Source organism: Triturus cristatus, chromosome 7 (assembly GCF_964204655.1).
Source record: "Triturus cristatus chromosome 7, aTriCri1.1, whole genome shotgun sequence".
In the NCBI taxonomy this organism is placed as follows: domain Eukaryota; kingdom Metazoa; phylum Chordata; class Amphibia; order Caudata; family Salamandridae; genus Triturus; species Triturus cristatus.
This window is the reverse complement of record NC_140590.1, coordinates 467677593-467749681: the sequence shown is the minus strand read 5'-3', so window position 1 is coordinate 467749681 and position 72089 is coordinate 467677593. Positions and strand designations below refer to the sequence as shown.

The following is a 72089-nucleotide window of genomic DNA, read 5'->3' as shown; positions in this document are numbered from 1 at the left end:
TACCAGAGTAATACGCAATAAATCTCTGTCTATAATTCCTCTTTGCACACAGAGTCATGGTTTGAAATTAGGCAGAAAACGAAATTTCTTTGCCAATTGGAAAGCACACTTACTACTCTTTTTTTGGCAAGTGATAAGTACTTTTACAGTCTGACACATTTTGAATCCACTTTTCAGATTCTTAAAAAAGCACATGTCCAAACAGCTTTTTCAGACCAGAAACATGTGTAACCTGGGTGACTGACTACACTCCAGCAAGGACAACCAGCCTTAGTGATGCTGAATGTATTTGCTTTACTGACTGCAACCTCAAACCCCACTCAGTTGTGAATACTGTGCATGATTCCACAGGATAAGCAGCTGGGTGTGTGCTAAGAGTCTGCTTCTGCAGAAAAAATAGCTCCCCCTTTCCATCTAATGCAAATGTAAAATTACCAGAGTAATACGCAATAAATCTCTGTGTGTAATTCCTCTTTGCACACAGAGTCATGGTTTGAAATTAGGCAGAAAACGAAATTTCTTTGCCAATTTGAAAGCACACTTACTACTCTTTTTTTGGCAAGTGATAAGTACTTTTACAGTCTGACACATTTTGAATCCACTTTTCAGATTCTTAAAAAAGCACATGTCCAAACAGCTTTTTCAGACCAGAAACATGTGTAACCTGGGTGACTGACTACACTCCAGCAAGGGCAACCAGCCTTAGTGATGCTGAGTGTATTTGCATTACTGACTGCAACCTCAACCCCCACTCAGTTGTGAATACTGTGCATGATTCCACAAGATAAGCAGCTGGGTGTGTGCTAACAGTCTGCTTCTGCAGAAAAAAATAGCTCCCCCTTTCCATCTAATGCAAATGTAAAATTACCAGAGTAATACGCAATAAATCTCTGTCTATTATTCCTCTTTGCACACAGAGTCATGGTTTGAAATTAGGCAGAAAACGAAATTTCTTTGCCAATTTGAAAGCACACTTACTACTCTTTTTTTGGCAAGTGATAAGTACTTTTACAGTCTGATAAATTTTGAATCCACTTTTCAGATTCTTAAAAAAGCACATGTCCAAACAGCTTTTTCAGACCAGCAACATCTGTAACCTGGGTGACTGACTACACTCCAGCAAGGGCAACCAGCCTTAGTGATGCTGAATGTATTTGCATTACTGACTGCAACCTCAAACCCCACTCGGTTGTGAACACTGTGCATGATTCCACAGGATAAGCAGCTGGGTGTGTGCTAAGAGTCTGCTTCTGCAGAAAAAGTAGCTCCCCCTTTCCTACTAATGCAACTGTAAAATTACCAGAGTAATACGCAATAAATCTCTGTCTATAATTCCTCTTTGCACACAGAGTCATGGTTTCATATTAGTCAGAAAACGAAATTTCTTTGCCAATTTGAAAGCACACTTACTACTCTTTTTTTTTGCAAGTGATAAGTACTTTTACAGTCTGACACATTTTGAATCCACTTTTCAGATACTTAAAAAAGCACATGTCCAAACAGCTTTTTGAGACCAGAAACATGTGTAACCTGGGTGACTGACTACACTCCAGCAAGGGCAACCAGCCTTAGTGATGCTGAATGTATTTGCATTACTGACTGCAACCTCAAACCCCACTCGGTTGTGAATACTATGCATGATTCCACAAGATAAGCAGCTGGGTGTGTGCTAAGAGTCTGCTTCTGCAGAAAAAATAGCTGAATGTATTTGCATTACTGACTGGAACCTCAAACCCTAAAAGTATTCCTCATTTATAACAATACACCTTATTTTATGGTGAAAACATAGTCCATATTATTTTACATGTTCCTCACATTTAAATTTCTCCCAAAACACAAAACGATAAACACAACTTCAACAAAAGGAATTCCAATTCTATTATTCATTTCTTAATTTACCATATACATCCCCTCTCAAACTCATAACTCACCTTTAAAATTAGTTAGTTGTGAAAGAAATGTGGCACTCAAACAGCAGATTATCAGAGCCAGGATCTCTGTTCTGTACACCTCTCTCCTCTCAGCAGAACCAGATAATGGCAATGTTTCCCTCTCTTTTTCCACACATATACATGTTAATTTCAAATCTCAGTGCTTCCCCCTTTTTTTCAAATGTAATCACACATTTCTTTTGGTTGAAAACCAACCCTTTTCCAAAAGTACCCTTCCCCCAACTTGACTTCAGCCTAGTACCCTTCCCCCAACTTGACTTCTGCCTGCTACCATAGCAACAGCTCTTGAAACACTGCTGTGTAGAGTTAGGTCAGAAGTTCACCACACAATGTTTCATTTCCAAAGAGCAGGAGTGCTTGACTTTTCAAACCTAACAGCAAATCCATAGTACTGTTCTTTTTGTAACACATTTTTCTGTACCAATACAAAACATGCTTCTATAAATTTACACATACAGCCTAGTTTTTAGTGTAGAATGGTATGAAACAGCCAATCAGTTCTTTTAAAAAAAAAAAAATATGTATGCCTCCATTTCCAATCTGTCTTTCATTTTTTTTCCCATTCTACTGAAAGACACCTCCCGAGTGCATCCAGATCTCCTTGGAAGATGTTCACAGTGTGGATTGTAGGGCACAGCTATGTCTTCTGGAGTGAAAAGTATGTAGAGAAAACAGGTATGGTGAGAGACCTTGCTTTGCCAAATGTAGACATTAAATGGATTGGTCAGAGAGGGTTAAAGTGGCACCAATTGATGCCATTGGTGAAATCCTTCATGCAAATCCAACACCCTGACCTCATAATAGTGCACTGTGGTGGCAATGACCTAGGCACTTTGACTGGGGTAGGTCTGGAAATGCTTATGAAGGAGACCTTTGCACAACTGTTTTCACTTTTCCCTAAAACTGCCTTTGCATATTCTAACATATGCCAAAGGCAAAAATGGAACTGGTCCAATCATTTTTGTCCGCAGATGGACAAAGCAAGAAAGCACGTCAACAAATCTGTTTCTGCTTTCCTCCGAGACTATGGTATGGGTTCCATTTACCACAACAACTTGCGTTACGACATGCAAGACATTTATAGAGGAGATGGTGTACACTTCACTGATGAAGGGAACAGAGTCTTCCTCTTGAACCTTAGACTCTGCATCGGTACTTACTTGTAGGTACCACTAAAAAATCAAATCACTTCATAAACACAACGGCTCTTTTTAGAGCCCCCTAATATCTAAACACTTAAATCTGAATGTTATTTCTTTTTTATTTATTTTTTCTACCGTACGCGTACGGTAAGCTTACCGTAAGCTTACCGTACGCGTACCCTGCGATTTTTTTTTTAAATTAATAAATGTTTTTTTTGTACTTTTCTGTCCTTCTTTGGCCCCCTTTCAAATGTTAGGGGGTCTGTAACTCTCTTCCTTGCCCCCTTTTCAAGTTATCACCCTTTTTTTTTCTGTGTGAAACACACAAAATGGCGGCCGCCGCTTCCTGGTTTCGACAGATTCGAATGTTTACTAAGATCTAACAGCCAATCAGAATCGCGCTCGCGCACGTCACCGTACGCGTACGGTAAGCTTACCGTAAGCGCACGGTAAGCGCACCGTAAGCTGCCACAGATATATATATTGATTTAAATGCTATTTTCTCAGGAACTACTGAACAGATTTACACCAGACCTACAAAAGGCACTTCCTTGACCTGAGGACTACCTCTCAGCCAAATTTCAAGTAACTCTGTTCAGCCGTTCGGGCTGTAGCTGTGTCTAAAGGTCCTATGGAAAAATGCATGGGAAAAACGCGTTTTGGGACCCCCCTTTTTTCTCAGCCCCCGCTTGACGAATCCCCCTGAGACTTTCAGGGTAGGAGCGGAGCGCAGCGCCCCATTAGTTTTGAAAATTTTGCGAGAATTCGTCGACCGCCGCCAAAGTTATTCCAAATAGAATGTTGCGGTTTTCCTATGGAAACAGGGTCCTAACTATAACTACCTACTGGCGACCGCCAGTAGGTAATATATATCTATATTGATATATATAACTATAGATATATATTTTAATGAAACACATTTTAAATCTAATGTAAAATTGGTAAATATTAAACGAATATTAGTTTAATAATAAATAGTAGTTATTAATCAAAAGAAAGTATATTTCACTAATTTAATTAATTATATTTATTTTTTAACATAATATTAGATCATTATAATCCTATTCCTGAACACTAAAACCAGTTACTTCCTTATACACGGCCCACCCCTGAACCCTAAAAAGCTGTATCTAACTTATACCCTACCCACCATTGAACCCTAAAAAATCCTTACCACCACTATACACTACCCAAATCATAACCCTAAAAATAACCTTACTACACATCTCTGAAATTTCATTACCAAATACAAAATACAAACCGTAGATTTAAATTACAAAATATATTTATTTTTAAAATCAATACCTTTTATAACAATATTTTTCACAAAAATGTTGAGATAATTCTAAGATTAATTTATACATGTATATATTCACTGAAATAACTAAAGGGTAAAGTAACTTTATAGATAGGTGTGATAAAAAATCTGTTTTTGTTTAAAACAAACCTTACAAATTCACTGAAAAAACCCAAAGATTAAAGTGACTTTATAGTTAGGTGAATATGTCAGTCATAACATTCAGGTTTTGAACAAAAAAACCTGAGAAATTCACCAGTTATAATTAACAGAGCTAACTATAACTTATGCCCCCGTCATGGACTGCTTATGACCTCACATAATACAACATTCATGACATGTTGCTATGATGTCATTTATGACATTTCTGATATCTCAAATTACATCATTGATGACATCACTAATGTCAGACACTCCTGCCAGACAGGAGCAAACACATGCTTCCCTGTCCGCTGTAGTGCAAGCAGGAAAACTACCGTCTCCCGGGGGCCCTGGGCATTTAAAGGCTCTGGGAGGAAGGCCACACGGCGCCCCTCCCTTCTAATTAAACTGATGGCCCTGAAGAATGGGGTCCCCAGAGCCTTTTTAATACTGGGGAGGGAAGCCCTCCTTTCCTTAATAAATACATTTGGTCCCGGGGGATGGGGTCTCCGGGGCTGAGAAAGGCTTGTGGGGGCTGAACACCTCCTCCCCGTAAATATACTCATCCCCAATGGGAGGGGGTCCCCGGGGCCCTAAATGGGCTAGGGAGGGGGACCTTCTGATGATTGATTTTGGCAAATGTTGGATTGATCTGGCACAAGTTGGACAGCCATGGTGTGAGTAAAACAAAAGAGAGGTTCAGAAGTATTTACAAATTGCCAGTGGCCTGGAAAACACTGGCAAGTCGAGAGGATGGTCAGAGATTGCTTGAATTGCAATGTAAGTGATAAAGTGAGTAAGGTAAGAACTCTCCCAGTGGTTTCAAGGGGGATATCCAAGCAACACTATAAGGAGGTCACTTTTCTCAAGGATTGCCACAGCAGTCTACCTGTTGGTTGAGATGGATGTTCATTTCCGCTGGCTGGAGATTGCCAGTGTGTGAGAAGTGACTGAGAAAATTGACTGTGCGTGTGGTGATAACATTTCTGGAGAAGGTGTTCAGCTGTGAGAGCAGTATCAAAAGTGCTCTGACTGATAATGGGGTGCAGCCACCTCAAGGGAAATGGAGACTTTCTGAGCAAAAAGAAGCATTGTGCTCAAGATATTGTGCACATTGAGTGCTTTACCATCCCCAAGACAATGGAATGCTTGAAAAGGTCATTAGAGCACTTAAAGAGTGCATACAGTTCTCCAGATATGTTGGGAGAGGCTGAACAACTGAGATTTATAAAAGGGTGGAAGGGTACAGATTCACTCCATATAAAGTTTGAGTATGGTCACATTTGTAACCTCAGTCGTATCTCTGTAATCAAAAGATAAGTTTTCTTACAAATGCTCTAAGGTAGTAACGAGTTTAAGAGTATAGTTTTAGATGAATCTGTTCTATCATTTGTATTTTAACTTGTTTAAGCATTTATTATCATAATCTACCAGTTTTGTATATTTGTTTAGTTTTTGCCTATATTTTGCTGTCCCCTCGTCTTGTATTCTGTTTCCTGTTCCCTTTCTGTGAATGGGAAGGGCGATGTGAGGACTTCCAAGGCAGCAATCTAGTCTTTGTCTAAAATCTTGTTTGAGTTCTGCTTTGGGATATTAACTTGTGAGCTGATCAAAGGTTCTATGAGGGGCAGTTATGTTGAGCTGTTCATCTGAAGGGTTGAAGGTTGGAGCCTCTTATCTGGGTTATCGGGATTAAAATCTGATCCTGATTCTTGCTTCCTCTTTTCTTTGTGACACCTTGAATCTTACCACATTCTGTAATGATGCATAGTTATAGGGGAACACCTTTGGGTAGGCAGAAATGTGAAGCAATCCATAACTTCTTTTCCTGCTTACCGTCCGTAAAAGACCAAATAAATAGGTTGCCCATAAAAACCAACTATAACAAACTCATGATATGATCTCGGTGTTTCTGTGCATCTTCCTGTGCCTCAGTTTCATTGTCTGTTTATATTGGGTAAACTGATATTGTAAAATTTGTCATTTACCTTCACATCCTTAACTTGTTTAATAGTCATAAAAAGCTCACATTCTTCGAGATGGGAGAAGTCTAAGCTTGTGCATAGTGCATATAAATACTTTGAAGTCAAGTCGCTTGGATTCACCTTGGACACCAGTCTCGCCATCAAAGAACATTTTGCCCAAAAACTAAAACCATCTCCTCCAGTAAGCAACTTCACAACTTCACGTTCTCCTGCATATAAATGGTAGTAGTGTCCTGCTCCATGATTCCATACTGTCACCCCTTAAGGGAATACTACAAGCCACAACATGTCTCATCTACAGCCTGAAGATATATGATCACCCACATTCTAATGGAAATCCATTGGCTTTCCTTGCCAGACCACTGCATTTTCAAAACCAGCTGCATCATTTTAAAAAACATCATGACCTGCGCCCTGGATTATGTTGCAGGCAAGCTCACCATCTCTAATGGTTCTCACCTGCAGCCAGTACACCATCCAACTGCAGACTAAGATGTGTAAAAAAAAAAGGGGAAAAAATGGCAGCAAAACTTTTTCATCTATGCACCCAGGATTTGGTACAATATCTCCGTATCCATAAGGGCCATCTCAATGCTGCTCCAATGTAGGAAAGGTTTGAAGACACACCTCTTTAAAGAACCAACTGTCTCTCCTATCACTAGTTAACTTTATGTTTGTCTTTGCCTATGTGCAGCACTCCACTGGCCTTAGGCAATCTGCAGGAAACCAGGGTTCGAGCCTCGAGGTCGCATCCACATCCTGTGATTCTGGGCAAATCACTTAATCTCCCCGTGCCTGAATGTGTAATGTAAATATGGTGCTCATGTAAAGCGCTCCAATACCTTCGGGTCGAGTTCGCGCTATATAAATATGCAACAACAAAAAAAAAATGTGTTCACCATAGAGACACCACATACATACACACATACAGGGTCACCTTTAGCGCTAGTGGCACCTGATGTGACAATCTTTTGTGCCCCCCATAACCTCCTTCTACATGGATTCCCTCACTTCCATCCTCCAACATTGCCCCTCATCTCTGCATAGCCCCTCACTCACATACATTTAATTTGTTTTACAGTGCTGATTGAGGTTGACTTTACTAATATGAATGCACCTCTACCCAAACAAACTCTTTTTAGCAACACTGGCAATAGATAACGAAAGACGGGGGAAAAACATAACGTCCTCACCCATTCTACGCAGTTTGCATGTGGCTCTTTGATGACAGTTCATAAGTCACGGTGCTATATTAGTATTGTAACTTATGACCTGCTAGTAACAAAAGGCTCTCTGGGATAAAAGCAGTATCCCTTAGAGCAGTTCTGTGATCTGCATGGTACACACTCTTTGCAGCAGGCATTTGTGCTACTTTATTATGAGTCAAAGTGCCAAAACTCTGATCTCTTACCAGCAGGAACATTAATCACCAGAGTTATTTTTATGTATTTTTATTGTTTCCTAAAACCTACTGGACACACAAGGAACTCTGCAACAGGCACAGTATGTGTCAGTGTTACTGAAATCCATCAAGAACAGGACAGACTTGTGACATTTCAGGTCAGCTTTACCCCAGACCTACTGGCCTCTCATATGATTTCCTATGCTTAGTTCTGTGAGGATTTACAGCACATCATGAAAGGTTCAGCTACCATCTTCTGAAAGACAAACTAAAGAGTCACCAGGAACATCCATCACATGAAGAAACAGAACATCAATAGAGCTATAGAGAAGGTGGTGAAGAGGCCTGTGGAGGATGGGGCGCAGAATAGGGGCAGGACCCAGGAAACACACAGGTAAAGGAGAAGTCAGCGCGGGAAAGGTCCATGGGCAATATAAGCAGAGTCAGTAGTAGAGAACATGTCTAGCAACGTTTCATGTATGGTAAGCTTCCCGCTCTTTTGTACTAATTTACACCCAGTTTACTTCGTCCTTCATGCTTGTTTTGTTCTTCTTCCTTGGTTTCCCTTTGAATTTTGAGTTATTTGCCTGTACCATGTTGCGTCTTTTCTGTTCTGCTTTTCCATTTCAGGGTTGAGTCCCAGCTACCCTTGATCTTGTAGCTGTATGCAGGTCATTGAGAAGCGGGTGACACCACAACAAAGTGCTTGTGTGATATGCTTAGCTGGGGTTAGACGTTTACTAGATATTTAACCTCATGGCATGATTTGTTTTGCAGTATTATGGCTTACATAGATTACCAAATCTCACCTTTTGACCAAATGCTACTCACAACACCTTCTCAGCTGTGATCAAGAGATTCCGGCTCCTGTCGAATCCCCCAGTCCTGATGTGTTTTTCTTCCTCCCACATCTTTTCTTCTTTGAGTATATACTTGGGAGTCAGTTCATAGCCATGTTTTAGGGAGGAAATTAGGGATTGGCATCTCAAACTAACTGTTCAACCCGTGTTCCTAGTAAGGTAAGGTTAGAATGTGGGTGGATCTCAATATTTCTCTATAAGCTCTTCTCCCATATGCAGTATTGTAAAGAGGCAATTTGCGGGAACCTTTTCTTCCTGTTCCAACAAGGAAGCGTGTCTGCTTCTGTTTTGGCAAGCTACAACTTGCCTGGCATCAAAGTGCCTGAATCTGTTTATTCAATTTCTACATTATAAAAATCCACAGTGTGCCACCCAACCAGAGACAGTGTATTCTGGCAACCTTCATGGTTACATTCACAACAAGGTACGTGTTCTTTCTGTGACATCTCTCTTTTTGCACATAGTGCCATGCCCCACCTGTTTTTTAATGAAATGCTGCATTGTTGCCAGATCCATTTTTTAATGGTGCCACTGTATGGGAGAAAAGGACAAAGGACTAGGATAATTTCCCTTGAACTACATCTGCTGTTATTTATGTAAATGGGTCTCATACAGCCAATGAAAGGTAAAGGGGGGGGCATTAAATTGGAAAAAAAGGTGCAAAACAAAAAGAGTGGTGTTCAAATGTTTCAATTAAACTCAGCCACCGGTAATTAAATTACTCCTGGCCACAACTCAGAACATTAGCTTTTTGCTGACTGTGTCACAGCTCACACGGACCAGTCACTTGCAGATCAGTCTTGGGTTGGGCCCAGAAGGTGCAGTGCAGCCTGAAATGCTAGGCCACAATCACTGTGAAGGGGAACACAAGAATCTCCAGTCATGTTTCAGCTTGTTGGGCCTCATCAGTGAAGTGCAGCTTGAATCCTACAGCACAGGGAACACCGGAGCTCATGGCTGGGCTCCTTCAGAAAGAACATGGCCCGATGGATGATGCCGGACTGTCCATTTCGGGTTGGGCCAATACTAATTTTCAGATATTTCGTCCCTGCACAGATGAGCTCAAAATAATGGAACAGGCATACCTGTGGTTATAGAAACAACATTGCTTGTTATCATGATCTCCACTGTAAATTAGTAATAACATATGTGACCATGGCAAGGTAACTGGCTCATATTTCAGATAGTGAATGATCAGAAATTGTCACTTGACCTGGAATACTAGATGCTTGTAAGGGATCTTATGAGAACTCTTAGGAATTAGAACAGTATATGCTTTTGACTTTATTTGTTTAACGAATTATAGAGAATTTCTCAAATCTGTATTTTCTGTTGTAACTTACATTATCGTTAACGAGTTTCTGTGCTATCTCCTGTTTTCTAAAAATATTTGTTTTACATTTGCTAAAGCCCATTTGTTTCCTTGGTACTCTATTTGATATGTATCCTCCCGGATCTATTATCAGAGACGTTTTAAGGCATGGGCAAAGTGGGCTCTGGCCCAGGGCCCCAGCCTCTCAAGTGGCCCCCTTACAGAGCAAGTTCTGTTCTGCAGAGTCTTACCCTGATGACTTTGATTAATTTTTAAACAAATTGTTTTAAATACAGTTTTCCTTTAATTTATTTTTAATGTGGGTGATGTGTGAGAGTCTATTACGGGCATTTTGCAGACAAATGTGTTTAGGTTTCATCAAACATCCATAAAAATGTTTCTTTTAGATCAAAACAGGACCCCACGTATGAGAAATGGGAGGGGGTCTCATAGATTATTTGCAGTAATATTAGTGAGCTGCTACTGTGTTACAATATTGAAAACACACATCACTGTCTCTGAATATTAGAAATAAACACATTTGGAATATGGATGAGTGAGTCTGTGCATTTTCAGTGACCTGGCCAAAGATGGCATAATAGAGCTGAAACAGGATCAGAAATTCAAAACTGTTCTGAACAGGGGCCCCCACAATCCGTTTGGCCCTGGGCACCCAAATTCCTTAAGATGTCCCTGATTATTATGAGTGTGAGATTTTTCATGGCCTTGGCATATGTCCAAGGCTGGAAGAGCACAGAAGCTGAAGGAGAACCTGACAATCCCCAGCAGCCCAAGCAGACTTCTCAGCAGAGTATTCGTGCAATGCCGGGTTGCTTTGAGGGTGTTGTGCTACAGCACTTCCTGAAACGACATGCTTTTACCAAACAAGGATTATCTTGCAGCCTTCGGGGAGGTGGCTTGACGTTTTTGGCTATTTATTGAAGCTCTAGTTTCATTATTAAAAATGACAACAGCATTAAAGCTAGTCCAGTTACTAACTCAGCACTAAACATATTTTTGTATGCCGATGATGTTGCTTTATTTTTTAAATCCTTTCAACCTAAATTTGAATCTATTTTTATTGCTCTCTCTGCTGAATGTTTTAACCTGAACAATCTGTTTGATTCTTTGGCAAACTATAATACATCATGATTGCATATTGACAGGCACAGATGTCATTGACTAGGCAGCTGTACTATGTTTTGCGTTTTTATGACGTTTGCGTTTGTTTTAACAAAAATATCTGCTTTATTTTTTCTACTTGTTATGGTTTTAAATAACAAGGAACAATAAAAAATTGTATGTATCTATCTGTCTATTTATCTATCTATCTATCGATCCATCAATCTATCGATCTATCTGTCTACCTTCTAGATCGCTGGTCAGGCAACATTTCAAAGTGTTGAAAATAATTGAAGAATTAAAAAAAATCTCAGGTGAAAAAAATAAAGATAAAAAACGGAGGTTATATTGATAAAGTATAACCATTAGAGCTTCAACAGATGCTGACAACTGTACCCATACGATAGCTGGCAATCAAGGTAATGAGATATGTTTCCTCTATTTATAAACTAAAATATTAAAAGCTTCTAACAGGTTTAAATAAAGATTTTCAGAAATGGTACGAAATCCAGCTCTCAACCATGGGTAGAATTACCCTGATAAAAATGTCTCTACTCCCTGGCTGTCTTTTCTTTTCAAGGCCTCCCTTGTTATTTAAATAAAGAATGTTTCTCTAAACTTAACAGATTAATCTTATCATTTGTATGAGCAAGAAAACAACTTAAGGTATCTCAAACTAGGCTTTGCTCCCCTGTAGAGAGGGTGGATGTTACCAGAGTTTGAATTGTATTATTCGGCAGGCATTTCCCAGAATTTACAAAAACTTATCATCCCCGATCTCCAAGTGATATAATTTAAAAACATTATCAACTTGATGAACAAGGAGAATGACAATTAGGGTTTTGCAATTAAATTCAATAGTCTTAAATATTTCAAAAAGATTCCTTTCAAAAAACACCATACGAGCTTTATGTCAGGTTCTGCACTATCAAGCAATTTCTCAGAAACTGAGAGAAAACGGCACTATTCTGTTACGGGATGATCCCACTCTTACAATCCATAGGTTGAGATGGGAATACTATAAATAGACCAACTTAAACGAAGAAGGCATTGTGATATCTTTCTCAGAAATTGAGGAGATGTTTGCTTTAGAAAAAGGGTGGACTATCTGCAGATACAGCGCTATTATAATTTCACTGCGCGGTCGAAATCTACTCCCACATCGGAGGGTATATTGATTACTACTGGCAACCTGAGGCAAACACAATATTGTTGCCCATATCGCCTATCTTACACCCCTGTTTAATTAAATTAAATTTCAACATTAGCAATCAATTCTCCTGTTACAATGACAAAATAGGGGAGTGGAACTAGGTTATATAGGAATACCCCCAGCTGCATTCATCTGGGCATCCATTTATTCCAAAATTGAACTTGTAATTCTGTCACCCTTAGATAGGGATTCCGGAGTGACCCTTCTTGGGACATGGCGGAATGCATTGGGAAGTAGGGTTTAGATAACATGAGTTACATTAACTCTTTGGTAGCCAGATCAAATATCGCATGTACATGAAGAACTGCCGAATGGCCCAATTTTAGAGAATGGACAAAAAAATTCTAAGATTGTGTTTTGGGAAAAAGTCATTACATACATAATGATTTAGGGAAAAAATTCCAGTGAATATGGAGTCTCTTAAAGGGTCGGGTTAAAGCAAAGTTTTTGAATGAGAACCAGGACGTTAGATTATTAGTAAAGTGATTTTATGTTTTATTATCTATAACTAGCTTATTATTGTTAATAGAAGTATTACTTCTATGTTTTTCTGCTGTGTTGGCTCTAAATTATCTTAAGATACATTATTGCTCAAGAAATCAGCCCTTCAGTCTATCAGAAATTCCCCACTCAGGAACAGCAGTGCAACACTTCTGCAGTATTTAATGGCAGGACATGTTCAGCAGAAGGCGACTAAATTACTTTTCCAGGCCCTGCTGCACAGTTAGAGTGTTGATTAAAATCAAGTTTAGCAACCATAACTTCAGGAGACTGGACACATTTGAGCAACTATGTCACTCATGATATGCCCTCTCCAACATCTGCCTACAACTGATTTTCATTGCATAAACTCCTTGTTCTAGAAATATATCACCCTCTGAGTTTTTGCAGTGTCTGAGAGTACTGGACGCGAAATAGGCCCATTGAGTGCCCCTTGAGAGTGCCTGGAAAAAGGACTACTCCTCCTAGAAGCCATGGTGCCACTCTGAACAGTATATTATATGTTATAAGTTGACAGGTGTCCTCTGTAGTGGGTCATAGCTAGGAGGAAAAGTGCATGAAGGGGGAAACCCTTCTTTTGCAAGCTATGATTGAAGATAATGACTGTGAGAAGTTGGCCTGGTATATGCTGTCCACTAGATATAGTGGGCACCTTGCACCAGTCCAAACAACCCTTATTGATGATTTGGTTAAAGACAACCTTTATTGAAAGCTATCCTAGTGGTAGATATGGAGAGCAGCCTTCAGGCTAAGTCTCGAAGGAATGTACAGCAGCTTGGTTTACCAGATTATAACCTCCTGAATGACCAAATGAAAGGAGAACCACACAAGGTATATATATAAAATATATGTATTTATTACTAAACTCTCTACTAACCTCTTTATGAGATTAGAGAGCAAGGAACACAATATTACAGTTCTAAAACAACAGTAAATAGCACAATATACAATGGGCCCTAGGGGGAGACCAAACCATATAAGAAAGTGGTATAAGAACCACGACTTGACCAGACACAGTGCCTAGAGCATGTAGAATCACTGGGACCCCAAGGGACCACCCAAGGTAGTGACACAGGGCCCCCACGGAGGACGCGTGCAGTGTGAGAACACAGCCGCAAGCTCTGTACAATCCTATGGGAAAGTCGCTGTTTTAAAAATTAAGGACACTTAGGATAGGACTTGGAGCAACTTAGAAGGTTCTAAGGCCAGCACCCATGTGAGCACCGGAGTACTCGTGTTACCTAACCCAGGGAAGCCGGGTGCATAGGTGTCAAATGGTGTCGGGAATCTTCGTCGTTTTCAATGGAGAGTTGCTGCAAAGTGCTGCTGCCGTGAAGAGGAAAAGTATCCGGTGTGATCCAAGCCTGGATCGGAGATGTGAAGAACCTGAAGCAGAGGGGACAGACCAGGGGCACAATAGACAAATGCCCACCGATGTCGGGTGTTTCAGGTGCGAAGAGGTGTAGCTTGACTCCACTACCATGGAGATCAGGAGACGTCGACGAAGACCACAGTCCACAGACGAGCTGTCCCACGAAGGATGTTGAGTGCTGGGGGGTCGGTGTCCGGATTGGAGACCAACAAGCCTTGGCAACGGTAACCCATGCAGTGAGAGTAAAAAAGCTTCGGTGTGGACCAGCAAGGTCCTGTGGACTTCCCAAGCAATGGAGAGTCAGGGCACATCTGGAGCAACCAGGTAAGCCCGTTGAAAGTTAAAGTACCCTTCTCTTGGACCCACAAGTCGATGGACAAGGGATCGCGAAGGGACCTCGAGAGGAATCACTAAATACCAGCCCACGGGACACTCGAGGAGTTTAGGCCAGTAATCTTCAGTGGAATCACTCCTTGGGGTCTGGATTACAAGTAGCCCAAAGCACAGCCTCAGGGATTGCCAAAAAGCCTTTGCTGCTGCAAATGTGCATGGTGTCCAGGGGTTCGGGTTGCACGGTCCCCACGAGGGCTTTGGATCTCAGGTTTGCTGAGAGCATGTATGTGCCTCGGAGAAGCTGGAAACCCACCTCCTCTGTTGCAGAGTCCTTCAGGAGCTGCGTAGTTGCAAACCGGACAGATGTGACTTTGGTGCCTGCCTTGCAGGGGAGTAACTCCTTTACTCCAAGGGAGATTCTTCGGTCATCCAACGTCGTGTAGATAGTTGAAGTTCTGGGATTCTGTAGCAGAGTTTCGTCCAGGTAAATCTAAAGTGCTGTAGCCAGGGGTTCCTACTTCATACCCAAGGAAGGGGTGGGACAAACTCTGGGGACCCACCTATGGGAGGGTCAGGACAGAGTGGTGGCTACACCCATGTCCTTTGTCCAGTTTTGCGCCAGTGTAGGGGCTGGCAGCCCCTGCAACCAGTTTGAGCTAGACTATGCAGAGGGACACCAAATGCGCCCCCAGTGCAGACATCAAAGCACTCTTGGAGTGCACCCACCCAGCTCCAATACACTAAAGCCTGTCTGGGAGGTGGTCACACCTCCCTGTGCCAGGAAACCTATTATCCAGCCTCCCCTGCCGGAGTTTCGTCCAGCAGCAGGAGGGCAAACTCGTGTCTGTGGCTGGCAGCATCCATTTTGTGATACCAGGGTTCTGTGAAGTCATATTTCTCCCTCTAGTAGGGTGGAATCATACCTCCCCCACCAGATACCGGCGGGGAGGTATGATTCCAAGGTGTTTGACACCAAACACAACATGTTTCCATGCAGCCATTCCAAAGTTAGTATTTACTGCGAGGTTATAATGCACTTAAGAGTATATGGTTTGGCTGCATCACAAACAACCCCCGAATAAAGGTTGCAAAGGCTGCAGAGGGGCTCTGCTCATGCATGGGCACCCTATCACATAAAACCCAGCACCCTGCCTTCAGGATTGATATGGCCTGCCATAGGGGTGACTGATAGGTTTATATTATATGTGCAGTGATATGGGTAGATATAGGGAACCTATATCTAAGTAAGGGGTGCATACACCACCTTACATAGCCTGCTGTAGCAGACCTGTTGTGTCATTTTGAATGGTCTCCCAGGGGTGGCATAATACATGCTGCAGCCCCTGAGAGGCCTCTGGGGTACCTAGGCCCTAGGTACATAGTACACCATATACTAAGGGCTTATAAGAGTACTCCAGAACCCAATCTGTGGTGTACCTAAAGTACATGCAATCAGTGCTTAATTTGTGCCGGTGCTTTCCGGTGCTCAGCACCGGCACTTTATTGTCAGGGCCGGGGCTATACATTTCTTTCAAGAGGCAGTGGTGGTGAATGTAATTTTTCAAAAATAAATGCACAAACTAAGAAGGCTTTAATTTTCCCATGTTGACTGTGCTGCTCAGCCTCTCACTCTTAACCATTCGTCATTGCATGCACTCCTGGCTGGCTGATGACTGAATTTCAACTTTCACTTTCAAGCTTGCACTAATAATAAATAAAAAAAGCAAACGGGCTCTCCACGACCCGTCTTTATTTCTGTGGTTAACATTCCTTCCCCCTCCCTTAGAGCAAGTTAGAGAGCCACGTGAGGAGCGCAAGAAGGCTGGACTCTTCATGCTCGTTACCTGTCACGTAGGCCTTCAGCAGCTCCCTATTGGGTAATGAAGGGCTAGGGAGTTGCTCAGAAGAATGCTTCTGCTAACAATCGTTCTCTAATTAAATACATTTTCCTTCCACGGAGTTTCCGACCTTCCGTTAGTCAAAAAGGAAATCATTTTCTTTCATGCAAGCTGAAACTCCAGGCCGGGATGACTTCAGCCACGCACACGACAATTTCTTTCGGGATGCAGAGGAGCCTGATTTTTTCTAATATTGAACCCGTCCGGGCAGTTGAGTATAGCCCGGAGAAATGAGTTAAGAGGAATGGCTCTGCTCACCACAGGTACCGATTGTAATAAAATGTGAGGCATGATGCAGGCAAGGATCCTTTACCGTTTGTATTACATTGGACACAGCTTTATGAAGCTAATAATCAAGAAATCACAGTGCCAAGAGTGTGCACATGGATTTTAAGAACTCGAGCTTTCCCTCTTTAAACAATGTGCATGCGGGATAAAACATGTAATTTTCTACACAAAAGATCTGAGCCCAATTTCAATTGAATGTAGATTGCTCACGAAGTAAAGCAGAGCCTGAACTTTGTGTAGCACAGATATGTCCAAACCGGCACAGTCAAGTATGGATAAAGGTCTGTAGTTTGTCCTTAAATCACAAGGCAAACTTGGAGTTTCTGCTGTTCGAGAACACTCCCAGCAATGGCAGGTAAAAGGTTGGCTTCTCTGCTCTTTGCTTTTACCTGATCTCTTTATTCACCCTTCTGATCCTGCCCTTTCTTTTGCTTCACCCTTGGGCCTCTCGGTGCTGAACCCAGGTCGCTTCCCCTCTCTCCCCTCCCTTCACATCCGAGGCTTGCATTAAAGCGCCTTAATTTCCCTTGTCATGCAATTCGTGGGCCCTCCCTTCACAAGTTGCTTTCTGTCTATCTCATCCGGTGCCTCTGCACCGCTCTTCTCTGCCTCTAATGTCTCAACCAAATCTACATTAAAGTGCCTTACTTTCCCTGTGGGGCTCTCTTGCAGCCCACAGGCCTACCTACTCCTGTTCCTTTCATTTTCGTGAGCCTCTAATTTGTTAACCAGTGCCTGCACTACGCTCTTTTCTTTCCCCAATGGCTCTGCATGTATTCCTTCACCAGCACCTAGGAATCGAAGGCCAAAAAAAGAGAACAGAAGGGGCAAGGCAGAGTTTGACAGAAGGCAGGTTTGCAGTGATATATTTACCACAAACTAAAAGCCTAAGCCTTACTGTCTGTGATATGATGTCACCAAAATCTTGCACTTGAAACTGAGAGGTTTTATGTACTGTTCTGTGCAGCATGTCTTTAAAGCAGCGCTGGGGTGCTAGACTGGGGGCGATTTCTTTAAGTCAGGACAAAAGCCATCCATAAAAATCTGCTATGTGATGCGACCTCCGGCCATCACACCGACAATAGCCAAGGCCACTGGAATTATGTGATTGAGTGTCCGCAGTGATTTTCATATAATTATAGATTTGCCTCACAGTGGAAGCCTCTTTGTAAAGCTGGACTGGTCACCCTTCTGTCGCTTATTGCTGTATTTGGATGTTAAGATAGTACTAATGAGTTGCAACCAATGCCCACAGAGTGTTAGCAAGTTTAAAAATAATGAAACAATGAACTAATACTAAAACTAAAAAAAATGTGCTGCGTTGTGTCGCATAATTTGCCTTTTACTTGCCGTGTAATATACTCAACTCTGCCACTTAATACAAAATGCTGTATTTTACTTTAGTAATAGCACTTAAGGCACTGCAGCATCCCTCCCTCGCCCCCAATACATGTAAGCTGATTTGGCCACAACAAAGTTTTAGAACTCTGGTTTGACACTGCACTGTTCTGTTCTATTTTAAAGAACAACACAGCTGGAATGCACTTTGGCCACAGTTGCTGTGAGTTTCATTAATTTTCTTAAGTGTAAGACACATTTGTGTGTGTTTTTTAATTCAATTCAAAACTTAAAAAAAGACAAATACCAATATATAGGCTTAGTGTGATTTTCCTTCATTTTTCATTTGCAAGGTTATGGTTTGATTGGTACAAAATGTATTGATTCATTAAACGTTTTAAGTGGTAAAATGATAGAATGCAAAACATGTACTCAAATCTAGCAGAGCGTATTTGGCTGTTTCAAGTGTCCTGTGCATTTTGTAATATTTTGTGTAGTGCCTTTTGGACAGTTGTGTTTATTAACCTTCAAATGTCGCGTTAGCTATAGATGAAAACAAAACAGGATGGAATCAACATTCAAATTGTTTTGGGCCATTGTCTCTTCTTCTATGCACCCTGTCAAACATAGACCTCTTTATAGTCTGTTGTCAATTGTATTCTGTGCTGGTTGGGGTTTGACTGCTACATTATTGTGTATTACCTTCATGTTAGGGAGCAAAATGCACTGGTGTATGTTGGGAACATTATTTTAAGGGCAAGGGCTAAGGGGTGCCAATTGGGGTAAGATGTGTTTGGTTTATTCCCATTTACAATGCACTTCTGAGAGTAAATCCCTTTCTAGAGACGTGTCCCTCCTCCATCTCTCCTTTTACTCCACCCAAGCCTCATCTTACTACTTTGATATACCTAATAAACCTTTCTAGATTCTTCCCTCCTCTATCCCTCCCTCGACCCATCCCAAACCTCATTTTACTACTATGATCTCCTAAATAACACTTTCTAGGCGCTTCCCTTTTCAATCCCTCCATTATACCATTCAATGAAACTAACAGACTCACATGTCCATCGCTCAAATCAGCATATATTTCCCGATATTATCCCACCACTAATTCTTTTTGAGTTTCGGAGTAGCGTGCTACTCACCAAAAAATGCTTTGACGTCTTGTCAGGGGTGGAAGCGTTATATATAAACAATCACAATATTGGGCATATTACTGACTGAAGGATGTACATTCATCTGTTACAGGTTGTGCATATACCAGGGAGGTGCATATTGTGCCTCTAGCAGAGTCCAATATGTTCTTTATGTGATAAATGCCTTCATAGTGGGCTTGACCTCTGAGCTCTATAATGTTGTGTATTCTTTGGCAACAAAATGTACATATATCAGTGGCAAATTCCCCAAATTATCAGAGCAAAAGAATTGAGAAGTGTGTAAGGTGATGTACTGTCTTTTAGTTAAAAGATTGGTCCAGGGCAGTTTAGGGTCAAGCCTGGGGAGGCACAAAATACAACAGAATTCATATCAGCATTACTTTAGAGTCAGGCCTTTAATGGTGAGAAAAAGTTAATTATCTTCGGTTCCAAAAGTCACGACATCAAGTTCCTTTTGCGATTTTTCCTTGATTTTATTAATATATCCTTTCCAAGGAGCTCGAAACCAGCACGTTTGAAGTCAACCATCATATTACCAGGGTAGGAATTCAAATCGGGTATTACATGTGGCTTTCAGCCGTGCCAGTTGAGGATGTGGGTGGAGCCAGTGAATGAAGTGGGTGGAGCCAGGGAAAGTGGGTGTGGCCTCCCACAAAAATGTGAGCACCTGGACTTCATATTTTACAAATTAAGCACTGCATGCAATCAATTTAGGGAGAAAGCAGATAGACTGGGGTCCTGATTAGCAGGAACCCAGTCAAACTAAGTTGAAAACCAGCAAAACACCCGGCAAAAAGTGGAGGTAGCCATGCAGTGAGATTCCACCTTCCTACAATGACTGCATCGATGAAAACAGCAAGGCACCAAACTCACTGATCTCAGGAAGGATTAAAGAGATGAGCAACTAGACTAGAGTCACAAGATCAACATGGAATTTGATGCAAACCGCTGGAGTAGAAATTACAAAAGCAAAGATGCTGAGCAAAATGACAGAGGAAAGAGGATAATTTCAAAGGAAGAATTCAATCTGCTGTGAATAATCAGGGACAAAAATATATAACAAGGGTGAGAAAAGTGATACAACAAATTAAGGCCCAAGGGCTACATGCATCTACCTGAAAAAAACGGTCGCAACCGGTATTTTTGATTTACAAAAATCGCAATTTAAGTAATCGCAAAATTGCGATTTCTTAAATTGCAATTGCATTTAAGGAATCGCAAAGTGCGATTCCTTAAATGCAATGCATTAACCTAAAATAATTGCGATTTCGCAAATAGGAATCGCAAAATACCGTCAATCTCAAGTTGATGGTAATTTGCGATTTCTTTGAAAAAGACAGTAAAGTGCATTTTTTAAAGTCCCATGTTACACACACACACATGCCCTTGGGGCATGTGTGTCCGCAACATGTGGGAAAATGGAAATTTCTGGTGTGCAACAGGGTGTACTTTTGGCACCCTTGAAATTGCATGCGCAATTTGCGAGTACCTGTTGGGTACTCGCAAATTGTTGCAAGTTGAGATCGGTTAGATATGTATCTTGGTTACAAGACCGAAGAGCACTACATTTATTCCAGGTCAAAACTGCTTGTCTCCTATTAAATTATATTCTGCTGTTGTGGCTTATACCACAAAGCTTTGGGTGGGCAGGTTTCATTCCAGCCTAACTGCAAAGTAAAGGCAACCGTATAATTTTATCAATGCCATACAGTGTAGACTCTGTGGAAGAAGGGGTTGAGAACACAAACAGTGGCGGTAATGTAGGTTTGTGGTCCTTGGAAAAACACGGATAATGTTTAAATAACAATACCCAGCTAAATAAAGGCCCACAGTGCTTGGCAGTGTGGTGTTCTGGTTGAGGTGCTGGTATTCCAGTTTGGACTGGGGAATTTGATTCCCAAGGTCATATTGCGGTCAGGAGTAGCTAACTATATGAGCCTGTGATTCAGTTCTTCATCTTTGTTTTGAGAAACTGTTCAAGCAGGCCCAGATTGGTGCAGAGGGAATTATCTTGTTTCATGCATAAATTCCTCTCAGTTCGATTATAAGTTAACACTGATTGACTCTTTGGAAAATTAATAAATGTATTACACTTTGTGGGAGAGGCAGAAAGCACCCCAACACTCCTACTGCTCAAAGCAGGTGCTAAATATTCAAAGCCGACTGCTGCAAAATCACAAAGAACATAAATAAGTAATATAAATACAAAGGCTGACATCATCCTCCATACCTAGAAAAATAGACAATAAATAATTCTCATGATAACAGTTATAACATTATATTCAAATTAAATACATTAATACAAATGAGCAAAGATCTATTGCGCTGAACAGTCAAACCGCAAAACAAATTTAAAAAATAAAGAATTTCACAGATGTTGCTCAAAACATTTATTTATGGAAAACAAACCGCCCTATCATCAAGCTCCATCTTATTGCCAACTAGTCCTTCTAAAACCACAACTAGAAACCTAAGTAAAACTTAACTGCTCTGTCATATTTCCTGACCTCTCCTCATCTAACCCTTACTATGACTAAACTGTATTCAGGGTCACCTATAATCCTACCACAACTTTTTACATGTTTTTGAAATTACACAACACTTTTTTTAGCAGGGTTTTGGACTGACTCAAGCAGATGTGCTGTGCGAGCAGACCTCCTACGAGGCTTGAGGGGGGGGACTCTGTTGTGAGGAATAGGTTGGTGAGCATGTTGAAGAGTGAAGGTAAATGGCTTTAGTTACTGCTGGTTGAACTAAGGCAGGCATGTGTGTGGCTGCCTTGGAACCCTCTGTTAAACAGGGGTAAGTGCTTTAATAGCATCCAACATTGCAACATGGCCAATGCTGCTAATAAATTGCTGGATGCATCTAATGGCCCTTCTGTTGGCGGCAGAACTCAACATGTATCTTCACATGCTCTGTAATGCTTTCAGTCATGGGATTCAGGCTCTGCCCAGCTTCCACAATTGCTGCTGTGGAGTGGGTGGATTGTTCCTGTAGTGTTGCATGTCCTGCATCCATGGTAGCCATTCTGTGATTCATATGAAGCAGAGATTCTGAAGTGTTGAATGTGGGGGCGGCCTGTGCTGGGACTGGTGCAAGAGCCCCCAATTCCTATTATCTAAGTTCCAGAAACTAATATCAGCATTAGCACCGTCAGCACTAACCAATCAAAGAGAATATTATATTTCCATTCTTGCTCTTCCTTCTCTTCTTCATTGTATGTATGCATGAATGGATGCATGGATTTTTCTAAATGGTATTTATATAGCACAGATCTAGCCAAAAGACAGCAGAGCAGTGTGCGGGGTCAAAGATAAAGACACAGTCAATGTATAATAGGAGGGGTAGCTGGTCTGTTGACTGTTTACTGCATCGGTGTTTTATGAGTTTATGGGTGTTAAACAGATATACTAACCTACTGCAAAAGTTAAATTAGTATACTAGGTGCACTACTACTGAGTGATACTAATTCTAACATATATAATGTGAGTGGCTGTGTGACTATGTATCCATGTGTGTATGGGTGTGTAAGTGGCTGTATGAGTGCATAAGTGGGTGTGTAAGTAGCTGTTTGGGTGAGTGAGATGCTTTGTGATTGGTTGTACTGGTGAGTGAGTGGGTGAGTGGGCGTGCCAGTGGCTTTATAGGTGAGTGAGTGGTGGGATGAGAGGCTCTATGGGTGGGTAAGAGGGTGTGTACTGACTGTATGGGTGAGTGAGTGGGTGCCTAAATAGCTGCATGAGTGAGTGACTATGTGTAAGTGGCTCCATGGGTGAGTGAGTGGCTGTTTGAGTGGGTGTCTGGTTAAGTGAGTTGGTGTGTGAGTGGCTGTATTGGAGAGTAAGTGTCTGTGTGAACGGCTGTACGGGTGAGTGGATGTGTGAGTGTTTGTATGGATGTGTGAATGGGTATGTAAGTGGTTGTGGGGGCATGTGAGTAAGTGTGTGGGTACTTAAATGGGTGATTGAGTGGCTGTGTTGAGAGGCTGTATGGGTGAGTGAGTGGGTGTGTGACTGTATAGTTAAATAAATGGGTGTGTGAGTACCTGTATGGATGAGTGTGTGGTTGTTTGGGTGAGTGAATGGTTGTGTGAGCGACTGTACAAGTGAGTGAGTGAGTGTGTGAGTGTCTCTATGGAGAGTGAGTGAGTGTGTGAGTACTGGTATGGGTCTATGAATGGCTATGTGAGTGGTTGTGTGAGTGGGCATAGTGAGAGGTTGTATGGAGTGTGAATGGGTGTATGAGTAGTTCTGTGGATGATGTCATCACTTCTTAACAGAACCCCGGGCACTAGACCGGATGCTTTCATATTGCAGTGCTTGGAAATAGTTCTCACGAACAATTTCTTTGAGTTCAACAACCTCACATACCAACAAGTGAAAGGTACCAGTATGGGAGCATCATGTGCTCCCAGTATCGCGAACATCTACATGGGAGAATGGGAGCGCACTCATATTTTCAATGAGGCAGCTCCTTTTTTCGAAAATGTTAGTCTTTGGAAACGTTTCATAGATGACATTTTCTTTGTGTGGAAGGGTGACAGCAATGTACTTGAAGAATTTATCAGGTGGCTTAATGCCAGTGATAACAATCTTAAGTTCACCTCACATTCTAGTCGGACAGAAGTAGAGTTTCTTGACATGGTGATCCGGGGTGTAGAAGAAAGTCTAACAGTGAGTTTCTTTCGAAAACCAACAGCAAAAAATACCATCTTGCAACATCAGAGCTTCCACCCCACATGCCAGAAAGACTCCATACCCTTTGGGGAATTTCTCAGGATAAGACGTAATTGCACCTCGATACAAGATTTCCATCTTCATGGAGATGCCTTAAAAACACGTCTGGTGGCCTGAGGCTATCCCCACCGACTAGTAAGAACAGCATTTAAAAGAGCCAAATACTATAATCGAGAGGCACTCTTGAGTGGTCAGACCCGTACCCCTAAAGATCAGACAGTATGTGTCATTAATCACTCCCAATTGAATTATAAAATCAAGAATATCATCAACAAGAATTGGAAAATCCTTAATGTGCATGAAGGAGAAGTACTCCCGCTACCAATCATAGCATATAGGAGGAATAAAAACCTACGGGATATGCTAGTACATACCAAGCAAGACATTTGCAAAACAGGCCAACAGACCACTCTTACTGGATTATCCCCGATTTTGGGGAATCACAGATGTGGATCATGTCATGCCTGTGAGACTGCCATAGTCACAGATACTATCATCTACAAGGGAAAAACATTGAAATTGAGAGACTTGAGTAACTGTAGGAGTAGCAACATCATCTATATCATCTTTTGCCCATGCGAATTGGCATACATAGGGGAAACAAGCAGAGAATTTCGGACTAGATACAGTGAGCACAAGTCAGCTATACGAACCAAAAAAGTCTCTGCACCGATGGTCACTCATTGTCTGGACAAACACCATGACGAACGAGATCTTCGCTGGTGTATTTTGGAAAAGATTAAAACTAAACCTGGTCAGTTAAATGAAACCGTTCGCAAACGAAGAGAAACCTTTTGGATTTTTTCACTAGACAATGTTAAGAATGGGCTAAACGAAGAAATCATATGGAACATCACGAATCGTTAGGCCTAGCACTGCGCATGTGATCAAACTAGGTTCTTACATTGATAAACTTATTTTTCAAAGAATCTCGGGCCAATTTACAAATATATGTGCATCGGCAACGGTCAGATATGTTTGGCCCTTTTCCAGCCTCATTGAGCTTTATTATTTAAATCACGCTCTCTGGATCTGGCTGTTATACATCTATTACAACATAATGGCAACATAGGTCCTTCGTGTTAGTTTCAGCCACTGTATTTTCGACACTACATATTGGCCATTTATTAGCCAATGCGAGTGTCCCTGTACAATACATGTACCATGTATTTGCTGCTATTTAACACGCCTTATCTGTGAATTCATCTATACCTGCCATGGGTTGTACATGGGGTTCCTTGTTTATAACTTCCTTTTACATATTATGTGCTTTTTTCAAAATGTCCATCTTGGAATTTCTATAAGAAGGACTTACACAACAATGTTTTTAAATTTCGCAGTCCTATTTCCATACCCACTATGTGGTTCTTTAGAAACACACTCAGGGCGAAATATCTTTATCTTCCGGAGTCCTATCTTTATGTTAACAACTACGTTCTGACCTTACGTCTAGGTCACATATAGCCGTTACGCATGCGCGGCCGTCTCTTTATAATCAGACAGGCTTTGGCGCTAAAAATCACGCACACTTCGAGACACTGCTGGAGACGCTGTTGGACTTACGAGAAGTTTAAACTGCCCAGAAAGGAGGTGAGCATTATGACGCACACAGACGCGGTAGTACATTCCTGTTAATAAAACTTAATCATCGCGAATTTTGGTGGCTCGCCCCCCGTATTTCGGGAAAAGTCCTTCGTCTTCCTGTCTCTGTGAAAAACAGAACATCATAAGTACGGTTGTATTCATACTGGTATCTTTTTTTAGATTCCAAATTCACGTAAGAAATGCTTAGCACCACCGCTATGAGGTGTACATTGACATAATTTGCTATTTTTGCATATTCTCGCATAGATTGTAGTTAAAGATCTACTCGTACTAGGGGTGCCGCCAGAAGATATAGGACAATTTTTCCTCATTAAGATTCGTTTTTTCCTCTTTCTTGAGGAGATACAGATATTACGCCATCTAGATCTGGATGGAGACAAATACTGGCTGTATTCAATATGTTAACCTAGAAGATATTAATTTTTGAACTGATAGGTAACCCACTACTATAGCTAAATTGAACCATGGGGACACGAGGTCTGTGTTCGATATATGGCACACTTTTTTGCCAATTATACTATCGTATGTTTTATTTCCAGGAGGCCTTGGCCTGTGAATGTCTATAGAAATTCAACCCCCTATCTGCCATCTACAAATCATCTAAGTGAGTATTTGATAACCTCGTGCTCCATTTCTGAGTTATACCAATTTTGTTTTAGAACATAGTACTGAAACATAAAATACAATCAGAATGCTCATGTTTGGTTATTGTTTTTATATCTCTAGATAATTAATGCACAGGAAACTGCCGTCTCGTTTGAATTAGTGCCACAGAAGTGAACCCAAGCATTTCGTACGAACTAGGTAAAAAAAAGTTTTAAAAAAAGGAAATCCTTTCTGAGGCCTTGCCATTGGCAACTTTCACTTAACATATCTGAGATAAATACAGCACTACAAATTGTCCCCAATTATTACATCCTTTTCAGAATTCGCATCCGTATCTTGATATAACAGAAACGGCGTGCTCAAAATGTTCTGTTGAGCCCTGGATTACGAGTATTTTATTCGACCCCAAACAGTAAGGGATATAATTGTGTAGTAATTTGATATAAATCTATAATTCTACACGCTCTTTTTCTGTATTCACTCTATACTCGAAGGCCAGATTATTTATGGCATACAAATGGTGTTTCATGGGAATACCTTTCCTCTTTTTCTGTAAACACTTATTCTTTGTCCTAGAATCGATTTGCACTAAAATTTATGTTGAGGTGGGATGTCTTTCCCCTTCTTTTTAAGTCACATATTAACATAGGTCTGATACACTGCTTTTAGCTAGTATTGAAATGAATGCTGCTTTGAGCATGGGTTGATTGAAAAATTAAAACAAACATTTTTTGTTTATTGTTATCCTTTAGGTATCCCTACACTGTACAAATCTGATGACACTATACCCTAGTTGGGCGAGGTCCTGATGAAGGTGTTCCATGTCTGTGTTAATCCACCGAAACGCGCGTAGACCACGTGCGCCCTGACCTATTTAGGTTGCTGCCATCTAAAACCACATATTGGAGATGTCTTTATGTTCTGATGCTCCCTGTACCCATTAAGTATATGTGTTATGCATGAGTGAGAGTGAGTCAGAGTTACAAGTGTGTCTGGGAATTGATTGTGTTGTTATGAGTAGGGTGCTGTTTTTTGTACAGATTAGATAAAAAACTTTGTTCTTAAAAAATGTGTTTTTTCGAATAGGAAATGATTTGTATTGTTTCAGAAAATAATGGAGACTGATGTATAATGGTCATATAAGGATTACATTTGAAAATTGACCAACAAAATAAAAGGAAGATTTCTACAAAAAATATAAAGACTATAAATTTATGTATTAAAGTATAAAATTATTTATGTACTATAAGTAGTGATCAACCCATGCGCAGATTGATTCTGGGGTAAAAGAAATATAGGTCTTTGAGGAGTTGTTCTTCATTTGGTTGTTTATTTTTTCCCCTCTTACTCCTAGACCTTATATGCCCTTAGAGGGGGTCCCTTTATTTACAAGTGATGTCATCAGTGATGTAAGCAGTAATGTAATTTGAGATGTCATCAGTGATGTCACCGACCATGTCATGAGTGTTGTAATATGTGAGGTCATAAGTAGTGCATTGAGGTGGGTGGGTAAGTTATAGTTAGCACAGGTAACTATAACTGCTGAATTTCACTGGTTTTGTATGAGTGAAATCTGAGCCTAACTTTACCGTCCCTGTAACCTTTGTTTTTTTCAGTGAATTTCCAAGGTTTTTTAAATTCTATTTCCTAACTATAACATCCAGTTTGAGATGACAAAATAGGCAAAGTAGGCAAGGCCTATGGGCACCACTCCTTTTAGGGGGCACAGTGATATAACGGATCATATTGATTTGATCTTGAAAGAAAATCACAATCAAGCTTTCTTAAATATTGTTTCCAAAAGAAAGAAAAAATGAATCAACTCAAAGAAACGAAAACTTTACATAAAAGACTGCATTTATGTAATGTACCCATTAACAACTTAAATTACATAAACCAGAGACACCATATTCACACAACAATTTGTCTCTTAAAGCTTATTATCTGGCTGCTGTTAGTTTGTAAAAGAATCCAGTGCATTGGTTATTAGGAGATAATTTGTGAGGGAGCCCCGAAATTTTGACTACCTAGTGGCCTCCACAGCACTTAAACCTGCACTAATTACGTTCCTGTAACCTTTGTTTTTTTTAAGTGAATTTCTATGCTTTTTTAATGAGTAGTCGCGTATGCAAAGTGGTGGAGAAAGGCGGTGAGCCTCCAACCAGCTCTCAGGAATCCCGCTGTAAGGGACTTACAGGAGGTAACAGGAGGGCTTCTTGGCTGCCGAGGTCCCTCAGCGTCCATGAGGACTTCATCCTCTAACCAGTAGTACGCCAGGAGGCATGTTTGTATAGTGGTGGAGAAAGGGTCGTGGCCAGCGAAGACCTCTCATTAAACACGCTGTGTGGGACTTACTGGAGGTAACAGGAGGGTTAGTTGGCCCCCAAGGCCCCACGCGGCCCTCTGCCCAGGCCAATTACGGCCCTGGGGACACCACCCCCAGGGCCTGGCAAACATGTAGTAGGGGAGGGAGGGCCACACAGTCCCCCTCTAAGGGATAATTTCGGCCCTGGTGACCCCATTCCCTAGGGCCTGGCATCTATTGTGGGGGCCCTGGTCCCAAAATGCTGGAAGCAAAGTGTTTGCTGTGACTTGGTGCGAGCGGTAAAGCTCTCGCCAAGTCACAGCAAACAGCTATGTCCCGGGGTGGGCACCCAGGGACATATCAGGAGCCGGCTCTTGGGAGTGGCGGTCTCCAGGGCCATCTATGGCTCCAGGAGGAGGACCACACGACCCTCCGCCTTTCTAATTTGTAGGGCCTGTCCTGGGGAGGTGGCAGTCCCCGGGCCGTAAACAGCCCAGGAGGGGGGCTGCATGGCCTCCCTCCCAAAAGAGACCTCCGATCTGCCAACCTCGCACTAGCTGAAACCCTACGCATCCACAGAGCCTGAGCAGGCTGAAGATCCTTCTCTTACATTGCAGCCAAAACCTGGAACGAGCTACCGACAGACATCAGACGCGCCCCCTCCCTGAACACTTTCAGGAAGACTCTCAAGATCTTGCTCTTCGGCTGAACGTATTTGTGTACCCCCTCCCCCCAGCGCCTTGAGACCCTCATGGGTGAGTAGCGCGCTTACAATTCCCTGATTGATTGATTGAACTGTTAAAAAGAAGATGTCCTCAGTGAGGTGGGAGTCCCAAGGGACCGGGGGTGCCTTGGAGGCCCCCCAATACAAACTGATCATGCGCCATGGAGGTGGTGGTCCCCAGGACAATGAATTAGCCCAAGGGAGGTGGTGGTCCCTAAGGCATGGGGAAGTCCAAGAGGCCCCCATTTTCATTTTGGCATGAAGCCCAAGGGAGGTGGTAGTCCCCGGAGTCCAGGGGGTCTGAGAGGACCCCTATTTTTAAATAAATAAGCCGTGGAGAGGTGGTGGACCCTGAGGCATTAATAAGCCCCGGAAGCCCCGGAGGCCACCCAGGGGCCAAATATTAACGAAGCATGGGAGCCCACACTTCATTTTTTAAAACATTATAAGCGGGATCCAGCGCAACTCCCTTTGGAAATGTTAATTTAAAAATGCTTTTTTGACACTGCAGGTACCCTTTGGGACCCTTCAAAGAGGTCTAGGGGGTCAGAGTATTTCTACCCTGCCCCCTTTTCGTTTTTTAATGTTTTTTTCCAGCCTCGACTCAAGCCGTGTCCCAAGATAGCTGTCAACATTTCCTGGTTTGAAGTGTTGGCAGCCAAACAGATTTGAGCACAGGGACTGTCGGATGCTCAGAGGATCTGTGTCCCTATATAAACAAATTTGGATTTTGGTTAACAACTCTGCAACTATTGAACGGATTTACACCAAATCACAAAAAAGAACTTTCTGAACCAACATCTATCTACCTTCCTGCAAAATGTCATGTCATTCTGTTCAGCAGTTCAGGCTGCAGCTGTGTCTAAAGTTCCTATAGAACACCCCCTTTTTCTCGCCCCTGCTTGATGGATCACCACAAAACTTTCAACGGCTAAGTCCCATTTTACATTGGGCCTTAGAAAAAATGTCAACCTTCAACAAAAACCCTTTATGAAGTAGTTCCTAGAAACTTTTTCAACATTTTTGACATCCAAGCTAATACTGGGACCAATCCACATATGTGTATCCAACCAGGGCTCCATCTACTGCCTCCATCGAGTGTCATTGGCGCTTAGTCCTTTTGGCACTATTTCTACTTAAAACTTTAAAAACTCATATATCTGGTTCCCCTTATTGGATTTTTGTTGATTTAGTGTTGTTTTGTTTATTAAATTGTACACTATTTTTCTAATTCGGTTTGGGATTTGTATTTCTTGTTTTGAATTTCTTACTGTTTTTGCACGATATAAATACTTTTCACATTGCCCTAAGTTACGACTTCCTGCGCTGTGCCATAGCCACCAGGAGGTTGAGCTCAGAATAATTTAGTGATTTTGAGGGTTCATCCTTACAAGGAGTGTAATTAACCTTGAGGTGAGCAGTCGAACACGGCAAATAATGCACTTTCTTACATATTGGAACTAGACTGAATATTACTGGTTGAAAACCCAGGTATTGATATGTTTCCTGAGACTGAAATTTTTACTGATCAAACACAATTCCACAGGTGGAGTTTTTGAAAGCAGCACCTCTGTGCAGTATTCAGCAATGAATATCTTTCACCAGAATATGATTTGAAGAATGGCATGATCAATTGGGAACATACTAAGGGGGCTTGTTCGTCCGAAAAAAAGATAGTTGACCATAACTACTACGGTGAATGACACAAAAAGTTATTTAAATAAAGCTCTCAATTGAACGTCGCCAGTGTATAGCTTGAAGTAATTAAGTGACTCAATTAGTGGGCTATGCCTAAGTGTGAATCCTACTTGGAACTCATCACTCAGGTGATGTAAGGCTGCATCACAGCAGCACACTTAGCTGGGCAGGCACCGGAGAAAGTAGCCTAAAACTAGCTGCATCATTAGGATCCATTTTGAACACTGCAGAGACCAATCCCTGGACTTGAGATTAATTAAATAGCCCAGCAAATGGACACTGACATGGGAAGAAGGTATTGCCAAAGTCACCTTGGTAGGGGTCTGGTGGAGAATCCGATATAAGTACACTGATAGCTCTAAGTAGACAGTGTGCTTTTGTGAGGAACATGCCTCAAACAGCCTGCTTGTCATTCACAGCAAGTCCTTATCTGTGAAGACCAGGAGAGCCTGTCCTCAATTTGAGTATTCAACTTGACAGATGATTGTCCTTTGATACCCAAGTTGTGGCCATCTCTACAACATTTCTAAGCTTGGATATTGCAGAAAGAGCTGCTTTTCTTTTGCGAAAATGTTCAAAGCAGAGTCACTGCATCCCTGTTGGACTAATGTAACGTTTGCTTGAGTCAGACAACTTGCTCCCAGAATCCTGCAGCTCACTGTTCCACCGACAAACCAGAGGTGAACACATTCCACTAGTTTCAACTGGTCTTAGATGGACTGGTGTTATTGGGGCAACAAATATAACTAAAAGCCAAGCTCGCCGAAAAAAGCGCGTCAACACCTCATCAGGGGTAGCAAGAACTATATAAATGCAAACCTTTTTTCCCTCTTCTATCCCTCCGCTACCCTTCTCAATCCAAATAACTGAATAACATATCCACCACTCAAATTACTTTCATATTTTACTATTCTAATTCACTACTAATCCTATATGGGTTCCGGAGTAGCGTGCAACTCGCCCGAAAAGCACTTCAACACCCCATCAGGGGATACAAGCGCTATATATATGCAAACCTTTTTCCCTCTTCTATCCCTCCGCTACACTTCTCAATCCAAATAACTGACTAACATATCCACCACTCAAATTACTTTCATATTTCACTAAACTAATTCACCACTAATCCTTAAATGGGTTCCAGAGCGTGCTACTCGCCAAAAAAGCGCTTCAACACCCCATCGGAGGTAACAAGCGGTATATGAATGGAGAAACCCAGTAGGTAGAGGGGTCCGACTACTGGGTTCTTCGTCCAGGAAGACAGCGGCCCCTGCCTTTTTCGGTGGCAGCCGTCATCTGGGTGTAGATGTAGCCCTACGAACATGGACAGGCCAGGTATGGCAGGTAACTGCCCTTCTCGATTCAGGAGCCACCGACAATTTCATCGACACCCTGTATATGAAGGGCCTGGGTATGGCTACTGTACTAAAGGCGAAACCAGAAACAGTAAAGGCAGTGGACGGTACGGACCTAACCTCCGTCCTCATCCGGTTCCAAACAGATGACATGGTTATGTCATTCGAAAACAAACACACGTAAACCATAGCTTTTGATGTCATCGATGTACCCCAGTTTCGAGTGATATTGGGTCTTCCGTGGCTAGTGAGCCACAATCCATGGATTGATTGGGCATCCAGACTTATAACCTTGGATTCGGCTTATTGTAGTTCTTCCTATTACGCAGACCGACTCTTTCGATGTCCGAGCTATACAGGCCCACTCTCTACCCTTGGCAGGAATGGGTATGACAACACAGGAAAACGTACCAGAGGCATACCTAGACCTTGCGGCAGTGTTCGACAAAAAAAAGGCGCCAATACCCTTCCTCCTCACCGCTCGTTTGACTGCAGAATAGACCTGATTCCTGGATCCACGCCTCCTTGTAGTGGGATATATTCCCCAACGGAAAAAGAAAACGAACATCTCCGCTGCTACCTGGATGAGTAGTTACGTAATGGGTTCATACGCCATTCCAGGTCTCCGGTGTCCTCTCCTCTTTTCTTCGTGGCCAAGAAGGAGGGGGATCTTAGGACTTGTATCGACTTCAGGGCTATGAATGCCATCACTGTTAAGAACCGGTATGCCCTGCCCTTGATATCCAGCCTGTTGGACCAGGTGAAAAACGCCTCCATATATACCAAGCTAGACCTGCAGGGGGCTTATCATCTCGTCAGAGTCCGGAAGGGTGACGAATGGAAGACCGCATTCCGGACAAGATTCGGCCTCTTAGAATACCACCAGGTCATGCTTTTCAGACTCTGTAACGCCCCCGTGGCGTTCCAACACTTCATCGACGAGGTGTTAAGAGACTACATCGATATCTTCTGTATAGTGTATATCGACGATATACTGATATATTCTCCAACCACTACGGAACACATCCAACACGTACGCACCGTCCTCCAACAACTAGGACAACATGGTTTGCACGTCAAACTGGAGAAAAGCATCTTCCACACCACGGCTGGCGAGTTCCTGGGACATATCATCACTCCTGCTGGAATCCAAATGGACAACAAGAAAATGGAAGCTATCTTGCAATGGCTATCTCCGACCAACGTGAAGCACGTCCAGAGGGATTTGCCAATTACTACCGCTGCTTCATTACAGGCTTTTCCAGGATTGTCACTCCCATCACTCGATTACTGCGCAAGGGTGTCCTGTACTGTTGGGATTCTGATGCTGAACACGCCTTTCAGGAACTGAAAAGGAGGTTCACCACGGCTCCCATTCTGATTCACCCCGACTCAGAACAGCCGTTTATAGTGGAAGCCGATGCCTCGCAAGACGCTCTGGGGGGTGTTTTGTCACAGAGAGACGCTGGAACGGGTCTCTTGCACCCCGTGGCATTCTATTCCAGAAAACTACAACCAGCTGAACGTAACTACACCATATCAGACAGGGAACTCCTGGCCATCAAGACAGCGTTCGAAGAATAGCGCCATTTCCTAAAAGACGCCAAACACCCCGTAACTATATATACGGACCACAGGAACCTACAATTCCTTCGCTCAGCACGTGCCCTTACATCCAGACAACTGCGATGGACTCTGTTTTTTAACGAATACGTCTTTCATATCACGTACTGACCTGGTAAGGAGAATGCCAAGGCCGACGCACTATCCCGTCTTGAGGAAACCAACGAAACCTTGTCTACCGCTGAACCGGTGTCTATCATTCCTGAACATTGTTTCCAAGGTGTGATTCTTTCCTCTGATTTCCTTTCCCAGCTACAAGATGACAAAAATCAGGCTGATCCGGCTTCCTTGGCAGGGAACCATGAATGTGTAACCGCACAGAACGGGTTTTTGTATAAAAAAGACAGATATTACCTACCATTAGGGGCCCGCCAACAACAAGCCCTGTACATGTGTCATGATCACATCCTGTCCAATCATCCGGGATATCACAAAACCCTGGATCTGTTGCAGAGACATTTCTGGTGGCCCACATTGGAAGTAGACACAAGGGCCTATATAGCCCATTGTGCGGTTTGTGCCCAAGGAAAGAACATGTCAGGACCCCCAGTAGGGCTGTTACATCTCATTCCTGTTCCTCCTCACCCTTGGCACACCATCTCCATGGATTTCGTTGTGGAACTGCCGGCCACCGAATCAGGTTATACCACTGTTCTTACCATCGTAGACCACCTCACAAAGATGGCCCATTTTGTACACCTGAAAAAGTTGCCTTCGGCAGCCAGGCTGGCGGTGACCTTCCGGCAAAACGTGGTCCGACTGCACGGCATACTGTCTGTGGTGATAACAAACCAGGATTTGCAATTTGTATCCAGGTTCTGGAATGAAGTGTGCACTTCCATGAGCATGGACGTACGCTTATCATCCGCATATCACCCTCAGACAGACGGTCAAGCGGAGAGGACAAACCACACCATGGAGCAATACCTCCGCTGCTTGCTGTTGGCAGTGGAAAAGGAATGGGCAGAAGTTCTATGGATGGTGGAATACGCATACAACAACAACAAGCATTCTGCCATCGGTAATTCTCCCTTTTATTGCCTCCAAGGAAGGCATCCATGAACAATGCTATGGGAAGAACCACAGAGCAGTCCCCTGCCCACGGTTCAGGCATATCATGCCAGGCTTTGTAACCTCTGACAGCAGGCCCGATTTGAGTTGGCCAAGGCCAAAGAAACCTATAAACAGTACGCGGACGACCACCGGAAGACGGAACCTGTCTACAGAAAAGGGGACAGAGTATGGCTCTCCATTCGTAACCTCAACGTGCATGGCCCCAAGAAGCTGTTGCCCCGTTTTGTGGGACCTTACGTCATTGAAAGGGTTATCAACCGTGTTTCCATGAAACTCTCATTACCCCCTCAGATGAAGATACACTGTCCTATATGTGTCCCTTCTACGTGCCGTTCACCCTGATTGCGATGTCCCTCCTCCTCCTTCTCCAGTTCTTAGGGACGATCACATTGAGTATGAGGTCAGGGCTATTCTTGGTTCCGTCGTACCCGGGGGAGGCTCTTTTACCTGGTGGACTGGAAGGAGTACGGTCCGGAGGAGCAGTCCTGCCTGTCTCACGTACGTCATGCTCCCTGACTGGTTCGTACCTTCCATGTAGGTCACCCGCTTAGCCCTCGCCCTGCCACCCCTGTTTGAGGCTGCAGCTTTGGGTGGAGGTGCTGTTTTGAGAGGGGGACTGTCATGGTCCCAGTGGGGTCCCTGCCCACCGATTGTCTGCTGCGTGTGTATGCTCTTTCACCATGCGGAAATGGGTGCTCCTCACTTCCGAGGTACAGGCGGTCAGCGGTCCAGTTCACCGCTACCGGAAACCGTCGCTACGTCATTCAGCGCTTCCGGGGGAAACCGCATAACCACAGCGGTTCCCGCCAGCTCAGCGCTTCGGATTAACGCCTTTGCCTCTTCAGATGCCCGGATCTGCGTCGGACGCCTATTTCAGGTATCCCGAGGCTGCGCTGGAGCGCTTCCTCGTTCCCATTCTGACATTGCTCCTATTTTCCCTGCTAGCACGCACTACCTTGCCTAAGCCTTGGTTCCCAATCCAGTAAAGGTGCGCTGGGTTGTGTGTTTGACTGTGTACTAGATCCTGGATTGCTAGCACTGTAAGCACGTTCTTTTGGAATTTGGCCATTTGGTGTTGCACTGTGCTGGATCGCTTTGTTTCCTTCTGAACTGCGCTTTGTACTGCACCGCGCTGGAGTGCTTTATTTTTTTGGTTGTGTTTAATCGCACAGGAGCGTTTGTTCTTTTGTACCGCACCGTGCTGGAGCGCTTTATTTTTTGGTTGTGATTAATCGCGCAGGAGCGCTTGTTACTTTGTACTGTACCGCGCTGGAGCGCTTTCTTTTCGTTTATGCTTGATCGCGCTGGAGCGCTACTGCAAGCTCTGTTTATGCAGATGACCCTTCCATGTATGGTGTTTCCCTTTGTAAGACGGTGTTCACTGTCATTTTCCAAACAGAGGGAGGTCCTCTACTGGTCTTCTAGACACCAGCCCCGTCATCTCTAGCTTGCTTCCCCGATCCCATCTCCATCCTGGTTTGTGTACACGCCTCAGGGGCGATAGCTCATGTCGTCTCTGCGAGATTACTTCACAAGCAGCAGGTAAGACTTGTGGGGTACCCGACACCTCTGCTATCCTTCTCAATCCAAATAACTGACTAATATCCACCACTCAAATTACTTTCATATTTCACTATACTAATTGACCACTAATCGTTTATGGGTTCCGGAGTAGCGTGCTACTCGCCGAAAAAGTGCTTCAACACCCCATCAGGGGTAACAAGCGCTATATAAATGCAAACCTTTTTCCCTCTTTCATCCCTCCGCTATCCTTCTCAATCCAAATAACTGACTAATATCCACCACTCAAATTATTTTCATATTTCACTATACTAATTCATCACTAATCCTTTATGGGTTCAGGAGTAGCGTGCTACTCGCCGAAAAAAGCGCTTCAAAACCCCATCAGGGGTAACAAGCGCTATATAAAGGCAAACCTTTTTCCCTCTTCTATCCCTCCACTATCCTTCTGAATCCAAATAACTGACTAACCTATCCACCACTCAAATTACTTTCATATTTCACTACACTAATTCAACACTAATCCTTTATAGGTTCCGGAGTAGCGTGCTACTCGCCGAAAAAGCGCTTCAACGCCTTGTCAGGGGTAGTAAGCTCTATAAACATGCAATTACAATACAATAATGTCCTTCAGGGTTTTGCCATCTTTTTTCACTTTTTGTTTGTGTAACAACATTCCTAACCAAATGCTTCCCTCTTTTGCTAGAGGTTTTCTGCAAACTCTGGATGATGACCGCACCATGCGCCACTGTCCCCAGACACCACACTGGCCCCCTTAAACACACCGTACTTGCTTCAACACATATCACCAAGTGCCAAAAATATTTTGAACGTATCACCCTCATGCTTATACAACTTCACTGACACTGTCCCACACATTCTTCAAAACCAAATGCATCATCTACAAATATATCATGACTAGCATACCTGCCAAACTTCCTGACAAGCTCACCACCTATAGCGAATGATAACATACCCGTGGACAGGACATGAAAAAGTACAACTTTAGAAACAGACAAGATCTAGAACAACATCCTAATATCCATAGGACTGCCTCAATCCTCCTCCAATTCCCGAAGGAGCGCTTCATAGAACACTACATCTTGATGCTGTAGGTAGTACCCCTCCCGCCCCGCTCCGAACGCAGCTGTCCTCCTGCCCTCCACCCCAGGATCACTGATAGTGCAGCCCTCTACTCCCTCTGTCAAGATGTGCACTTTGTGAATGCCAACCATGTACATCTATATATCTTATTAATAAATGTATAGGTGGCCATACTTTCTTAATGCAGGCCATTTCCCACATATTCAGGATTGTCACGATATTCTATGTCCACAAGACACTGCTTTTCAAGGCTTTCATTGAACTAATTGTCAGCTGTTGCCCTGTGTTGCTTCAACTGCATCAAAATATCTAAGAACAATGATTTTTGAAAGGAAAGCTGCGGGCTGCAAACTTGGTCCCCTGTTGACTTGGAGTGATCCGGAAACCCTACACGAGCCTAGCTGTAAGCACCTTGTGTCTCTATCCTGTAGTGCCAGAGAAGTGTTGTATATCTCTACGGAGGTGTGGTGTCAGATGCCATCGCGTGGGGACCCAGGGACCCCACTGGACAGAGTCCACAGCCAGGAAGATCCTGGACTTCCCTCCCTAGTCAAGGGACTGGATAGCAAGTGCGGGGAGGAGCAGGGCAAGCAATCGTGGCACAGATCAGGGACAGCATGTGTTTCCGCCCACAGGGAGGAACAAAAGAGACTGGGAAGGCTACTAAATAAATAGGAGATTAGAAATAGCCCTGTCTGCAGACTCCAAGTGATCTCTGCATCCTGCACTTAGGACACAGCATATCCCGAGCTCACCCCGTCCTTGAAGCTATTCCACAATAGGACTCTCCGGCTGAGATGTCAGATGTTGTAACCCATAATTATGGCATGGCACTGACTCGATCACAAGCGCCTTCTTATATTCATTGAATCTTTAACAAAAATAGTCATAAAATCAAAGCGCAGTGCTATGCTCACATTAATGCATGAATGAGTCAGGCCTGGGACATGCCAGGGCAAAACTGGTTTTCCAGAGCGCTCCTCCTTGCTCTTGGGAAGGGTGAGAGAGTATTTCAGATTCAATTCCCATTCGGTTTCCTATGCTGGCTCGCTCAGCGGCTAAGATGAGTGATTACACCGTCAATAGAGGGAGGGCGCAGGTTGCAATCTGTTAGAACCTCACCTGGCTCTACAGCAAGATTAGCTTTACTGTGCTTATTTAAAAGGCGTCTTTCAATTTACTAGGCCTCGTTATGCTCTGTCGCTCACTCTAGCTCATGTTGGTGTTCCTTTTGTAGGTTATAAAAGCAACTAGCCTGGCTTGCTTGAAAAAAATGTTATTTTTTGGGCAGGAGCATTGCTTAATTTATTAAACAAAACAAATGAAAAGAGGGGCCAAAGTTTTTCTTAGGCTCTACCGCCTAATGGCAGCTTGTCGAATACCAAAGCTGCCTAGCCTTGACTCCACCGCCTGCCTACCTCTTTCTTCCACCATCCTTGTATTTAGTTTACTCTTGCAGGTTATTTTTCATACCTAATTTCTCCCTTTCTCCGTTCCCTCATCTTCCTTTCACTTTATTTTATTCTTGCAAGATCTTTTTAATTCGTGATTTTGCCCTCTCTCCAATTTCCTATATTTCACTTCCTCCTTCCTTCTCTCTTGTCTGATTTTCTCACTCTTGCCTTTGGTCCAAGCCTAATGATGGAAAATAAGCCCTGGCCCCGCAAAAAAGGATATCAGTGGGTCCCATTTCTAACCACCAGCAGAAATGAAGCACTTGGCTGGAATTATATAGTATATCATCGGTGTAGATGTAGTTTATGAAATTGTTCTGCCCTCCTATCAAAAATGCTGTACCATCTCATTTCCTGCCTTCTCACCATTCTGCAGTTATTGCAAACTTCCTGGCTATGAGCTAAATAGTAAAAGAGGGACCCTACTTTCAGACAGAATATGACATAGGTCTATGATGGAAAGAGTTGTGTGCTTATGAAATCTGTACAAGATCACCTGAAGCAGACCTGCCAAATGAAAAAAGTTATTTCACTGTGTGAGGAGGTTGGGCGGTGGTGTGTGGATGGATGGGTCTTCATGCAAAGAAGTACCTAAGAGGCCCTTTTCTCCCTCCCGCTCCCCCACCCTACTCCCCACTCCAAAAAACAAAAACGACAACTTGGTGTGGCTGGTGCCAAATCCTGGTGCGTTTTCTTACCTCTTAATGGACAATGCCTCAAGAAACGAGCTGGAAATCCACTCTTTGTAATAGTTTCTAGCTCGTTTTCCCTGCCACCGTGTGATGTTGGCTCCTTACCAAGTGACTGTGTGAAGGGAGACGATATTGTGTGACACACTGTGGTGTCATGTGAGTTGGCAGGTCTGCTGGAATGACGTTGTAAGGGTGCAAACAAAGAAAATGGCCCCGTGCCTCTTTGGTGGCTAGTGAAAGGTAGCTCTAACTGGGGTTCAAAGTTGCCCTCAGTCACTCCTCTAGGCTGTAATGCCACTGCATTTGCCGTAACAATGACAGATACAACCCTGACATATTTTCTGCAATATTCCCTGTAGCTCCACCACTGACTTTTACTGTTATTGCAGATATAACTGGGTAATATTTTATTAACAGTCAACTTGGCAGACAACTCTTAATGTTTGTTTTCTCAAAAAGGACACCACTACCTTGTTGAATCTTTGTGATGGGATGGCAAGCTAAAAACGTCATAAAGTAAAGGGGTGGGATGATAAAAAAGCTATCATATATATTTAAGCTTTTAATCAATTGCGGCTGTTATAAAATCCATGTATGTAGGAGCACTTGTGTGGGGCAAATCTGGCTGGTGAACAGCAGAGCGCGGAATATTGTGTAAGTGCCAGAGAATTGATTCAATATTGTTTGCTATGAGGCATGTAATTTGCATGTTCATTACTTGTAGGATGCTAGTGTTCTTCGATGAGATGTGTCTTCAATTTCTTTCTGCACTGCAGGAGGGCATATGGGCAATGGGTAATACTCTGCCTCAATCTGCATAAAAATCTAGTGATGCCTGTGCCCTAATTAAAGTAGACACAAGGAAGTTGACGAATATTTTGCTAGTCTGTCATGCTCTTGCAGCACAGCAAACTTCTATCATTTGAAGAACAGTGTTGTAGCTAGGGGCAGGTTTGGGTTTATATTTTGGTTTAGAGTTACATTTAGGATCTCTGATCAGGGTCATATGTATTTAGTTGTAAGGGAAGAGTGTGGGTTATTTTTAGGATTCAGAATACTGTTAGTTAAGATCAGGCTTTGGTTTTAGAATATTATTAGAATTGCTTTAGGGATGCAGTTAAGACTAGTTTAAGGTTAAGATTAAAGCCGGAATCACAAGTCAGGCTCTAAGTTAAAGTTCAGGTTTTCAGATAATGCATAAGGTTAGCTTTATATATGCTATTAGATTTAGGTTTACCGTTAGTGTACAGCTACATTTATGTTTAGAGTTACAGGTAGAGTCTAGTTTAGAATAATATAATAATTAGGGTTAGCATTGAAGTTAGTGTTAAGGTTGGAATTTTGTCAGCCACTTTAAGCTTGCAATCCTTCGTCCCTGCAACATGTTAGCCATGAGCAGAAGGCTGTGCAAAATTATGGGCAACATGAACTGGCAAATATCTGTTGGATGTGACTAACTACCCACCCTGAGCAGACTGTAAGGAATACAGATGCTATTTGTCTAGCCAATTCCTTATTGGTCTTGAATTCCATGGCCTGGGAATCGAGATCATCAATCCAACATTAAACTCCGAGATGTATTTCTTCCACAGTGGACATGGTGTACAAACTACTACTGGTCTCTGTATCACCACAAGAGGTGGGAATCACACAGGCGTAAAAAAAATGAGGTGTCCCACTACTGTGGAAGTCAATGGGGAGCACAAAAGCATAAATATGCAAGGAGGTCCCCTACTTTGAAGGTCAGTTGGAAGTCAAGGGCAAAGATAGGCGATTTATCCTCCTACTGTGAAGGTCAAGGGGGAAACAGGGAGGCAAGGCTAACTGAGGTGCCCTCCTTCTGTGGATTTAAATAGAAATCACACGGGCGAAGCCAAATGAGGTGTTCTCCTTCTACGAAAGTCAGCGGGAAGCACAAAGACATGGATAAGTGAATTAGGCGGCCCTTACTGTGATCAATAGTAAGCTAGATGCACAGATAGCTGAGGTGCCCCCCTAGTGTGAAGGCCAATGGGAAGCACAGAAGCAAGGCTAATTGAAGTGTCTTCTTCTGTGAAAGCCTACAAGAAACAAAGGCATGGATAAGTGAGGTGTCCCATTTCTATGAAGGTCAATCATGGATGACAAAATTCAATCTGAAGAGCAAATCACAGGGCTCCAATTATGTTGAAAAGTTGGCCTTGTGTACTATGCTATGAAAGAAACAATGTAGTGCAGCACAAACACTTCACATTTAACAGTGTTGCATTGCCATGGGCAGGCGAACAAAACTTCTTGCTGATTTAAATAATCTGTGCACCAGAATTACACCATCAGGTGAGAGAAGTACAGTTTTGTTTAGAGGCAAACTGCCCAACAAACAAAAAGCCAGTGGGTCTGGGGCCACTTTTCTAACATATCAGGCAATTTTGGCTAATTCCTGCCTGGCTCAACTCCACTTTGCAGACGTTAGTCTCTTGTGAAATGTCATTCTTTGTTTAGAGTACAGCTACCTCGGCGTGTGTATTGAATGCAGTACTGACAAAAAGAGCCCGAGAATTGCAGTGGCAAAATGCTTTAAAAGGGTAGTTATTTTGCTACCTAGTATAACTTGCAGTGCTGTGCTGGGCTGTGCTCAGGAATATTAGCCAAAGTACTTCATCGCAAATTATATAAATACAGGGGCCTCCGCTTCCTTGTTGAGTGTAGGCATGAATCAGACCCAGGTTGTGTTTTTTTCTGGAGATGAAAAGCCTATTTACCTGTAGAAGCGTGGCCTTGATATGAAATTGACACACTTTTTGTTTGTTTGCAGATTTCTATAACGCGGCTTATCACCCGTGAGAGTATCCAGGCGCTGTCCATGGGTACGGGGAGATTAAGTGATTTGCCCAGAATCACAGAATGTTGCACACACCTGCAGCTGTTTTTAATGCAGCATCTATTCTATGTTTGAGAACAGCCATATCATACCACTTAAAAATGTCATCACAGGTAAAGCTGCACGCTATAATTGTAGGTGTAGAAAGTTTTTCGCGCACGCCTACGGGGGCGTCACACCCTATATATTTAGCCCTGGCATGTGCAGTAATTTCTCAAAATATGAGGCAGTTTAGGAGTCAGAAAAGGCTCGGCTGGTTTCATATGTACACAAATATTATATTAAAAGTCAAAGGGAAAGCCTAAATACTCTCCTGCGTCAGAGTGTGTGCTGCCAGAAACATGAGGGGGATGTTGTACAGTTGATGGAGCAGTGATCCTCTTCACCACACCCCATGGAATGCTCAGGGTGCAGGGCGTAAGCTGGCGAAACGTGTCTGTCTGCCAATTTCAGAGTCTTTCCTATAAACATTAGAATAATGGGTGTAGCCAAAGAACATTGGAGTGAACATTGCCTGGTGTCATTGGCCAAGTCACCTTGCAACTGGAGCAGCGTAATTTTGATCCTATCTTAAGATACTGTAGGAGTGCATTATAATCATGTAATCAGTACTCGAATATATTCTGTGTGATTAATGTTACTAAGAAAAGATGGGGTATTGTATATTTAATGTATTCCATGTAAAACTAATGGAACATATAAATTGTGTGCATAGAAACGTGACTAATAAAGGTCTTTGAAACATTTACAAATTAATATTCTAGAAGAAATTAAAGGTAAATTGTGAAGTTAATGAAATGAGGTGTATGTGCAGACTAATGTTTAAGCATTTATATCTGTAACAAGAAAGTATATCCATATTGGTATTTCGTAAACTTTTGCAATTTATTCATGCATTAAGACACTGTTTTTGCTATGTGTGTAGGAATATGCACGTATCTGTAACCCTGTGCACTATTAAGTTGACATGATTTTTGGGCCTCGAGTACTGTTTCAGTATAAGCTCACATTTAAAGTCTAACATGTAATTCGTATTTAACCTTCAATGTAGAATGTGTTTGCTAGCATTTTTTTTGTTCATATTGCAGGTGCAGATAAAGCCTTGTTAGTTAGAAAATAAAGGTTTTTGTTTTAGTTAGAAAGCAAGATATGAGAAGATGAATCTTGGGAAGGAGAAATGCGGTAACGAGCAAGGAAGCGAGTTCCCATGGAGGAGGCCAAGGACGAATGAAGTAGCAACTTATCGATGTGGGAAAGGTGGTGCCAGTGACCAATTTGTGTTGGAATCGTGGAAAGTTACAGGAGATGAACACGGGACTTACCTATAGTGCAGCTAATGTCTTATGCTGTGACATGAGGGTCAGAGAGACATCTTAAGACGTCATGAGCTTCTGCTTTGTGTGGCTCCATGCTACTTGATCATTGGTTGGAGTTTCTTCTACTGAAGACTCTGACAGCTGCCATCTTTCTATTATTCATACTTACTCAATGTCTCTTAGTTTAGGGTTGTCCCTTTTTAAAACAGTGTAGAGAGAGCCAGCGTGCTCATGCTCACTTTTGAGAATCATTTGATTATATTTATTGTTCAATTCTTTTTCTTGATTACTTGTATAGTCATAACTGAATTAGTCATATGGTAAATCTCTGCATGAATTTGGATTCATTCTATTTGTTCTGTATATCTATACAGTGATGCTAAAATTGCTTTATATCAATCTATTTTTACATTTATAATTAAACCTTAATAATCTCATATTTAGTTGTCGAATGAACTATTGTGTGACTAAATTGGTTAGACTGTATTAAAATTTAAATTGTGATTGTTTCCTCCCTCTTACCTCTCAAGCAGCTAAAAAGACCATCTGTCTGAGTAGAGATGTTTAAGTGCTGCACAGGTCATGGCCACATGCCACAGCTAGTCAGGCCCTCACCACAGCGTGGCAGTAACAATCCATCCCAGGCATTGAAGATTATACTTATATTGCTTTCATGGGCTTAGCTGCAAAGGCTAAAAAAAATAAACTGCCATGTATATGTTCAATTATATATTTTTTATTTAATCATATGTCCAGCTCTAACTGGTCCAGATATAACTGGTATCAAAGTGTAGTTTACACAAGGAGCACGCTGTTATTTGAATAGCTACCAGATGTTTGGCTCCCTAGATCTCACAAATAAATGGAGGGTTATGGGATTAGAGTGCTGGCGGCTAACACCCTCCATGTTAGTTCCATCTGCTCATACTCTCTGTAAAAAGGGGCCCTAGGTTCCTCACTATGTCTGTCCATGAGCCAATATGCTGTTGCCATCTGTACATGGTATCCCAAGATTCTGACTGTCTGTTGATGGGCCAGACATACATTGACCTTCTGCTGCTGGTGCCCATGTTCCTCATAGTGCCCATGAGTCAAAGATACTCTCAATGTCTGTCCATTTTGCCCCATGTTCTGCACATTGTTTATGTGCACTGTTATAAGAGTCTTTTTATGGCCCCTAACACGTCCTACTGTTTTTCTACGTTTCCCAGGCTCCTCATACTTCCTACCCTTGTCTCTGAAGCTTCTCACACCATCTAGGTATCACATACCAAGCTCTTCATAATGTCTGCCAACATGTCACAAGCCTGAAACTCTTAGCATTGTATTTGAGCCATAGAATCTCAAACTACTACCATTTCCCCCAATGGGCTCCCAGTTCCTGACACTGTCTGCCCAGGGTCAGAGATACTACCACTATTGGTTCATGTGATCCAATCTCATTTACACTCTCTGTCCAAGGACTTTATCATGCTCACTCATCTTCCTTATTGTTTGTCTGTCTGTGTTGTAATTATCATGTATTTTCTCCTCTAGGTAGCCCCATCTCAAATAATACATACTGTTAGTTTAGATATAGCTTCCCATTATAAATGCACATTTGTCCATGTTATTCACTGCAACAGGATAATTAGGTCTGATTGAATATCTTCATGTTTTTCTGTATGAATTTAATTTTCATTTCTCGGTAATTATTTTTAATAATGAGCAAGGTTTTATAGAAGCTGATAATTTCACTTCCTGTCTATTGCAGGGCCATACAGAACTGTTATTACCTTCCTTCGCTGAAGGCTACGGAAAGGTAATCTAACATTCACTAGGCTGGCTTATCTGCTTGCCTGCTGAAGCAGAAAAGAACAGCAGATGCTGCTACTTTGCTAAACATTGGTTCTGTTGTTCAAAAGAGATATGCAGGTGTGAAGCCATCTCTGACACACGAAGTAGGCCACTTTTGGTGCTAAGTTTAGCTTAGTTAGCTAGAAGTAAGATGAGGTGGGAAAGGTCAATATGAAGAGACCAATGTCAGAATATTTTTATTTACCCTCCTAATAAGTATCTTTACCCCTATTTTACTTGTTCTTTAATAGTTACTATTTACAGTGAATGCACTAGGATAGTGTTATGATTTTAAATCCACCCTAAAAATATATTCCTAGTGACCTATTTTTCTTGAGTGTGCCTTTCCATGATGACAGAGTCTTTGGGGTCTACTAACTATCCCTGTTATATCTCACTGGTTTGACCATGACCTAGAGTGCATCTCACTCAAGTAGCGTTCAGTGGGCTGTGTGGTGATTGCAGTCCATCTGGCTTTCTGTCTCTGGTTGGTACAAAGTCCTTAGTGCCAGAGGGCCTAAAAGGCCTGTTACTGGCCTGTGTTCTGGAACAAAATGCAGAAAATGTATCACCTCCTTGCATTTTCTGCCCAATTACTCTCACTGGCTATTCATGGGCACCATCCTAATTACAAGGTTTGCCAATGGGTTCATCTTCATCACGCAGTCTGTCCATGGACCTCACCCTCAGCACACTGCCCACACAATTCATCCTCTTTACCCTAGAGGTCGATGGACCTCGTCCTCCTCACACTTTCTATGAGCTTCAGCCTCCACCCAGTGATTGTGCATGGACTTTATCATCCTCACAATGACTGTCCATGGACCTCATCCACCTCACACCATGAGCTTCATCTTCCTTAACTGTCTGCCAATTGACTTCATCCTTCTCACACTGACTGCACACTGACTTCATCTTCCTCTCATTGTCAATTAACATCACTCTTCTCATAGTTTGTCTATCGGCCTCAGCCTCCTCACACTGTCTGTTCATTTACTTTATTCCCCTCACACTGACTGTCCATTGACCTCATCCATGTGCTCCAAGAACACTGACTATTTATTTATTTATAAAGTTTTATATAGCGCAAACTTGACCCAAGAGGGTATCAGAGCACTTTACATTTAGGATTGTTGCGTTAAAAGTTACATCAGATACAAGAGCATAGTAAGGTACAGTACACATAAACAATGTTTCAAGAATTCGTGGGGGGGAAGGAGTAATAGCGGAGAGACAAGGCGGAACTGTGCCCAATGTTCGGCTGGGTAGGTGACGGTCAAGGGGGGAACCAGGGCCAATCTCCTCATTAGCAGTCTAGCAGCTCCACCGGGCATCAGCCATGTTGCTCAGGTCTCAGTGTTCAGGAAAAACAGTTTTCAGTTTATTTGATTTGAGAAGGTTATATAGCGCTGGCTACACCCGGAGGTATCAGAGCACTTAACCAGAGGATCGTTGCATTACAAGGTATATCTAAAAAAAAGGTTTATATAGCGCTGGCTAGACCCGGAGGTATCAGAGCGCTATACCAGAGGAACATTGTGTTACAAATTACATCAGTTACAATAGCGTAGTAAGGTACAGTAAACAAACCACGAGGTTGAAAGAATTTGTAGGAAAGGAGGGGAGCAAGGAGCCATATCAGGGAGACGAGGAAGAACTGTGTCCAATGTCCAGCTGGGTAGGTGACGGTCGAGGGGGAAAAAAGGGCCAATCTCCTCATTAGCTGTCTAGCAACTCCACTGGGCATCGGCCATGTTGCTCAGGTCTCAACGTTCGGGAAAACTGTTTTGACTAGATACATAGGCTACGAGGATAGAGGTAAAAAGGAGGCGGGGGGAGGAAGTAAAAACAAATCAGAGAGCCATAGCAGGGAGACGAGGAAGAACTGTGTCCAATGTCCGGCTGGGTAGGTGACGATCGAGGGGGAAACCAGGGCCAATCTCCTCGTTAGCTGTCTAGCAACTGCACCAGGCATCAGCCATGTTGCTCAGGTCTCAACGTTTGGGAAAAACAGTTTTGACTAGAACAGAAGGAGGCGGGGGAAGGGCATAAAAACAACCCAGAGAAGGAGCTGGGACTACCATATCGGCCAATGGGGGATGTGATCAAGGTCTGGTCAGAGTCCGGTGGTAGGGAAAACTGTGGCAGCCATCTTGGGGTCAGGCCAGGGATTCTGACCTTGGAGTTAGAAACAACCGGTGCCATCTCGAAGCCAGTCTTAAGCTCGAAGAGGGCCTCGAACGGGCACACGCCAGCATCTGGATGCGAAGTGCCGCGGTTAGGGTTGTGAAAGAGCTTCTGGCCGCCATGTTAAGGTCAGGCACGTCAGGCAAGTCCTTGGAATGCCATCAATACCCAGGAGCAATCCGATCCCTCAAAGTGCAGGGGCACCCACCGCCACTATTTGAATCACCGTGGGCCGATTTAAAGCTCCCCCGCTCACCGGTCATTAGGAGGGTGACATCCCTCATGGTGGGCCGCCGCCGCAGTGCTCCACAGTCCAGTCACAGTACACTCAGGCCGCCTTGCCACTGTTTATTCACCTATTACACCAAGTCTGATCTCATCAGGAAAATAAAGCAATCCACTTCGTCTTACACGGCCGCCATTTTAGGGTCAGGCACCGTACAGCAGCAGGACATCGAGAATCTGCGGTCGGCCCTGTTATCACTAGCTTCTCAAAAACTGATAGCACTGGCTCCTCACGCTTACATCGCCTCACTGGCAGAATGCCTTAAAGCAGAACTTGCTCGACTTAGGAATGCAGGCAGTAGTCCTCACGCTGCCTGGGTCAGTAATATCAGGGCGGGGGAGGCTCCCGTGCTCCACCCGTGTTCAACAGTAATCCCGGGGGGCGGCCAACTGCCTAACCCCAATGACAACACTCATCACGATACGCGGTCATCCAGGACCCCCAGCAGTAACCGGGGCCTCGGGCGGGTTCGGCTGCTCACTGCCAAAGCTCAGCCTGGGCAACACACAGGCGATCCTGCGGTGGCGAGGGGGGCCCCCCACACCTCCACAGCAATGGGGCCACCCCTCACTCACCTTTCCACATCTCCGGGGATCCGCCGCTCACATCAGGGGTGCAATCAGCCCCAATCATCTAATCACTCCCGGGCCGCCGCCTCAGCAGGTCCGCAGCCACCAGACACCGCCCAGCACCCAAATCTGTACCAGGCGGGTATGGCAGCATGGCTTCAGGGTAGTAGGGCCCTAGCTCTGGTGCCCTACTAGCGAGATCAGTACGAGCTTAAGTGAAACCAATGGAATCCATGCTAACCTCTCCACTGCTCCAAACGATTCATATAGAATAAGTAGAGGAACTACACATAAGATTGTTCTCCTTACCTTGTTATTGTGTAAGAGTGGTACTTTTGATTTCCCGTCTTCCCAAATAATTGTTCATGCTCAGAAATGGGCACCATTTAGTAAACAACATTAGTCAAGACAAAATGTCTATTGGCACTGGCTTACACTTCTTTCACCAGCAATGATGGACTGTTTTTGAATATATCCATGTACAAGTGTTAACGATTCCTTTACTATATATGTGCTTGTGATATGCATAACTTCAGTATGTGTGGGTGTCAGTATGTCTCGGACACCCCAACTATCTCCAATCCACTACTTCAACCTACCAATACATCCGAGACCCTATATCAGAAATTAAACTACTGAGAGTACTACTACATCAACAAAGTGAATATGTAAATAAATGTAAGAGCTAGGTTAAGGGGTCAGTTTAGGTATAAAGTTAGGTTACACTTAGGGTAAAGAGTAGCTTTGCTTAATTTGCAAAAGATAAATACAGGTTTTACATAGGAGGCACTGTTAGCACTGCAAACTTCGTGGGTTTCTGAATACCAGGGCTTCTTAATCTCGAATTCACGCCTTGCTTCCTTTTTCCACCACCTTTCACTTCCTTTCTCTTTGGCTCACTCTTGAAGATTGTTTTCTGGATTGAAGTCTTGTGAGATAAAATAGGTCCCAGGCCATAGGGGAGACATTTTAGGGCTGGGACAGCCCAAATTAATATTTGGCCCCTCCAAATGAGCAAGGCAGCTAGAACAGTATAATGATATTGATAATTTGTAAAGTGCTCTATTACCCGAGGACGTCTAGGCACTAGCGTCCTAAATGATTATGGTAAAAGCAGATCAGTGTAAATGAAAAAGAGGTGGTAGTAAAGGGGCAAGACTTGTGAAAAGATCCAGGTTTTATGTTTTGCCCTGAACTGCAGTAGAGTGGGTAGGGCTTTGAGGGGCAAAGGCAATGCATTCCACAATTTAATGGTCGCATCTGAAAGACATCTTCCTCCCCAGGATGCTATCGAATTTTGGACCTAGCCATTGATTAAGTGGAGCCATAACGAAGGGGTCTTCCAGGGATCAACCAGCAGAATACCTTTCTAATAAAGAGTGGTCCAGAGTCATAAAGTGCTTTGCCCGCCACACAAAGTACTTTAAATGCTACTCTTTTCCTGACTGGGAGCTGATGAAGCATCTGGATGTTTTTTGGGGAGACTGATGTGTATTTTGAATCCTCATGAGTAGATAAGCTGCCACATTTTAAAGTGTTTGCAGTTTATTCATCTGCCTTTTTTGTATGCCCATATAAAGGGTGTTACAGTAATCATTCTCAGAAAGGACAAATGTTGTGAGTACTATTTTCTGTAAATCAAAAGGGATGAACGGGAGGATCTTTTTCAGTGTTCTTGAAAGGTAAAAATCAGGTTGATTAATCTGGCCCGAAAAAGTGAGCTTACTATTGAAAGTAACCCCCAGATTTTTAACCTTAGTGACTGGAGGGGGAAGAGGGCCCAAGTCATGAGGCCACCACGTAGGATTCCAAAAGGTTGTTTCTTTTCCAAAAAGTAGGACTTCTTTTCTTATCAGAGTTTAGCTTAAGACAGATGTCTCTCATGCAGCCTACAACCTCACGCATCCACTTACCGAAAAGTTTGACAACCTCAGTGGGACCCCTGCAATCGAAGCTACAATTTGTGTATCATCCACACAGGAGACGGTGGCAAAGACAATTTATCTGATAAATTTGGCTAGTGGTGCCACAAAAAGGGTGGGTCGGTCTTAAGGAGGATTCCTGAGGGACACCACATGGAAGAGTGAAAGATACAGGTAAAGTCTCCCAAGGGCTACCTTTTGTTCGCTACTTGAGAGAAATGATGTCAAAAGCTCATGGGTTGACCATCTGACATCTACGCTTGCAAGCCGTTTGATGAGCACTGAGTGGGAGACAGTTTTGAAAGCGGCAGAAAGATCAAATAGGATCAATGCCACTTTCCCTCCAATGCCTATATTCATTCTGATTTCTTCCATGACCAGCTCTGAGTCTGTACTGTGTTTTTTCCTAAAATCAAACTGCACATCATCTGAGATCTCATTCCCATTCAGGAAGACTGAGAGTTCAGAGTTGAGATGTTTTTCCAGTATTTTCACTGTAAAGGGGGGGTCGAGAGATTGGTCTACAATCTGTAATCTCATTGAGGTCAGGTGTGGGCTTTTTCAACAGGGGAAGAATAGAGGTTTTTTTTCAATCAGTCGGGAAAGCTCATACTTGAATGATTGAATTAAAAAGTTTAGTTAGATGACCCGAGATTGTATCGGTTACTGACAGCAGAATTGTTGGTGGGCAGGGATCTGATGGGGAGCCAGATTTAATGAAATCTATAAACAACCTAACTTTCTCCTCATTCAGCAGGGGGAACTCCTGAAGGATATCATGTGAAATTTATGAGCTATCCAAACTATTTCCGACCGATTTTAAGTTCTGTCTGGGGTTGAATTTACAGAACATTTCCTAAACTTTTTCTTGGAAGAAAATTGTTTTATTGTTGCACATAGTTTGATCGGGCAGCAAAGTATTAGGGGTATCAGGATTGGAGAGTATAGAGTGCGGGAATTGAGAAGGTGAATGAGCGGTAAAAATGTCTTTACATTTATCTGGGTACATTTGCTACCCTGTTCCAAGATTGGTTAAATGTCAGGCTATGTCTTCCAACAAGTTGCTGCTTATTCTTTGAAAGTGGAGATGCTGCATACTTTTCTTTCTTTGACTGCAAATTGAGAGGATTTTGTAAAATTAACCACATGGCAATCTCACTGGTGTACAGACAGGCCCGAAGGAATTATGCAATGCAGGGAAACCTAAATTATGTGGCAGGGTTGATTTTTGTGGCTTGAAAACACAAATTATGCGGCACAGCGCAGCCACATTTTGTGATAGTATCACTTCATTATTTTGTAATTTTTAGAAATGTTAGCACTGTCTAGCAAAAGGTTTCACTTCATAAGTACCAGTTCCACATCCAAATACAGCTATAAGTAACTGAAAGGTGACTAGTGAACCTTTGCAAATGACCTTCTACTTCGCAGCAGCACATGTTGCAGCATTTTTAGTAACTTCTGATCTGTTTAAGGTAGAAACATTTTTTTGTTACAATGTGGATATTATGCAGAAGATGATGGGTTATGTAGTATGTTCATAACACTACAGAATTGCATAATTTCAGTGTCCTTGCGTACATGGAGTGTGAAAAGAAATACTTTAGGATACTTTAGAATATGAATTTGTTTCTAATTCACACAATGAAATACCTGTAAATGAACTGTACAAATATTTCTAAATATACTAGGAGTTACAAAAGCATAAATGAAGCACGTTTTGTTTTATAATTCTAAAGTGTAATTGAAACAGAGATTTTAACAGCCTCAAACAAATCTTGGGGATGAAGAAATGATAAATAAGGTATTGTATTGTACTGCATTGCACGTTTGTATAATGCTTACTACCCCTATGTGTGGCACTGAAGTGATTACCTATATGGGCAGCAAGTTTCGCCATATAGGGTGGCATGTGATAGGAAGGGTATTGCCTTTGTTTTTTGACCCTATGTTGGAAGTGTTGCCATGTCTTGCGTGAGGACCACAAAGGTGCAGTTAGCATGTTATGGGACGCAGCTTGTAGCAGTGTGGTGGATTATGAGGTGTGAAAAACACAGACGGTGTTTTGTGGTTTTTCACTACCCTGGCAGCTTCAAACCACTCTGCAGATCCCTTTATGGTATTTCTTCTGATGATAGTCTGCTCAGCTGGATCCTGCACACGGTTGTCAAATCAGAACATTTGGGGCTGATTTACCTAAATTTCATGCAAAGCAGCACAGCAAGGCAGCACAGCAAGGCAAAAGGTAGACAGCAGAAAAGGAATATATGTGCAAACATATGGCATATTTCTGCTGTCTCCTAGCGCTGGCACACTGTGTGCTGCCTAGCGCAAGCAAAGGCACCAGTGCACCATGGTGCAAGGGTGCCTGCATTATGGGCAGGAAGGGACACCTTCCTCCACAAAAACAATCGGTGAAGTAATTTTCCTCTTTCTATGTATGCTGCAAAAGGCAGGGCACGTAGAAAGAGGTAGTAAAAAGGAGAATTAAGGATATTTCTCCTCGTTAAGCCTCACTTGGGAAGGTGTAGCATTTTTACACATTCCCAGGTTTACTAGCTTTATTAAATCTGGGAATGCACCAAAATCCATGGTTGGATTCCTGGGAACTCCCATGAAACGCCTCCCAATGCAAGGTAACATAAGGCAGCACTATGCATTGCTTTGCATTTACTAAACCACTATACGCCATGCAAAGTGGTTTTGCATAGCTTAGTAAATCCCAACAATGATTTTGCGTCCGGCTGCACCATAAAAGTGATGCAATCCCGGCGCAAAATCTTAGTAAATCTACCCCTAGTGAATAGTTCTGGGCCAGAACAGGCATTGTTGGAGAGAGAGAGATAAGTGGAGAGATCTGCTTGGATGTACATTGTTACTATCATCTCATATATGAAAGTCAATGTGAGATGATAGAAGCACTCACAGTGTATAGATATTGGGAACTGCAGCCATGGGTAGATTAAAGTCCTCCAATTGACCCAACGTGTGTGACAGATCTCTTCATTTATTCCATGACTGGTTATTCAGTGACGGCTGCTTTAATGGCTGCAGAGTACTGGTGATGGACAGCTTTGTAGCAAATATGCCAAAGTTTAATGTAAGAGGTATAAGTTACAGTTGGCTGACCACCGCTGAGTGTCTTGTTATTAGTGTTAGTGTGGGCAGAAATTTTGTGTGTGAACTTACATAACTATATAACACCCTGTGAAGCATAGATCATCCCTTTCTAACTTACCTGCTGATTGAAAGTAGTTTGAGTGGTGTTATGTTCCCCAACGTAGGCCTAAGTAGCAAAGTGACTTTTTACCTACGTTTGTCCTACCTTGCTCTACATAATGATTCTAGCACTAACCTTTTAACCAGTTATGTGCTGAATAAATGTTGATTTGTTTCCTTGAAACTAGCCTCATTTATTATGCATGAGGATTCTTAGTAAAATCCCCTGCACGTAACATACATAACAGGATTACCATACTCTGTACAAAATTCATCGCTAGCTTTCATCCTAGGGTGACCAGACTACTTTGCATAATTGCAATTATTGATTTTGCCCATCTACATAATCGTACTGATAACATATTGATTGTGGTAGAACCCCTCAGGCTACCTTTTTGGTATAAAAGAACCGTACCTTCACTACCAGAGGAGACACTTCCATGCTGACATAGACACTGAGTTCCTGGCATGCCAAAGCTTCAACATGAAGTGGTCTGACATCCCTTGCGGGGTGTCCAACTCGTGACCAAGACGGGTTCCTTCATTCTCTCCTATCAAGTAATGGGGTTTGGATCCTTCCTAGGGGATTCTTGGTTTTACACCCACATACATGCTAGGTACACTTAGGTAGGAACTGCATAGTAGGAGTACGCTTGATTACTGTTATGTTTATATGCCTACATATATATTCACTGTTTTAGCACCATGGTAGAATTCTACCTTCTATTTGCTCTGTTCGTGCTTCTAATCTCTAACGTTAACTTCTGTCTAGTGAATGTTCCAACGCATATGTTTTATACAAGAATGATGCTGGTTCCAAAATTGCTTATTTAAAACATTCCCAACGTATATTCTGTGTATCTCTCTGAGACTAGATTGACTGAGCGAAAAGTATTGTACTGTTTCATCGATCCAAAGGTTGTCATGTTTGATGGTTGCCAGAAACTATTCGCTCCTTGGTAAGGTTAGGGCGTTAATGGTGGCACTGTGAGCTAGCTGGCCTATAGGGCAACATATCCTGCGGGGGTGTCCGGAATCCATATTGACACCAATCCCTTAGTTATATATGTTTTGTAACTACACAACAGTGGGTTGTTTTCCAATCAGTGGATTGTAAGCTAAAGATTGAGCTTGAGGGTGTGGCTGCCTTTACAAGTTCTGTGACTGAGATGTAGGTGGTGTAGTTGTCTTGAAATAGCCATGTTTTCAACTGTTGTCTGAAGTTTATATGCTCCTTGAACTTTGAATGCTGGCTAATACTCAGAAAGCAGTGTCTCATATGGGTTTCTCATGGTGAGGTGGTATGATGGTAAGTGGTGCAATACAGTAAAACAAAAAATCTAATTCAAGGCTTGCAAGAAACATTTCCCTTGAATGCCGACTTTAATTTTGGAAAAGAAAATGTTTTTGGTGTTTTTACCAAAAATATTTTCTTTTCCAGTACTGTGGATGAGCCGTTGAAAACCACTACACTGTGAAGCTAGAGTGGTGAATGTCAATGGGTCGTTGTCTGCTCTAAAGCAGTTAAAATCCATGCAAGCTGATGTCCTGGTCAACAAGAATTAAAAACAAGCTGTAGAGATATGATGGCCACATTGCACTAACTTCTTATCTTATCCTAACTTCTTATCTTCCATGATCATAAGAGACATCTCCAGTTCTAGCTCTGCTCTAGGATGGTAGGCTTCTGGGAATGAGAAACAATGAAAAAGCACAGTGGTCAAAGAAAGGTGGTAAGTGTTCCTAATGGCCATGAAAGATTCAGTTGTTGTACATTGTCTATTGAAAAGAGGACTGGAAGCAAAATAACAATTATTTAGAAGAATAAAGAAGATAAAAGAGAAGATAGAGAAAATAGGTTCTAGAAAAGGAGAAGATATTGAGAGAAAGAAAGGACAGTAAATAAAAAAATCAAGAGAGCGATAAAAAGAGACAGGAATGGGAAGAAGGATGCAGCAGCAAACAGATAGGGACGGGGGTGAAATGTTGAGAGGGGCAAAGGGGACAGAGGTTAGGATAGAATAGAGAAAGTAAGAGAGAGCCTAAGAAGCAAAACAAGAGATAGATACATGCAGAGAAATGGTGATTGGATATTTTAAGTGGATTTGATAGTTTATCATGTTTTGGCCAATACACCTGGTCCAGTGTGACTTCAAAGCCCAATTTTGCATTTTATTTTCTAAAAGGAATCTTAGTGTAAAACTCAAAAATCACCTTGCATAGTGGTTTCTAAAATCCTAAGAAGGTCTAACCATTGTTACTTGATCCATATTGCTTTTTACAAACTGCTTAACAATGGCACCCAATAACACAATGGTTATTTGTTACTATATGCTCTTGGTGAGAAGTGTTGATGCCTATTCTTTTAATGCATATCAGCCGTGTCTATATTTGCTGATATAGTCACTGAAATGTACAACCTACTTGCTAAGAAGTCCAAGTGCTATAGAGGAAGTGACTAGGCTTTCTAGTGTCCATTTGAAAAAAGCAGTCTTTAAACTCTTTCATAACATGAAGCTGGACTTTTATCTGCTCATGTAGTAATGCCGAACAATACTTCTGCAAGTAAATGTTTTCCATTTCTAGTACAAATGACAGGCTTCCTTGCTTTCTACGTTCACCACTTAGAAAAATCCATGCTATTCTAAGCAAAGTTATCCACATAGAGGGTGCCACCTTGAGGATTCTATGCTAGACATCTAGCCTATGTGAAAGAAGAGAGAATATCCATTATACTGGAAGTGGACAACTCTAGAGCATCCAAATGGGAGGTACCAGGCAAGCAATATCAAACAGAGATGTCCTTCTTGACCTCAGCGCCGCTTTTGATACTGTTAATCATACTACCCTGCTCCTCAGACTTAAGAATGTGGGAGTATCAGGTATGGCAGTACAGTGGCTTCAATCCTTTCTCAGTGACCACTCGTTCAGGATCTTTGAGGGAGATGTGGTCTCTAATGAGTTTCCCCTTAATTGCGGGGTTCCTCAGGGCTCGGCCCTTGGTCCTACGCTTTTCAATATATACTTGAGACCCCTGGCAGAGATCGTCCAACCATTTGGCATAAAAATTGTTTCTTATGCGGACGACACCCAGCTCGTGGTGGCACTTAACCACTCTAAAGGGCCATCTAGCACTCTAAGCAGCTGTTTAGAGGAGGTTGCCAAATGGATGGAACGTTGGTGCCTTAAACTTAACGGGGACAAAACGGAGCTTATGCTCCTGGGCAATTCCCCTGTCTTCGACCCGGCATCCATCTGGCCTGATTGCCTAGGCTTTGCCCCAGCCCCCAAAGAGCAAATCAAGAGCCTGGGCATCTGGATTGACCACTCCCTTACATTTAGTCACCAGGCAGCAAAACTCTCTGCAACTTGCTTCGGGATACTAAGGATGCTTCATAAGATTCTGCCCCTTCTTCCTTTCCACGCCAGAAGGATCATGGTACAAGCCCTGATCCTTTCTCGCCTGGACTATGGGAATGCATTATACTTGGGAGCTCCGCAGTACACCATCAATAAGCTCCAAGTTATTCAGAATTCTGCTGCTCGTAGACTGCTTCAGACCCCGTTGGCACTCTGCCAAACAAACACTAAAGAACCTGCACTGGCTGCCAATCAGGGAAAGGATCCAGTTTAAAGCTATGTGCCTGGTCCATAAAGCCTTCTGGAAGAATGGTCCTCCCATTCTTCAGTCCCTGATCACCCCCTACCACCCGAAGAGAGACCTTCGGTCATCTGTATCTCTCCTTGCCCGTCAACCTAGAATAAGGAGGGCCAGATGTGGGGGTCGGTCCTTCGCGTATAATGGCGCCATTGGCTGGAATGCCCTTCCGCTTCAATTACGGAAAGAATCCAATCTTCTATCTTTTCGCAAGCTCTTAAAAACCTGGCTGTTCTAGCTTTCTCCTTTGCCTCTGTCCTCTGCATGTTCTTTGTCCGCAGCGCTGGGAGGCCTTCGGTTAGCTTTTGCGCTTTATAAATTTCATTTAATTCATTCATATACATTTCATTTCATTCATTCATTTAGATGTTATCACAGAGCAAGATCCTAGATGCAAACCGTGAAACTACCATTCAGAGCCTTAGAAGCAGTGCTTCTGCCTCCCCATCTATGAATGAAATGAATGAATGAATGAAAATACATTTATACAGCGCGATTGCTGCCCTGAGGCGTCCAAGCGCTAGGGAACCAGAAGGGTGTAATGAGACTATCAGAGACTAGGAGGAAGATGGGGGGGCTGAGATGATTACGGGAATTTGAATAGATGGGTTTTTAATTGCTTGCGGAAAGAGGCAAGGTTCGGGTTAGATCTCAGGGGAGGGGGGAGGGTGTTCCAGATTTTTGAGGCGTTGAGGGTGAACATTCTTCCACCTGCTCTAGATCTCTAGATTCTGGGGATTGTTGCCATGAAGGCCTGGCTGGAACGTAGTTCACGGCCAGGGTGGTATTGGCTGACTAGGCTACGCAAGAGTTTTGGGCCCGAGTCCCAGAAGGCCTGATGGGCAATGCACATTGCCTTAAAGGTCACTCTTTTTCGCACTGGTAGCCAATGAAGGCTGGTCAGTGCCTCTCTGACTGAGGTTCTTCGTGGGATTTGCAGTAGGGTGCGGGCCGCACAGTTCTGCACCAGTTGCAACCTATTTAAAGAGTACTCTGGGGCTCCCAGGTAAAGGACGTTGTTTGAGTCCAGGCGTGATTGTATTAAGCCCTGAATAGCTGTTTGTTTGGCCTCCATTGGGAGCAGGGGTAGGACCTTCTTCAGTGTCCGAAGAAGTCCAAAGCAGGTGGCGGAGAGCTTTGTGGCCTGGGTGTTAAAGGTGAGGTTCTTGTCCAGCCACACCCCTAGGCTTTTGATGTTATCTTTTGGGGCCGGGGGGGGGCCTAGACAGGTGGGCCATAATGACTTGAAGAGGGTCGGGTCAGCCGGGCCTAGCAACATGAGCTCTGTCTTGTCCCCATTCAGCTTCAGTGAGGACAGCGTCATCCAGGACTTCACCTCCTCCAGACATTTGGTTAGACCCCTCTATGGCTCCTAATGTAATTGAACTATCCATCTTTTATCAAACCTTATAGTGAAATTCATCATGGGACCTTCAAAACTTTCCCTGTAAAATGACTTCTATTTAGTTTTCACCGTTGTTGCAGCCTTAAAATGTTTAAAACACACTGTTCACCACTACTTTTCTAAATATTCTGGATGGATATGCTCCAAGCTCTCTGCAAAGTTATTTTAAATTAATGGTGAGTGAAATAAAAACGTAACTTACGAAGTTGATTGGAACTAGGGAATTCCACACTTTACGGAACATATAAAATTTAGTAGATTTACGTTAGCTAATGGTTATCCTTTCAGACCTTCCAGGGCATGTTGATTTCCTGATGCAGAATATACCTGGTAGGACATCCTCCAGCAAAACAATTTTGAATGTGGAGTCTTGACATCCACCACTTGAGGTTAGAGATGTGGAAGTGAGGGCTCTGAGTTGAGTCCAGCTTTGATAAACCTTGCATTGAACACAGCTTGAGCAGTTTAGAAAATATATAAAGTCGCGAGTCAGACTACTTTACAACTTTACACTCTACTTTAAATCCCATCTAATTGATAGGATTTAGAGTTGGATTGTGAAAAGTTGATTGAGTGTGCTTTAATCTGTACTTAAAAAAAAACACGTATTCCTTCACACTATCACACGGTGTGCACCGGAAAAACTCCCAGCTCTCAACATCTAACAACACCCAAGGCCCTCTCTCCTGTCTACACCGCCACCTCCGTACCCCAGCAGCAGCCTTCTCAGCTTCCCAAACTTCATCACCCACAAATCACTCAACTGCATCCTCCTCAACATACGCTTGCTACACGAGCACGCCACAGAAATCTGGGATATCCTCAACACAGATTTGCCCCACATCGCCTTCCTCATAGAAACCTGGACAAAAGCCCTCTCCGCACCCGACATCGCCACTGCCATACCTGACGGATACAAGACCCTGCAAAAGGACTGCCCCACCCACCCATGAGGAGGCATCTCCGTAGTCCCCAAAAGCACACTCCACCTGAAGACCAACACCCTGGATGTCAGGATGACACTCATGGAGCACCTCCACTTCCAGATCCAAACCAACCCTCAAACAGCTCTCCGCAGGACCCTCATCTAAAGCCCACCCAGCCCCCACGCTCCTTTCACCAACGCCATCACCGACCTCATCGCATCCCATGCCCTTGCCTCCGTAGACTACATTCTGCGTGGAGACCTAAACTTTCACCTGGACAACCACGACGACCCAAACACTGCCACCCTCCTAGTGAACCTCGCCAACATAGGACCCAAACAACTTATCACCGCACAAATGTACACAGCGGGACACACACTCGATCCCATGTTCCCCGAAGGAAACAGCATCTCCTACAGCCACACCACGGAACTCCAAGGAACAAATCACCACTGCATCCACTTCTTCAAAAACCCACCATACAGCGGCACACCCACTTCCTCCTCCATAGAAACTGGACAACTCACCAAAGACCAGCTCACCTCTGCCCTCAGCAGCAACCCACCTCCGACTACACCAAACACCAACATCGCAGCATGCAACCTCCACCGCTGGATCGCAAACTGAACTGACACTCTCTTCCCCTCAAGAAAGCCACAGGAAGACACATCAAGAAAGCAAGTTGGTACACCCCTGCACTCCAACAATCCAAATGCTTGTGCCGGTGACTCGAGAAGACACGGAGAAACAACAAAACCCCGGAAACACATGCCGCCTACAAAGCAGTCACCAACGCACACCACTATCTCATTAAATCCACAAGGAAGAAATCCATACAAGGTAGAATCCTCACCAACACCCACAATACCAAGAACTCTGCAACGGACTCAGTATCTTCTTCCACTTTAAGATCAAGATGATCCACAACTTTAAAAACCATGATCTGCACACCGCTCCAACTCCACCCTCCAAGTGATGTCACCCGACAAACCCTACTCAATTGGACCCCACTTATGGCAGAAGACACCTTGAAGACCATGAAAAGCATCCCCTCCATGGCACCCTCAGACTCCTGCCCACCCCACATCTTCCACAGAGCCGCCTCGGCCATCGCACCCGAACTACATCAGACGATTAACTGCTCCCTCGAGAGTGCCACCTTCCCGATGAATGGAAATACGCAATGGTCAACCCCTCTTAAAGAAACCCTCTGCTGACCTGACGGACCTAAAAAACTTGAGGCCCATCTCCCTACTTCCATTCGCAGCCAAAGTCATCAAAAAGGCCAACAACACCCAGCTAGCAAACTTCATCGATGCTAACAACGTCCTGGACATCTCCCAATCCAGATTCCGCAGCAACCACAGCACTGAGACCAGCCTACTCGCTGCCACTGATGACATCTGCTCCTGCCTCGAACGGGGCAAAATGGCAGCCCTCATCCTCCTGGACCTCTGAGCTGATTTCAACACCATCTCACACCGCACCCTAGCCACAAGACTCCACGACGCCGGGATCTGCGACAAGGCCCTCGACTGGATATGCTCATTCCTCACCGGTGGAACCCAGCGAGTCAGACTCCCGCCCTAACTCTTGAAACTGACAGAGACCACCTGTGGAGTGTCGTAGGGCTCCTCCCTCAGCCCCACCCTCTTCAACATCTACATGGCCCCACTCGCAACCATCCTCAGGAACCACAGGCTCAACATCCTCACTTATGCCGACAACACTCAGCTTATCCTTTCCCTCACCAACGAACCCAACTTCACCAAACACAACTTCTAAGAACGGATGAAAGCTGTCACCACCTGGATGAAGAACAGCTGCTTGAAATCTAACTCAGAGGAAAACAGAAGTCCTCACCCTGGGCTCCACCCCCTGTGCATGGGTTGACTGCTAATGACCCCCTGCCCTATGAAATCCTCCCACCCCGCCAGACCAGGCACAAAACCTGTGCATCATACTGGACTCACAACGAACTGCCAGATCAATGCCCTATCCTCGACCTGCTTCAACACCCTCCGCATGCTTCAAAAGGCGTTCAGATGGATCCCATCCGAATCCAGAAAAACTGCATGCATGCTCTAATCAGTAGCAGACTAGACTACGGCCACACTCTCTATGCCGGAATCAACAAGAAACTCCTTCGCAAACTTCAGTCCGTACAGAATGCCACAGCCAGACTGATCCCCGACATCCCCTGGTGCAGCCACATCACCCAACACCTCCGCGATCTCCACTGGCTCCCACTCAAAGAATTACCTTCAGTCTCCTCACCCATGCATAAAAGGCCCTGAACAACACCAGACCAACATACCCGAACAACCGCCTCTCCTTCCACGCACCAAAAAGATACCTTCAATCAGCCGACCTCTCTCTAGCCCTTGTCCCACCCATCTACAGGACCATAATGAGAGGAAAGTCCTTCTCCTACCTCACAGCCAAGGCCTGGAACTCCGTACCTCTCCACATCCGGTAGGCCCCCACACTGTTCCAGTTCGGGAAGGACCTCAAGACCTGGCTCTTCGGATGACTCCAGTACTCAACAGAGCCAATCAATGAATCAATCAATCAGGGGTTGGTGAAGCGCGCTACTCACCTGCGAGGGTCTCAAGGCGCTGGGGAAGGGGTAGGTCTAGCAGCTCTGATCAGTTGAAAAGCCAGGTCTTGAGTGCCCATCTGAAGGTGAGTAAGGTAGTCGAGCGTCTTATTTCAAATGGGAGAGCATTCCATGCTGTGGCGGCAGTGTAGAAGAAGGCTCTCCCACCGGCTCTGCTTCGGTGGATGAGGGGGACCTCTGCCAGGGCGAGGTCAGAAGAGCGAAGGTTCCTCTTGGGTTTGTGGAAATTCATTCGGTCGTTGAGGTATTTGGGTCCGATGTTGTTCAGGGATTTGTACGCGTGCGTGAGTAGTTTGTAGGTGACCCTCTTTTCAATGGGGAGCCAGTGGAGCTCTCGTAGGTGCGGCGTCATGTGTTCCTGGCGGTGGCGTTTTGGATGGTTTGAAGTTTGCGAAGTAGTGATTTGTTGATTCCGGCGTAGAGGGAGTTGCCGTAGTCAAGCCTGCTGGTGATGAATGCGTGTGTGACGGTCTTTTGGCAGTCTGAGGGGATCCATTTGAAAGTCTTTCGTAGGGTTCGGAGGCAGTTGAAACTGGCGGAGGCAATAGTATTGATTTGGAGGTTCATGGAGAGTGAGGAGTCGAGGATTATGCCGAGGTTCCGAGCGTGGTCTGTTGGGGTCGGTGGGGGGCCGAGGGCGGGAGGCCACCAGGAGTCGTCCCAGGCTGAGGGGCTGGGTCCGAAGATGAGAACCTTGGTCTTTTCGGAGTTGAGTTTGAGGCAACTGTCCTTCATCCAGGTGGCTACTCCACTCATTCCCTCCTGGAAGCTCATTCTGGTGTCTTCGGGGTTGCTGGTGAGGGAGAGGATGAGCTGGGTGTCATCGGTGTAGGATATGGTGCTGAGTCCGTGCTGTCTGACGATGGCGGCGATGGGGGCCATGTAGATGTTGAAAAGGGTCGGGCTCAGAGAGGATCCATGCTCCCCCTTTTCCTCTCCAAACCGCCTGTCGGTGGGTTTGGAGAGGAAAGAGGGGAGCATGACCCTCTGTGTTCTGCTGGAGAGGAAGGATCAAATCCAGTTGAGGGAGTCTCCGCGAATTCCCGTGTTGTGGAGTCTGGTGGTCAGTGTGCGATGTGAGACCGTGTCGAAGGCTGCAAAGAAGTCAGAGAGGATGAGGGCTGCGGTGTGTCCCTGATCGAGCAGCATGCCGATGTCATCAGTGGCCGCGATTAGGGCTGTCTCGGTGCTGTGGTTGCTGCAGAAACCAGATTGGGAGGGGTCCAGTATGTTGTTTTCTTTGATGAAGGTTTTCAGCTGGGTGTTCACGATTCGTTCTGAGACTTTGGCTGCGAAAGGAAGGAGGGAGATGGGTCTGTAGTTTCTGAGGTCGGTTGGGTCTGCCGATGGTTTTTTGAGGAGGGGCCTCACTTCGGCGCGCTTCCAGTCCATGGGGCAGGTGCCCGAGGCCAGGGAGGAGTTGATGGTGCGGGTTAGCTCTGGAGCGATGGCCGTGATGGCTCTGTGGAAGATGTGCGGGGGGCAGGGGTCCGTGGGGGCATCCGAGTGGGTCTTCTTCATGGTCAGGGCTGGACTGGCCATAGCGGGCACCGGGCAATCCCCCGGTGCGCCGCACGGGTGGGGGCCGGTTTTGGGCCCCTGGGGGCCGTTTTTGTTACAGGGCCGTTTTTGCACCATAGCTGCAAAATCGGCCCTGTAACAAAATCGGCCAAAAACCGGCCCTGGTAAAGAGTTTGGCGGCACGGGGGCCGACCGAGCACTTTGCCAGGGCCGGTTATGGTTCCCAGTCCGGCCCTGTTCATGGTGGTGGTGATTAGTTCGACTGAAGCTGGGCTCCATGTGGAGAGTGTTGGGTTGGCGCTGGTCATTATTGTAAGGGCATAGGCCGTAGTTGGTTCGTTGAAATTGTCGTAAAGGGTCATAATCTTCTGGTGCTGAGCTTGTTGCAGAGATCTTGGGTGGATTTGATGTCAGTGGCTTTGCATGATGGTTTGGTGAGACGTTTGATGATGTTGAAAAGTTCACTAAAGTTTGCTGCGTTGGCGTTGATTTTTTCCCTGATGAAGGTTCTTTTGGTGTCCCTTATTAGTTGGTGGTAGTTCTTCATGGCGGTCTTGTGGTTGATGAGGGCTTCGTTTGTCTTCTGGTTCTCCATGTTTTCTCGAGTCGCCTGAAGTCGCGTCTAGTCTCTAGGAGTTCGGTGGTGAACCAGGTGGCTTTTGCGGGGCGTGTCTTGGAAGACTACCGGAGGGGGGCTTGTGTGTTAGCGCAGCTGGTAATCCACCGGTGGAGTTCCTTGGCGGTGGCGTCTGGGTCGGTGGTGGCTGCAGGAGGGTCGTGGAGGAGGGTAGTGTTGAGGAGGTCTGGAGTGATCTTGCTCCAGTTCCGTGTAGGCGGGCGCGGGGCTGGTTTGGACGTGGTGCTGGAATTGAAGGTGAAGTGGATGCAGTGATGGTTTGTCCAGGAATGCCGGGTGGTGTGGGTGAACCGGATGTTCGGCCCTTCAGTGAAGATGGGGTCCAGAGTGTGTCCCGCGTTGTGGGTGGATGTGTTGACTAGCTGCTTGAGTCCTAGGTTGGCGAGATTCTCCAGTAGCACTTTGGAGTCGGGGTCCTGAAGGTTATCAAGGTGAAAGTTTAGATCTCCGAGTAGAATGTAGTCTGTGGAGGCGATGGCGTGGGCTGCGGCGAGTTCTGTGATGGTGGCAATGGGTTGGGTGCGAGGTCCTGGTGGTCTATAGATGAGAGTGCCCGCATCGTTGTCCTGGGGTTGGTGTGTACCTGGAAGTGGAGGTGTCCCAGGCTGGGAAGCGCGCTGCTTGGGCAGGGCATGGTGAGTTTGAGTTTGAGGGATGTTTTGTGTGCGATGGCGATTCCCCCCCCGGTCGGTTCGGGCGGTCTAGCCTCTTGAGCTTGTAGCCGTCTGGTATGGCTGTGGCGATGTCAGTTCCGGAGCTTGCGTTCGTCCACGTCTCAGTGAAGAAGGCGACGTCGGGGGTGAGAGTGTCTAGTAGGTCCCAGATTTCTATGGCGTGCCAGTGTAGGGAGCGTACGTTGAGAAGGATGCAGTTTATGGTGCTGGCGGGTCTGGCTGCCGGTGTGTCTTTGTCGGTTGTGTGCGGGGGGTCCACGGAGAAAGTGTTGCGGCAGTGGGTGCACGAGAAGGCTCCTTGAGTGTTGAGGGGTGAGGCCCGCATGCGGGGTTTGAGGAGGCTGGGTTTGAGTGCGAGGAGGCTGGCAAAGGTGTAGCAGGGGGGGCCCGGCAGACCAGGGGTCCTGACGCTGGGTGCAGTCCAGGCGCGGACGAGCACAGCAGGGCTTGCCTTAGGTGCGCCTTTGGCGCGCCAGCAGCGCGCGTCTGCTGCGCGACCGCACTGCGGTCGCCGTTTTAAAGGGGAGGGGGGCGGGATTGGTGAGGAGGCGGGCAGGAGTGTGGAGGGGGTGGGGCAAGAGCGAGCAATCACCGGGGCTCTGGGGTGGGAGGCGGCAAGGCGCTACGGCGCTAGATTAACGTGGGGAAACAACCTGTGAAAGAAGAGATACCAAAACAGAGATACACCAAGACACGCACTGATGTCAGGAGCACGGAAACACAATCACACCAAAAACCTGGTGCAGAGTCAGGCACGAGGCTCAAACTCTGCTGCTGGGCGTCAAATGCAGCGTGTATCAGCTGGTGGAGCTGCGGGGAGAGTGCTGCCTGGACCGAGGTCTGGTCAGCACAAGCGCTCCCCTGCAGCGGTCGCCGTTTTAAAGGGGAGGGGGCGGGATTGATGAGGAGGCAAGCGGAAAAGTGGAGGGGCGGGGCAAGAGCGAGCGATCACCGGGGCTCGGGGGCTGGAGGCGGCAAGGCGCTACGGCGCTGGATTAACGTGGGGAAACAACCTGTAAAAGAAGAAATACCAAAATACCAAAACAGAGATACACCAAGAAACGCGCTGATGTCAGGAGCGCGGAAACACAATCACACCAAAAACCTGGTGCAGAGTCGGGTGCGAGGCTCGAACTCTGCTGCTGGGCATCAAATGCGGCGTGTTTCAGCTGGTGGAGCTGCGGGGAGAGTGCTGCCTGGACCGAGGTCTGGTCAGCACAAGCCCACCCCCCTTTCCAGCACCATGAGACCCTCACGGGTGAGGAGTTGTGCTTTACCAACCCTGATTGATTGATTTAATATCAAAACCAGAATTTCAATGACACATAATATTGAGGACAGACAACTGAATCCAAAAAGTTGACAGATAAGTATAGTTTTTCTATAACTTACGTATCAGGTAGATATATATATATTTAAGGCATGAAGATGTGGACTTAGGAATAGTAAATCTATACTTCCCTATATGCACTTACCTTTCAAAATGCTGTCCTCGATATGTGTGTACCATGATATTCTGTGGGTCGATATTTAGTGATACAACCAGTTTTTAGGAAAGAATGCAGATATGACCAAACTTTGATGCTTGGTCATAGCTGAGAGCAATGTCCCCCTAAAAATATATTTCTTGCTATGGGCCTGATAGGTTCCAGACCTCAGAATAAGTGCTGGTGTCCCCATCTGCAACTTTGGACACAATTTAACTACTGGCTTAGGGATTAGTCAATGTTAAGGCTAGATGAAGGGCTTAGGATATGGCTGATATTTATTTATTTATTTATGAGGCTGGCAAAGGTGTAGCAGGGGGGGCCCGGCAGACCAGGGGTCCTGACGCTGGGTGCAGTCCAGGCGCGGACGAGCACAGCAGGGCTTGCCTTAGGTGCGCCTTTGGCGCGCCAGCAGCGCGCGTCTGCTGCGCGACCGCACTGCGGTCGCCGTTTTAAAGGGGAGGGGGGCGGGATTGGTGAGGAGGCGGGCAGGAGTGTGGAGGGGGTGGGGCAAGAGCGAGCAATCACCGGGGCTCTGGGGTGGGAGGCGGCAAGGCGCTACGGCGCTAGATTAACGTGGGGAAACAACCTGTGAAAGAAGAGATACCAAAACAGAGATACACCAAGACACGCACTGATGTCAGGAGCACGGAAACACAATCACACCAAAAACCTGGTGCAGAGTCAGGCACGAGGCTCAAACTCTGCTGCTGGGCGTCAAATGCAGCGTGTATCAGCTGGTGGAGCTGCGGGGAGAGTGCTGCCTGGACCGAGGTCTGGTCAGCACAAGCGCTCCCCTGCAGCGGTCGCCGTTTTAAAGGGGAGGGGGCGGGATTGATGAGGAGGCAAGCGGAAAAGTGGAGGGGCGGGGCAAGAGCGAGCGATCACCGGGGCTCGGGGGCTGGAGGCGGCAAGGCGCTACGGCGCTGGATTAACGTGGGGAAACAACCTGTAAAAGAAGAAATACCAAAATACCAAAACAGAGATACACCAAGAAACGCGCTGATGTCAGGAGCGCGGAAACACAATCACACCAAAAACCTGGTGCAGAGTCGGGTGCGAGGCTCGAACTCTGCTGCTGGGCATCAAATGCGGCGTGTTTCAGCTGGTGGAGCTGCGGGGAGAGTGCTGCCTGGACCGAGGTCTGGTCAGCACAAGCCCACCCCCCTTTCCAGCACCATGAGACCCTCACGGGTGAGGAGTTGTGCTTTACCAACCCTGATTGATTGATTTAATATCAAAACCAGAATTTCAATGACACATAATATTGAGGACAGACAACTGAATCCAAAAAGTTGACAGATAAGTATAGTTTTTCTATAACTTACGTATCAGGTAGATATATATATATTTAAGGCATGAAGATGTGGACTTAGGAATAGTAAATCTATACTTCCCTATATGCACTTACCTTTCAAAATGCTGTCCTCGATATGTGTGTACCATGATATTCTGTGGGTCGATATTTAGTGATACAACCAGTTTTTAGGAAAGAATGCAGATATGACCAAACTTTGATGCTTGGTCATAGCTGAGAGCAATGTCCCCCTAAAAATATATTTCTTGCTATGGGCCTGATAGGTTCCAGACCTCAGAATAAGTGCTGGTGTCCCCATCTGCAACTTTGGACACAATTTAACTACTGGCTTAGGGATTAGTCAATGTTAAGGCTAGATGAAGGGCTTAGGATATGGCTGATATTTATTTATTTATTTATGAGGTTTTATATAGCGCAGGCTCCACCCTGGGGTATCAGAGCTCTTTACATTGGAATGACGATAGTACATGGAATACAAAAAAATAGTAACGAAATGCAGCATTAAGATATGGTAGACTTAAAGAACGAAATGAGTAATATATCATGATTCGAATAAAAAGTGCAAAGATGTAGCTATTTACGAAACAACATATGAATAAAATAATTACAAATTATTAAACAGTATAAAGGGGGTAAACTCATTTTTTGTCAATAAGGAAGGGTTAGGTGAGGTTTATTGTTAGAGACAAGGGCTGTGTATGAAGTAGTGTATGGGTTCGGTTTAGTGTGATGGTTGCTATGAAGATGATATAGTGAGGTCAATGGTCAACATTACAAACTACCTTTTCAATGTACTGTTAGTAGATGTAGTGGCTCTGATACAGCTGTAGGCCGAGGCGGTAATCCTTGAAACATACAACTGCAAGGGAAACAATCTATTTAAACTAAACCTGACATGTGACTGACTCCACTACAGCCCTACCAACTTTACATACAAGCAACATCCTGCTGGGAAATCTCCCGGCTACCTTACAGACAGTTCTGTCTCTGAATATTATACATTTTGAAGTAGTGAGTGTTCAAATGTAGTATGTTCTCAGAAAATCTCCTACTCTGCTTCTCCTCCAGATGATAAATGAACCACTGTTATATCAACAGATATTACTTCAGTTTCCTGGTTTCTAACCTTATAGTTATATCTAAATTTCTTTATTATTTTTATTGAGCAGAGCACTTTCATCTAACTATATAAAAATGTAAAATTGATAAACAGGATCAAGAAAGTGGGGTGTCCACCAAAAATAGGGGCATGCTTTCGGTAACATCATTTCTGCTATTACTCATTCAGATGAAGGAAAGGAAGTGCCTGTCGTATCAAAGAGTTTTACCTATCCTGAGTCTGTGGGGAAATGCGTTAGTGCATATGGGTCAATGCCTTTAATAAAAATCCTAGGTTTCAAATTCATTCAAATTTAGGGACTGCTATAAGTACCGTTAAATTGGTTTACATAAACCACTGCTATTTCCAGGCCTAGTCAGGAATGTGATATGAAGTACTAAGTTGGGATACTATAATGTACAGAGTAGTGGTTAATAAACGGAACACAATGAATTGCCCCCCCCCGCAGTTGACGAAGTGGTCGTGATCTGAGGGGCACGACATGCCCATACTTTTTTAATTTAAGAAGAACAATTCCCTTTCTTTTTGTGAAAAGTCAACCATGCCGGGACGGTTAATTTAGAGAATTTCAATGCTTCAGCTAAAATGTAAGGCAGGGAGTCTCCTCTGCTGTGAAACCGAGGGATGGGCAAACTGCTAAACAAACCTTTTTCCCATAGTGCCTGCTTGCCTGAAAGAAATGTAAATGTGTGCAACTGGTTAATCTGCAAATGTAAAGGATTGGCTTTAATTGATGGAATCACTTAAAGATTTGTGATAAAACAGATTTGCTCTTTTTGAGTGGTATTGTACGGGAGATAGATTTCTATCTCACACTGGGACATCGTAGTACTAAACATACACATTTCACTATTCTTCTCTCCACTAATCAGGATTCAATTCTGTGCCTCTCAGCTTACAGAAAGAGACGATTGCAGTACATTAACTAATAGAGGTTCCATAGTGCACGATAGTGCAATATTTTGTTTTTTTGCCCCCCTCCACATGCTCACTCACCCACCCTCTTTGTGCACAGTATCACCGGTCCCATACTTTTTAGGTCACGGCTCTAGATAGCATGCATGCAGTGTCTCAAACCGAGACATGCTGTATCTACATTGTGGGACTACAGCCCGCCAATAGGGTTACCATGTTCTGCCACCATTGTCACTCCATTTTACATTCTCCTCATTTGTCACACATGCATACCGGTGTTTAGCCCTTCAGGAGTGCACCGCCTAACTACAGTTCAACATACACAGCGCACCTTGTAGTGCATTGTTTCACAACGCATTTTTCAATTTTGGAAATGGGTGACCGTCGTGTGGTTAGGAATGAACTATTAGCAGCATTTGAGAGCAGAGCTTCAGCCTTGATGGTCAGCAGTGCACGCCTCTTGTTTAACTCGAAAAAATTTTGGGATGTCATTGTTGGTCTTTGTAACAGCCACAGCACATATTGTCAAGATGACCTGCCAGTCATATTTAGTGTATACGCGTGCGAGCACATATCAAGTAAAATGCGAGCCATGATACACTTTTGTCAGAACGTATTTGGGGTAAGGGACGTAGGAGAGTGGGTCTTGCAAAGTTACAGCTGCGACCTGAAGAGGGAGGTCTGGGCGCACCAGATTTTCGAGCATATTGCATGGCCAGTCAACTGCATTGGTTGTCTACTGGCTAGCGGGACGACATATTCAGGAAATTGTCTTTACACCACAACTTCTTAACCAGGGCAACCTCCACACTCTACTTCTGCCGCATGCTAAAATTCCACCCACAGTTACCCCTTTGCTTAAGGCAGCATTAATGTACTGGAGGAAGACTCTTCAAGATACAAAAAGGGCACTCCCATATTCTCCCAATATCCCCCTGCTCAGGATACCTATTGCGAATGGATTAATCTCGAAAAGAAACGTATCCCCATGGGCACAAGAAGGGGTGTCGACAGTTGGAGCACTGTTCATAAAGGGCACACTAGCAGATCATGACAATTTTATCCATACTCAAGGGGTTCCCTCAACACTGTTTCTCCTTCATGCCACTATTTCTCACTATGTCAAACTCCGTTGGTCCCTTAATGGGATTGAAACCCCTAAGCATGAACTAGTATATGCAATTTACCTAATGGGAGAAGGACGCCACCTTACCCGCTGGCTCTATCGGTGTATCCGGGTACACTCAGGAATACTGCTGGCTCCACTCCGAGCTAAATGGTCACTGGAGTTGGGGTGGAAGGTAACTGATTAAGAATGGGCCTCTATTTTAGAATTCCCCAAGGAAGTTTCCCGTAATGCTAAATTTAAATATATCCAGTACATGATACTGCATAGAGCATATCTTACACCGAGCCGACTTAATCGTATATACCCCACCGCACAGCTCTCCTGTCCTAGATACCAGGAGGCGGACGCGGATTTGCTTCATATGTTATGGAGGTGTCCTCGTTTACAAGTATACTGGCACACAATCAGTTATAGAGTGCAGGAGGTCACTGGTACGGCTGTTTGGGTGGCAGCAGACAGTTGTCTACTGGGTCTACATAAACACCCCAAGAGACAGAAGGTTCAGTATAGATTCGCTGATTTGGCCATACTCATAGCGAAACGTGCCATGTTTTTCTTAAGTGATTACAATCTCCTCATATGTTTTGCTATACAATAGTGGACCAGAGAACTGGGGGTTAAGGGGGTAGTTCCAGTTTCTTTCTTTGTGTTAGTATTGCAATATCTTGATAAAT

General features: G+C 44.1%; 2 long non-coding RNA genes across 2 annotated transcripts; both read left to right on the top strand.

Annotated features, from left to right (window-relative positions):
• The first annotated feature begins 16601 nt into the window (after positions 1-16601).
• On the top strand, positions 16602-44422 carry LOC146809936 (uncharacterized). The gene is made up of 3 exons (XR_014965601.1): positions 16602-16793; positions 42605-42783; positions 43759-44422. It is a non-coding gene; the product is annotated as an uncharacterized LOC146809936 (long non-coding RNA).
• Positions 25542-27453, top strand: LOC146809937 (uncharacterized). The gene is made up of 4 exons (XR_014965600.1): positions 25542-25642; positions 26197-26261; positions 26384-26461; positions 27016-27453. It is a non-coding gene; the product is annotated as an uncharacterized LOC146809937 (long non-coding RNA).
• Positions 44423-72089: the final 27667 nt, after the last annotated feature.